The sequence below is a fragment of the Aricia agestis genome, chromosome 15 (genome assembly GCF_905147365.1).
Source record: "Aricia agestis chromosome 15, ilAriAges1.1, whole genome shotgun sequence".
In the NCBI taxonomy this organism is placed as follows: Eukaryota; Metazoa; Arthropoda; class Insecta; order Lepidoptera; family Lycaenidae; genus Aricia; species Aricia agestis.
Window position 1 is genome coordinate 14002576 of NC_056420.1, and position 62929 is coordinate 14065504.

The window sequence follows — 62929 nt, forward strand, 5'->3', positions numbered from 1 at the left end:
CTTTGCTCGGTATTCGATAAAACACGAATAAAATGACGATCGATTTATCGCCCCCGAAACCCCCTATATACTAAATTTCATGAAAATCGTTGTAGCCGATTCCGAGATTCCAATTATAAATATAGAAATATACAAGAACTGCTCGTTTAAAGATATAAGATTTATTACTCTTTAAGTAATCCTTTTATAACATAAATTGACGACATAATGTATATGTTCTTTAATTATAGATAATATCTACTGTTGTAATAACCGGTGCTTAATTTAAGTAAGTAATTAGACATGAATTCATGTTACACAAGTCATGTTTATAATATTATATAGAGGTGACGTCGCACGATAGCAAATTGGCTACAATAATATAATGACGAATTATTAATCAATTATTATTATTATTAGTATCTAAGCAATTTTGTGAAACTATGAGCCGTGCAGTAAAAACTGACTTATACTGTATAATGTATTGTATAACTGACACCTAGTATTACAAATATTTTGCCGTGGGTTTTCTCCATGATTAGCCACTGCCCTCTACTTTTTAACCGACTTCAAAACAAGGAGGTTATCAAATCGACCCGTATGTATGTAATATTTACAGAATCGCCCAGTTTTCGTATATAATATTATGTTAGTCTATATCAGTTTACGAACAAAATATGTGCCTTTCCAAAGTACATTTATGTATATATAGTATTGTATGTATGTTTTAATGATTGTGTTCGCATATCTCCGGAACTACAAGTCCGATTTAAGTGATTGTTGTTTTTGTTGTACTAGGTATTGTTCAACTTAGGGAATACTGCGTAAGTATTATCAAAATCGGTTCAGTAGTTTTTGAGATAGTGAATTTTAATTTTTATTTACGTACAATTTTGAAGTCGGTTTTATCTTTTTTTAAAACTATTATTACGCCTTATTAGAAGTGGAAAGCATCGGGTTAGGCCTTTGCCCAGCAATGGAATACCATAGGCTCCTAAAAAAATAATATTACGTCATTTCTTCCAGTCAATATGGATGCGCGACGTGTACACGCAGTACCGCGCCCCCTACGTCGGCATGTGGCTGTTCTGGCGGCCAGCCCTCATCATCAACAGCCCCGAGCTGGCCCGTAACGTCCTGGTGCGGGACTCCGGGAACTTCCGGAACAAATTCAGTAAGGCGAGCTCCAAGGATCCCATGGGAGCACTCAACTTGCTCTTCTTGAGGGTACTATTTTTATAAACTTTTATATGTAGAGAGAAGTAAAGATGACGATTGAAATTCGTCTTTATATAGTAATAAATTACCCTTTTCAGGACTCAGCCTGGACTAACCTTCGTCGCCGCCTCACTGTTGCGTTTACATCGGCTAAGCTGAAGAGTGTGCAGACGGTCGCCGTTACCAAGTCCCATGATCTGGTGACGCGAATCCAAAACGATGGTCATAATAACATAAGCTTACGGGTATGTCTTAGCGTATTATTCAACTGGAGACTAAGGCTAGGTAAACGGTTTGTAGGTCGACCTCCAACTAGGTGGGACGACGATCTCCGTTTAGTTGCGAGCCCATGTTGGATCAGCCATCTTGACCTTCATTGAGAGAGGCCTATGTCCAGCAGTGGACGAATATAAGCTGATTTGATGATGGATGATGATTCAACTCGCGCAAAACCGAAAGATGATGTGATTTACAGAATTTGTTTGAATATTTAGCAAGGTGGCCTCGTCACGCAAGGCCCTACCCCTAACCTGAAATTGACTAAGTGTACATTACAGACGATGTTCGCGGACTACACCACAGACCTCTTCAGCATAACCGCGTTCGAGCTTGCCAGCAATGCGACCCTGACCAGCGAGGGAGCCATACGCGCCATCACCAAAGACTTCATGAAGTTCTCCGTCTACCGTGGCATCTCGTGGTGCGGGATATTCTTCTGGCCGGAGCTAGCTGAACTTTTTGGGCAAGTGTCGTTGTAACTCCTGTGATGAGAGCGCCATCACTAGAATTCTTGCGGTTCTCGTCTATTGCGAAATGAATGTATGGGGCTTGATGAAATAAGCAGACAAGTGTTTATTTCATCAAGCCCCATACGTTCACCTGTGAACGAGACACAATAGAATATCTATTGTATCTCGTTTTCCCACGATCGACGGGTAAAAATTTAAGTTCACAATTAGGTAAACGTAGCGTTTAAAGACTCTTCAAACACAGAGTCAATCAATGCACCGACGATTTGAACAAGGTGGCCAGTGGATGGATAACGGCTGCCTAAGTTAGGAATGTTCGTTGGGGGAGGCCTGAGCCCAAGCAGCAGTAAGCAGTCATGACCTGATAATAGCCTAAGACTCTTCAAACACAGAGTCAATCAATGCACCGACGATTTGAACAAGGTGGCCAGTGGATGGATAACGGCTGCCTAAGTTAGGAATGTTCGTTGGGGGAGGCCTGAGCCCAAGCAGCAGTAAGCAGTCATGACCTGATAATAGCCTAACACTACCTGACAGTGAAATAGTATAGTAGTTCAAGTTACAAGTAGATAAGTAGTTCTATTTTTTATTTCCAGGCTACCCTTCTTACCGAAGGAATCAACAGACACTCTGCGAAAGATCTTCAAAATAATCTTCAAGCGTAAAGACGTAGAGCTGAACAAGGAGCCACGGACACTGTTGGATGTTCTGATGCAGCTGAAGAAGAAAAATGAAGAGGATGATAATGGTATGCGCTACAGAAATGGCCTGCTACGTGCTCTTGCTACATAGAAGATTTGCTACACCATTTGCAACGTTAACCTTTTCCTACGTTGGTGATTAGATTGTTACTGGCAAAAACGTGCAACCAATAAGAATCTGATTTTATTTGATTTAAAGTGGACCAAATCGAACTCGGCGTAATATCAATACTCTCCGCTGCTTTCTATCAGGTGACCCGTTTGTTCGTTTGCCCCTTTTTTATTTTATAACTTTTACGTTTTTCAGAGTACTCGGACGACTTCATCATAGCCCAGGCAGCGGTGCTACTGATCGGAGGGTTTGACACCTCCGCCGCCACGCTTACATACATCATCTACCAGCTAGCCTACTCGCCTGAAATACAGGTAAACTCTTATACTACTACTTTGAAAAAATTTAAGTCCTGTGAAGACTAAGGATGGATACCTACAAATAGAAGTAACAGTAGACTCTAAAGTCTAAAGTCTTAACCATAAAGTTAATATACCTAGCGAAATAGAGCAACAATCTCGAGCTGTCAAACGAAACCGAAATTGGTTTTCTTCTGTCTGAAAAATATGTGTACGTATACACTTACACAATCATGATTGAACATGAATCCTATGAGATTAAATTGTCGACGTGCCGATAAGTGCCGACTGGACGTCAAAAAAAGAGATCTACTGTCATGTCTACTGATAGTGACATCTCGCTTGCTCAGGCCTTTGTTGCTCTATTCCGCTCATAAAGTTAATATACCTAGCGGAATAGAGAAACAAAGGCCTGAGCAAGAGAGATGTCACTATCAGTAACACAAGAGACGTGTGATACATGACAGCAGCACTCTTGTTTTGATCCAGTCCAGTCGGCACGTGCCGCACGTTGATAATTTAATCTCATAGAAATCACGTTCAATCATGCTTGTGTAAGTGTATACGTACACATATTTTTACACACAGATGAAACCAATTTCGGTTACGTTTGACAACTCGAGATTGTTACTCTATTCCGCTAGGTATAATATGAACTTTATGATTCCGATAGGTATAATAACTTTATGGTCTAATCCTATTTATTATATTATTTCAGGAAAAATTATATCAAGAGCTGTCGGAATTAAAGGAGAAACATGGCTACCAACTGGACGCTATCGTTGCAGAATCTACCTACATGGACTGTATTATTAAAGGTAGTTAGAAATAGTTCTGACACCTCTATGCTGCTGGTAAATGCGGAAAAAAAAAACAGCCAGTAAACTTACTAACGACTACACCATTTCCAGAGATCCTCCGAATTTTCCCACCCATGTCCTGGCTGGACAGAGAGGCCCTAGAAGACTATAAGGTGGACGAGCACCTCACCATCCCCGCTGGTATGCCCATCTACGTCAACGGGGTGGGCATGCATATGGACCCGCAGTACTACGACGACCCTTACACCTTCGACCCAGAGCGATTCACGGCGGAAAACGAGAAGAACATCCCAGCGTATACGTACTTGCCGTTCGGAGATGGGCCTAGGGTTTGCTTAGGTATTTTTTTTATTCCTATCTCAATAATTAAATTTCAAATCAAAGGAAATCAGCAGCTGTACAACTCTGTCAAAAAAGAAATATTTATCCTAAGTGTAATTATTTTAGTGGCTGGTCTGGAAAGGAGTTCTTTTTACTAGCTTTTTTTTTACCTGAACACTTTATTATAGAGTCTGCCATCAGACACCCTTAAACTTTCTTAAAGTATTAGACTTTGAGGGTATCTTGCTAAGCACCCTCAGTTGCTTACCACCTCTGTGGGAAGCAACTGTCAAAAATGTCCGGCACTGGAAAACGAGATTCTTTCACTTACCGCGACGAATATAAGTTATGAAATTGAGCTTTACTCTTTCTGGAAGGTCCGGTGACCTTCCAGAACCTTTCCAAAAGTAACCGCGTCCGAAACTCCATAGTTGCTGGGCGTTCTTACCTCTGTAGAAGCCACAAACAGGTAAACTTTCAGCTTAAAAAAACGAAGGAAGGTCTGGCCATCGCAGGCTCTTGGTCCACTTGTTAATGGGAATCTCACAAATTAAATTTAACCCATTTTCTTGTTGACCTTTGACCTGTGTATATACAAATTGCGTGGCCATCTAATATTATGGTGATATGGAGCTAAAATGACGATGGAGCTGAAAGGTGGATACAGAAACTTCGTAATAAAACCCAATCGAGTTTGGGCTTATTTGATTTGTCTCGATGGGTGAATCCAATATTTATCTAAATTAGTTAAAGTATCTAAAGTGAATTACATACAACTGTAGCTTTATAGAATAAAGCTACAGTTACACATGCTTATTTCAAGCACGCAGCATGCTTAAACCGAGCAAATGCTGATTACAAGCATGTGTGTCCATGCATTGCTCAAAAAAGCATGCTTATTCAGAGCATGCTCAAAACTCGACAGGCTTGCGATTTTTGAGCATACTACCTGGTGGCGGGGGGACATGTTGACAGGTTTATGGTAGTATCGATCAGTTTTTCTCTTATAAAAAGCATGTTTAATAGAAGCTAATTTATCGAGTTCGAACGGCATGCTTGTTTTAAGCATGCTGGTTTTGAGCATGTGTAACTGTACCTTTAGTAAGTATTCGTCGCCCGATCAGAACTAACGCTGCCATGTTGTAATGAGTTTCGAAAGACTGCTTTTCGTATCCGTTCATAATATCATCCAAGTACAATTTTGTATGAGATTGTAATATGAATTATAGCTGGTGTCACTTGAGTTACAGTTACTTTGCATTCTTGCCCCTGTGAAATAAGCGCAAGATAGACTTGTAGACCTATGTTTTTATGTAGTGATTTCGGACCAAAAGGTAATAATTAATTAATTTCAGGTAAGCGTTTCGCAATGATTGCCATGAAGAACGCGATGGCAGCGATTATCCTGAACTACAGGGTGGAGTCCTGTCCGGGAAGCCCCAAGCCGATGGACGCAGAGATCGAGAAGAGAGGACTGTTCCTGATGCCGGGAGAGGACCTGAAAGTTAATTTCATACCGAGAAAATAATTAATAAAGATCACCTATTACGATTATATTTATTATTAAGTATGTCATTCTATTGCCACTGTTGATGAACGGTATTCCCTCTTATATTCTTTATAAATTGCAATACTACTCAGGACAAGGACTCGCGGCATCAGACATTTTATTCTATTTAACTCTTAATTAGTTATTATGATTTTTATCTGTGGTTTTTCTATACCAACAAAATATAGGTCTACCAGAATGTGATGGCAAATTTTGATCTGTTTTCAAAAATATCCTTGATCATTGGATATTTTTTTATATTTGCATGTTTCACACACAGAATAAGCCGCTATAAGGAAAAAAAGGATCAAAATGTTTTAAACGAATTGCTCCTCTAGCAATAAGTAGAGTCAATTTGTTTTCTCACTTTTTGCCATCAGATTCTGGTAGACCTATTATAGTTATTAATTTTTTTTAGAACAGGGATATTCTTATTGCAACTGTTTTACAGTATTTAAAAAGAAAGGTAAAAAAAGGTTATTTATACCTTTCTTGTTAAACTTCATACCTTTCTTTTTATAAACAGTATTTCAGTTCGATCTAACGCCTACAGCTCTAAGGCGCAGATTCGGCCCCACTTGTTCTCATCTCTGGACAGGGGCGCCAAAATACCAACTACTCCCTCTAGATCATAGGATTCATAGGTATCCAAAGTACGGCCGCTCGGATTGTAGACAGCCATAGTGTTTTAAACAGGCTGGACCCCTTGGAATTACGCCGAGATGTGGCTTTGCTCTGCATGTTTTACTGTTATAACTTTCTGTTTATCCTTAATTGGACGGATTTTGCTTAATTGAAAATGAAATGAAATGAAATTATTTATTTCTAAATAGGTTAACAAAGTTAACACTTTTAGAACGTCGCGTCTACAGGAGGCCTACCACCGGTTCGGGGCTCGCACGGGGCCACATTTTACCAAAAAGGTGGCAAATAACAATAACAGCTTATTTTACAACTAAATGTAACTTTGTTTTGTATGCTATTTATATAATAATCGTTTGACCAATTCAAGGTCACACGGATGGAAAATTACTGTACGTTCAAATATTGGTCATTAAAAACATCAGTGTTCAGGCCTACAATGCCTGACCTGATTTTGAGAACATTGAAAATCCGCAAGATTGCTATTTAATTTTACCAGGCGTTTTAATTTTTATTCGTAGTGTCCTTTTTCAATGTCATTCCTTTTTACACTCTGTTAAATACACGCAAGTTTATACTACGGGCTTTCATTTTGCTCCCCAAAAGTAGAAAAAGCTCCAGTCCAGTCCTAAAACTGAACATTTGGTGGCCCATGAGGGGAATTATTTGGGAATTTAAGAAGAATAATCGCAAATTACCAGCCAAAGGATAATTGGATTATTGGAAATTGGACAATCAGTGGATGCAGCCAAAGTACCACATTGTTCCGGCGTGCTTCGACAAAGTTAAGTGCCCTGATATTTCCTATATCTAATCTAAATTCCCAATTGATCCCTTATTCCTAATAAGTGTTTGCTAAAATCCATTTGTGCAAATTAACAACTTGTAATAGGTAATTAGCACGTGTTGAGGTTAAATTCTATTGTCCGACATCTTGTTCTAAGTTGTTTTCTTCAATCTTTTAGTTATTTTTCATACAGTTTACCAAAATTCATTGTGGTATTAGTGCCTACAGCGTAAATATTTGATTTTAAGATAGTTTTGCCGACTAATTTCAGGCGCCACGCACCGGTAAGTGGTAGGTGCTTACCAGCCATCAGGAAGTCACAAAATATTGGAGAAGCTGATATTCCATAAGTACCTGCTGGTCTGGGGTGGTAGATGTCACCGTCATGAGGAGCGTGAGCCATTTTTTTCTTTATTTTCCGCAAATCTACCTATCTTAAAGTAACAAATTCATAGTTTTCATTTGGTTATTATAAATCGATACTTACAATGTCTAAAGAAATGGATAGGAAGCAGCATATCAAAGATTTGATTACTAGGCGTTCGTCCGCTAAGGGACAGATAACAAAATTTGGTAATTATCTAAATAGCATTTCTGATAGTTGAAAGAATTAACAAACATACAACTCACAGAGTTAAATCTTAAATTAGCTAAGTTTGAGGCATTGTCAGTCCGTGTTGATGATTTGCAAAATGAGATAGAAGTTTTATGTCCGGATAACATAGCTAATGAGATAGAAGAGCGTGACAAAATCGAGCGCGATATTATCATCAATATGGCCACAGCCAAAACCTTATTAGATCAATTTAATAAACAAATAGAATCTGAGATTAGGCGTGCTTCTGTATTTGAGAATTCAATGCAATTCGAAAATCAGGAAAGTTTAAGTATTAAACTTCCTCAAATACAGATTGCCAAATTTGACGGTGCATATTTCCGTTGGTTGGAATTTCGGGATACTTTTGAAAATTTAATACACAATAATACACGCATCTTGCCCATACACAAATTTCACTATTTAATTTCATATTTAGAGGGTGATGCATCGCGAATAATTTCAAACCTCGAAGTGTCCTCGGCCAACTACGCCGAAGCTTGGAAATTATTATGTGGTCGTTATAATAATAAGAGAATTCTCATTAACCACCACTTAAATTCATTATTTAATATTAAGCCGCTTTCACGTGAGTCTGAACGATCCTTAAGATTTTTAGTAGATCACGTTACTAAAAATTTACGTGCCCTGCACAGTCTTGGTCAGCCGACAGACAAGTGGGATGTTTTAGTTATTTTTATGTTGTCATCTAAATTAGACAGTACTACCCTTTCAAAATGGGAAGAACACAGAAGCTCTTTAGATAGTGATACTGCTACATTGGAACAATTTAACAAGTTTATGGTCGATCGTGCGGATGTTTTAGAATCCTTAAATAGGAATAAATCCCACGAAAGTGTCAATAACAATTCTAATTCAAGGGGTGCCCTTGGTAACTCACGTGGCGCGCAAATACCTAACTCCAATAGGCAGTATTCCCATACTAAATCATTTGCAACTTACCATTCACCTATTAAACAAACAAAATTACAAGCTAATAATAATATTTCATGCGTAATATGTGATAATAAACATAAAATTTATGATTGTCCTACCTTTAAGGCGATGTCCATAGATCAGCGTCTAAAAAAGGTTCAAAAATACAAACTTTGTGCTAATTGTTTGAGGCAGGGTCATTCTATAGATCAATGCCGCATGGGATCGTGTCGAGATTGCAACAAGAGGCATAACTCGTTGCTCCACGAGCCAGTTTCGTCTGCCAGTAACCATGGTGCTCTGGAGGCTGAAATCCCGGAACAGATTCAGGTACCAAACCAATCATCTGTATATTTTGCAGAACAATACTCAAATGAGATATTACTCTCAACTGCTGTAATGCTAGCCGTAAATCCATTGACTAAGCAAAAGGTCAAGGTTCGCGCGCTATTAGACTGCGGGAGCCAATCATCTTTTATATCTAAATCCCTTAAGGATAAAATATCATTGAAATCTATCTCCATCAACTGTCTAAAGGTTGTAGGGATAGGTAATACGAGTTTTATGAATGTACTCGAAAGCTGTAACGTTGAAATAAAATCTCTAACTAGCAATTTTAGTTTGACAGCTTCATGTCTAGTATTAAAGGAATTAACAGGAAACATTCCAAACCAATTGATTGATACTAAAGTAATTAAATTACCAAAAGACATAATATTAGCTGACCCACAGTTTTATGAACCGGCTCCTATCGACCTATTGATAGGTGCTGACTTGTTCTGGGACATCCTTGGTGACGAGCAACGTTCCCTCGGTCCCCTAAATCCCAAGTTAAGAAGCTCCAAGCTTGGCTGGATCATATCGGGTCCAGTTCATTCAAAATTGATCACTTATAAAAATACTACATGTAATCACTTAACTATTAATTCAGGTACAAGCATAAACGAAAATATAAACAAATATCTAACTAAATTTTGGGAGATCGAAGAAGTTCCCACAAAACTCTTACTAAGTACTAAAGAAAAGGTATGTGAGAGACATTTTGTTACTTACACACGTAGAGATAGTAACGGTAGATTTTGTGTTAAGTTACCTTTGCTAGATAGTCCAGATTGTCTTGGAGATACTTACAATTTAGCGAAAAAGAGGTTAATATCTTTAGAGAAACGGTTTAAGCGTAATCCAATCTTAAAACAAGAATATACTAATTTCATAAACGAGTATAAATCATTAGGACACCTCTCACCAGCTTCAAACTCCTCGAATAATGATTGTTATTATTTATGCCATCACGCAGTACTGAAACAGGAGAGTGAGTCAACAAAGTTGCGAGTGGTGTTCGATGCTTCTGCTCCGTCTTCATCGGGCTATTCATTGAACGATATTCTTATGGTTGGTCCTAGTATTCAGCAGTCTCTCTTTTCCATTTTAATTCGTGTTAGGCAGTACCGGTTTCTTCTCACGGCGGATATTGAGAAGATGTATCGCATGATATCCGTTTATGAAGAGGATCGTGATCTGCAGCGGGTGTTGTGGAGAGATGACGATTCCCAGCCTATTAAAGTATACAATTTAAATACTATTACTTACGGGACCGCGAGTGCTAGTTATTTGAGTACGCGATGCTTGTGGCAGCTAGGTGAGGATTGCGGCGATGAGCTAACTAAATCTATTATACAAAATGATTTTTACGTTGACGACTTGATCACCGGCGCAAACACAAAGGAAGAATTGTGTCTAATACAAAGGTCAGTAGCAAAGGTACTTAAATCTGGATGTTTCAATCTAAGAAAATACAAAAGTAATCAACCAACAATATTCGAAAATATTGAAATGAATACTAATGATAATTTAACTATAAGTACGTCTACAAGTACCCTAGGTATTGGTTGGACGCCCTCTACTGATACTTTATTCTTTCCAATTAAGGATTTTACAAATGACTCGACAACTGTAACAAAACGCATAATTTTATCGAAATCTTTTAGAATATTTGACCCCTTAGGCATACTAAGCCCAATTATCATTAAACCTTAAATATTGTTACAGAAACTCTGGCAACAAAAGCTGGATTGGGATCAGCCTGTCCCGTTAGAACTAAAACATGAGTGGCTGAAGTTATCTGAAAGTTTGGATTTCATTAAAAATTTACAAGTCCCTAGATTAGTTTTATGTAATTCACCGATTTTCATAGAATTGCATTCTTTCAGTGACGCATCTCAAAGGGCTTACGGTGCATCTATTTATCTAAAATCTATATCACCACAAGGTGAATCTATGGTGAAACTATTATGCGCTAAATCAAAGGTTGCGCCGCTAAAGCCGACCACAATACCTAGACTTGAGTTGTGCGCTGCCTTACTATCTGTTAGGTTATGTAAATCGGTGTTAGAATCGCTCAGATATAAACCTGATAATGTACACATTGGTGTGATTCAAGTGTCGTATTAAGTTGGATAGATAGTGACATAACAAAATTAAAATTATTTGTAGCTAATCGGATAGCTGAAATCCTAGAGTTATCTGAGCCTTCCTCTTGGCGGTACGTACCCACTCACGATAATCCATCTGATTTAATCTCACGAAGCGTAAACGCTAAGGATTTAATCTCTCTAAATAAATGGTGGTGCGGCCCAAGCTTCCTTCTTAAAGATAAGTCTGAATGGCCTAAGCTAAATCCTAATCCTGTAAAAGAAATACCTGAAATAAAAGTACACACATTAATACATAATAATTTTACAATAATAGAATTTGATAGATTTTCTTCTTTAACTAAACTTCAACGTTCATATGCATATGCTACTAGGTTCATATATAATTTAAAAAATAAGTACAATAAGCGTAAAGGTATACTTACCGTTGCAGAACTTCGCGACTCATTTCATTCATTATGTGTCATGGCTCAAAGAGAATCATTTGCTTTAGAATATAGTTTACTACTTGATTCAAAACCTTTGAATAATAAAAGTAAAATAATTTCTCTTTCCCCTTTTCTAGATGAGAATAATCTAATTCGTGTTGGAGGTCGACTCGACGCATCTATTTGTTCCTATGAAAAAAGACATCCTATCCTACTTCATGCTAATCATAAATTATATTTCTTCGCTTCATTCTTCGATATATAATTAACCAGTAGTACCTTTGTATATCTGCTTGGCATACGCGTTTTTTTTAAAGATTTATGTAGGTAAGTTGAAAAATTACACGCTCGGTCGATCATACGGCGTTCCGACGTGCCTCATTCTTTGTTAACGCGAGGCAACGCGAACACGTTTACTAAGTAACCATGCTAAAGGACAGCGCTCAGAAGAAAATTGGTTATTATTATTAAGATGATTGAGTCAGTGTTGTAAGTAACTAAAGGCAGTGTTATTTTATCATGTAACAAGAAAATACATGTAAGTACTATTAAATACTTAAATAAACGGCAGGCACTACCGAGGCCTAGACGAGCCAATTATATTCAATACTAGCCGGCTTGTACTACGACCGCGAGTCAATTAAACGTACAATGTGTTTGGACTGCGAGTCTTTATCACAATCTATAATATTATGTATGCTTTATCTGTTCTATAAATAGAATTATAGAACTATATGTTTTCTGGATTGGGGGAAATAACTGCAGGTGATTACTGCAATCATTTTATTAACCGGCATGTACTGCAACTGTGACTCAATAAGTACAGTGTGTTTGGACAGCGAGTTCTTTTACACAATCTATATTCTATATGCATCGGAATTGATTGCGGATCTCTGACGATGTTTTACCTATTCTATAAACAGAACTATATGTTTGCCCGATTGGGGTAAATAACTGCAAGTAAATTACTGCAAGTGTTTAATTATATTAAGTTATTTTATAAACTGCCATAATGTGTGGATTGACTGCGGGTCTTTAAACACAATTTATATGCATTGGAATTGACTGCGAGTCTCTGACGATGTTTTATCTGTTCTATAAATAGAACTATGCGTTGGCCGGTTTGGGGATTAACAGCTAGTTGTTTTATAAACCGCCATAATGTGTGGATTGACCGCGAGTCTCTAAACACAATCCTTATGCATCGGAATTGACTGCGGGTCTCTGACGATGTTTTATCTAAAAATAGAAGTATAATATGTTGGCTGGTTTACGAGGGTTAACTGAGAGTTAATTACTATTTAAATTTAAAATATATTGATATTTTTAAATCAACATAATGTATGGATTGACTACGAGTCTCCGACAATGTTTAAAAATAAAAATTAGCAACTACCGCGCGTTTTCTCGCGCTCTTAGTTTTATAAATAGAACTACATATCTTTGCCGTTTTATAGAGAACAGCTATTTTGAGCTAATAACTAGATTGACTGCGAGTCTCATAAGTTAACAAACAATGCGCGTCCCGCGCGATCCTTTTGTTCTAAATATAGAACTACGATTATAATTTATTATGTCTGCCGGTATATAATTATTATTATTAAATAAGTTTTGCACCAATGTTGGGACTCGGGATACACCGCGAGTGTATAACGAAACTTACTTAATATCTACGTAACGTGATAGTTACTACCCTCAATATTTTTTGTAACATATTTTATCGACAAATAAGTCGATTATAACAAGCAATTAAGCTACCCCAATATTTATTTGTTTGAGGTCACTAAGCAATCAATCGGGGAAATATAACTAAAAGTGACCGATATACGGGTCGATCAGGTTATGAATGAACCCGAAGCTTTCCCACTCCTAAACCAGTGGATTCGGAGTACCGACACCGATAGAACCGGACCAGATCCGGATAGATCCAGGGCTCCTACTGACATTAGGTGAACCCTCGTTGGATTCGACAGATTATGGTTTTTAAATGACCCCAAAAACAATTAAGATAAGCTACGGCTTATAAAATATTCCTGATAATAAGTGTTGCAGATGGATTCAATTTCGATCGATTATTAATATTATCATTAAATAGATTTCACCTGACAAAGTCTCGATATTATCAGACTTATCAACAGTATCTGACTTATCTCGATATTAATTATTTAATTATTATCAGACTTATCAGATAATATATTATCAGACAAGACAACTTCGTATGACTTCGTAACGGAAACCTATAACACTCAGACTCGATAAGTCTTGTCTCAATATCAGACCGAGATTATTATGGTTTCGCTGGATAATTCCAGTATTTGTTCTCAGAGACATACTAGAACATCCCATCAATCGGGTATCTTTTGGGCTCTGGCAAACCCTTCCCGCTACCCCAAGGGGGGGGGGGGGGGGGAGCTGGCAAACGTCGGCTGGCGCCGCTAGTACTGTACCGCTACAGAACCTTCGAGTTCGAAGAGCGTTGAGTCGACTAAACGCTCAACACCGCAGCAGTAGTGCTGACAGATATTTTTATATATATGTTTTACAGATGTTACTATTATGATTATTGTGGGCTTAATACAACTATCCCTAACCCGCAGCCCGCGGGCTGCATGCGGGCCGCCGCGCCGGGATTTTATTTGTAGCCCGCGTGATGTTAAACCATTTTAAAATTCACGCCCACCGGCAAAATCAAAGTCAACGTGAAAGTCTTTCACTTGTAAATCGTTAATTTTGAAAAACGTTATTTTTAAACTTAAAAATATTTGTTGCGGCCCGCGACACCAAAACCTTTTATGTTTGCGGCCCGCATGAAAAAAAAAAAATTAGGGAACTTCGTTCCAAAAACAAAAACAGATTGGGGACCACTAGCTTAATATATTATACATCATGGCATCAATAAATTATTAGAATATGAAAACTATATCTTCGTGTACCCCCACCGAAGGTTACCTTATTTCAAAAATTTTCTTTTCCCCAAACAAAGCGGCGGAAAATATTGTATTATATTTTAAACTATTTCTGAATTATTTTAAATTTGAAACCACTTCGTAAGTTTATTTCGAAATTACATATTAATTTGGAAAATTACCGTACGGCTTTAAAGCCAATACCCAAAAGTGGATATCTAGCAAAAATAGATTTAAAAGCCTACTTCTTGGTTCCTATTAACTCACTAATCCATCGAAAGATTTTTCGAATTTACGGATTAAGAGCCTTAAGTCTTGACGTACAGATTATCAGATGCGCTAATATTTTTTTTTTGACAAAAAATATAAAAAAGGGAAACCAAACCAAGCGTATGCTTTATCACTACTAGACTTACCACGCTTTAACAAGTGTTTTAGGCGATAATTCTTCAGCGTCAGGCGCCCCTTTTTTTGTTTACGTTTGATTGTTAATAGTGCAATGGGTGTATTAAATCCACAACAAATAGGTAAATATTTAAGCCTTAACGTTATAATATATATTATTATAATATAACTAGCTATCCCGGCAAATGTTGTTTTGCCATATTAAGTATTTCGCCCATATTATTATTTTATTGAAGTGACTAAATAAGTACCTATGCCACCATGGCAAAGTCCATGATTGCTATCTCGTCACACAAACAATGGTCGCCGTCAGTCTCGAGTTGTAACAATTTACTATTACTTACCAATAATATAAAGAGTGGATGTTGTCCGATTCTCAACCCTAGCCGATATGCTCGCTAAGATTCACGAAAATCGGTCGAGCCGTTTCAGAAGGGTTCAACCACGCACACAATGACAGGAGAATTTTATATATTAGATATATTATAAAATAATATATGACTATTAAAACGGAATAATATAGAACAGTTAAATCAGTGTACTATTCGTGAGCTAGCTCAACTGATAGGTGTTTTGACACTTTCATATCCTGATTCCTGACTCCCACCGCAGAATGCAACTGGTTTTTCAGCGATTAAATTTTTTTATACTAAATAAAATATGCAATGATAAATACGATAACAGAATCACACTTATTCTTGAATAACATCTAATTGTTAAAATATTCAGCCTGCAGGTGGACTGAGAACACAATATTCTCAACTTTCAATCATAATATTAATATGCAATAATCACATTATCGACGACCACAGAGCCGGACCCAGTTAAAGCAGTGGACTCTTGAAGCGATCTTCGTCCGCTCCATCGGAACCTTAGCCAAAGAATTTGACAATGGCTGTAATACAATATCTTCTACAGCTATCACTGTGCACTGTCATTGTTTATGAACAATGTTGACATTATTGGTTGGTCACAGATGAATGTGTGAAGCGTCTTTCAAAAGAAGCTTTCCGGTAATAAAAATCCTAGCCCATACCTGAGTAGTATAGTACCCGGGATCCACTTATAAATTATTTGCTTTTTCTTGCACTCTGTACCTACTGAATACTGGTCATTGACTTAAAACTTTCTGCCTAATAAATCTCGGCAAAATAAAAATTACGGTTTTAAATAGCGACATTAATATTACAAGGACATCAACTCCCGGGCGTGATCGGATCGGTGATGTTATTAAATTATATAAGTAATTATTTTTATTAAAAAAAAAAAAAAAAAAAGAAGTTATATTTAAATTACTACGCCGTGCGATGGTTATTCAAGATTATATTAAATAGGATAATGCTACAGTACGGGTTATTATTGCTAACGTTTAACGCTCTGCATAGAACAGCCACCTCCGAGTCGGTTAGCCGCTGGATAAAGCAGGTGCTGTGCGAGAGCGGCGCGGCGTCGATACGAGCGTCGACACGGGGACTGCGACTCGACACGATTAGTAAGACGACAGTCGACAGGCAGGACTAGCGACTCCAATACTTTCGCTATTTTCCTTAGCCATAATTTTATCGACGAACAAAGTTTCGCTGAATCAGTTATAATATAATCACCATGATCCCAGTATGTTATCATTTGAATCACAAACCATAGAGGTCTCATAAGTCTTGTTTCTACTGACTATTATTTTTATTTATGGCCATAATGTTAAATTCTTTATCGAATATATTGATTACTATTCAATTCATAATGTACCAGTGCAGTGTCCAGTACATAATATAATATATTGTATTTTGTAAAAAAAAAAAAAATCTTTCTTTCGTTACTCTGAAAATCTACTGGTTAATTATATATCGAAGAATGAAGCGAAGAAATATAATAAATGATCAAACGAACTTACCAAGTGAAGTTCGATCATTATTATATGAGTCGCTTCATTCGAAGATATAATCTCCCTCCCACCCAGTCTGCACGAAACTATGTTTGCTGCAGTACCCAAAGAAAGAAAGAAAGATTTTTGCATTACTTCTCTCTAAACATAATGAGGCACGTCGGAACGCCGTATGATCGACCGAGCGTGTAATTTTTCAACTTACCTACATAAATCTTTAAAAAAAACGCGTATGCCAAGCAGATATACAAAGGTACTACTGGTTAATTATATATCTTCGAATGAAGCGACTCATATAATAATGATAGAACTTCACTTGGTAAGTTCGTTTGATCATTTATTATCTAAATTAATATTTTACAGGGAACATATAAATAATATGCACGCAGGCCCTCAGTTGTTGTTAGCTATTGTGAGGGAGTTTATATGGCCCGTTAATTGCAGGCATCTCGCTAGAAGTACTGTTAATAATTGTGTAATATGCAGACGCATGCGTGGTAAAACTATACAACCTAAAATGGGTAACTTACCTGCTCAGCGCGTTAATCCAGACTTCCCCTTCTTGTCCGTTGGCATTGACTTCGGGGGTCCGTTTTTTATACTTAATCGAAAGGGCCGCGGAAGTCGCTTAATCAAATGTTACCTCTGTCTTTTTGTATGTTTAAGATATAAATGTATTCACCTAGAAGCTGTCAGTGATATGAGTAAGGATGCATTCATTATGACACTTAGGCGTTTTATTGCGCGTAGAGGAAAGCCAACGGAGATATTCAGCGATAACGGTCGTAATTTTGTAGCTGCTGCAAAGGAAATAGGACAGTTTCTTAAACAAAATGAGGAATACTTGTCTCAGTTTGCAAGTCATCAAGGTATTACATTTAATTTTATACCAACTTACGCTCCTCATTTCGGCGGCATCTGGGAGGCTGGAATAAAGTCGGCTAAATTTCATATCAAACGCGTTATGGCTAATAGCATATTAACTTTTGAAGAGATATCTACACTATTTGCACAAGTGGAGGCAATACTTAATAGCCGTCCCTTGTGTCCTCTATCCTCTTCTCCAAATGACCTCCTACCCTTGTCCCCAGGGCACTTTCTTATCGGCCGGCCGCTTACGGCACTACCACCAGCGCCATCTTTGGACGACGCCGGGAACAACAACGAAGAAAAACGCTACAAACATCTACAGAGATTGCGGCAACATTTCTGCCAGAGGTGGCAGAAAGAATACTTAAGCGAATTGCAGCAGAGAAGCAAATGGCGTCAAAACACCGATCGCCTTGCTATTGGTGACATGGTGTTGTTAGCTGAAGCCAATTTACCACCGCTTTGCTGGCGACTGGGACGCGTGGTGCGTCTCTTTCCAAGATCGGATGCTATATCAAGAGTAGCAGAGGTTACTACCGCACGTGGCTGCGTACGGCGAGCTCTCACCCGACTCTGCCCTTTGCCTAAAGCTGAGGATTTAAATAGTTGAAAGTGTACCTTTCAACGGCCGGGAGGATGTTCAGGCCTACAATGCCTGACCTGATTTTGAGAACATTGAAAATCCGCAAGATTGCTATTTAATTTTACCAGGCGTTTTAATTTTTATTCGTAGTGTCCTTTTTCAATGTCATTCCTTTTTACACTCTGTTAAATACACGCAAGTTTATACTACGGGCTTTCATTTTGCTCCCCAAAAGTAGAAAAAGCTCCAGTCCAGTCCTAAAACTGAACAATCAGCTTATCTTGTCGTCTTGTTTATGTCTGGCTACATCGTAGCGATGAAACTGCACAGTTCCTTCACATCAGATATAAAATCCTACATTTTGCCTGCGACTTTCTTGCAGATATAAAGAAAGAAAAATATTTTTTTGGTATTATTACATTGTACAAACTTAGGGACCATAAAAAAATAACTTAAGTTATAATGTTCAAGTTATAATAAAAACGGATTTGCAGCGTTGGTTTTCACTTTTCATTTTTAAATATAAAGGTTGAAGGAAGGATAAGAACGCCTGCAGGACGCTTTTGTGATTGAGGTGCAGTAAATTAGGATTTCGTTAAGAACTCCCTACTTACTTTCGATGAGGTAATAATTGAATATCACATTTTATTACTTACTCAATGATGCCGGTAACTCCGTTGCGTTAAAATTTTGTTTATCACACGAGACCCATACATTTTTCCGGGTTAATGCTGCGTTTCCACCAGAGATGTGTTGCGAGGAATGTGTTTTTGAGAACCAATAGAATCGCTTCATTGACGTCACCTCGCTCTGCGCAGCGATTCTTAGTACTTATTAGTACATAGGATAGATCCAATGGATCTATCCTATGTACTATCCTGTAACTCAAAGTATACGAAATTTCAGCATAATCGGTTCAACAGTTTGGGCGTGAAAAGGTAAGTGGTAACAGACAGATAGACAGACAGACACAATTTTGCATTTGTAATTTTAACCGACTTCCAAAAAGGAGGAGGTTATACGTTCGGCTGTGGTTTTTTTATGTATGTTCAACGATTACTCCACCTTTTGTGAACCGATTTTCAAAATTTTTCTTTTGTTGTACAGGGTATTGTTCCAAATTGGTACCATATTCACAAAAATGGTGGTCTGATGATGGGAACCATGAGGAATTGAGGGGACTCCTTGAAATTCAAATGGGAACATATAGTTATTTTGGTTTTATGTGATGTATTTTGATCATATGCTACCAAAAAGTAAGATTTCGCACCATGGTATACTACGATTCCGAAGGTTCTGAACGGAACTCCTGATTCCTTATAGATACATGTTTGGGAGTTTCGGCGTTGTTTAAAGAACCACAAGCATAAGCTACTATGCTGATAATATTATTCATCATCATCATCACCACTACACCATGCATCATTACATTATGACCCTATTATTGATACTTTTCATAGTCCTATAATAATAATAATAATATTTTTATTGCCAAAACTTTTTTACACAAATGTATATAATAATATAATAATAATATCTATGGACGCTTCACACCACGCCAGTCTGGCCCCAGTGGTAAGTACCTGAAGGACTTGTGTTACGGGTACCAGACAACGGAAATATATTTAATACTTTTATACTATACATATATTTAAGATTTTTATTATATTATACACATATTTAATACACATCCATGACCCAGGAACTTTGAAAACTTTTTGTTCCGTTGGCGGGATTCGAACTCGCGACCCACGGCTAGAGCTACCAACGCTCACCACTGAGCCACCGAGGTCGTCAATATAGATCAAGATTGATGTTTTTGATCATTATTATGTAGTTTGTTTATCGATTAAAACACCAAAACTGTATAGACAACCTTAAGGATAACTAAAATAGTTAAATTATTATTTTTAAACAAAAAATTAAAATCGACTTTCAAGGTAAAGACAAAAGTTATATTCTTAAATGAACTAAAAAGTATTAAATATTAATTATTATTCTGTACTCAGTATTTCTGTTCTCAATCTTTATAATTTTGAAGTCCCAAGAACCAGTCCTATCAGTTGCAGAATTATATTTTGTCATAGAACTGGCGATTAGGTTAGCTGGTACAGACTTCAAAATAATGAAGATTGAGAGCAGAAATACTGAGTACAGAATAAGAATTATTTAATGCTTTTTAGTTCATTTAACCTTCATAAGGTCTTTAATTTTACAAACGTTGCCGTGCTTTGGGTCAGATATTTTGACCCAAGTAGTATACTTAATTATAGTGAAAAATTTATCAAAAATAAAAATAAATTACTTAATTAGGATTTATTTGACATATATATTACATGTCAAATAAATCCTATCACATCTATTTATTTTTATAAAAATAGTATACTTTTAATTCTGACCTACGGTGCCCAGTCCTGGTCTTTGACAGCTTCACAGAAGTCCCGACTCGGAGTTTGCCAACGAGCTATGGAACGCAGCATTCTAGGTATAAAAAGGATTGACCGCGTCCGGAATATCACCCTGCGTTCCCAAACGAAGCTCGTTGACGTAGGCAGAAAGGCAGCTAGCCTTAAGTGGAGCTGGGCAGGGCACGTCTCCCGTATGCACCCGGACAGGTGGGCGCGTCTAGTTTCGGAGTGGCTACCGACTGGTCGGCGTAACAGAGGCCGATCCAAGAAAAGGTGGCGCGACGAACTAGATGCGTTTGATAAAGAGTGGCCAGCAACATCACAGGATCGTGAACTTTTGAAAGAGAGAGGGGAGGCCTTTGCCCAGCAGTGGGACACTGTATGCTGATAATAATAATAATTTGTTACATTTATACTTTGTTTTATAAAGCTGAAGAGTTTGTTTGAACACGCTTATCTTACAAAACACTATTCCGATTTTTATGTAATTTAGCTTTAATATAAAGTAGACCATGGGAAATGACATAGACTATTTTTTTGGAAAAATGTACGGTTCTAGTTTTCCAGTTCCTACGAAATTGCGAATGCAGACGGAGCCGAGCGAAATATATAATACCTATAAAGCAGTAATTGTAAAAAAAGTCAATAAAATTATATTTTATTTACATAATAATTATACCAACTGTATTAGATGACCAACTGTATTTTTACATACGAATTTCATACACACGGCAAATGTGTTTTATTTACAGTTTTAGCACATACTTGACGACGACTTCTTTGGGAGCCTTCTTAGCTGTTGTTTATCTCTTGTTAGGAGTCACTGTTTTGATAGGCACTGTTTCCTTCTAGCTGCTATTGATAACTATGAACAGTATGATAGCATTGTAAGCTGATCTATCTACCTCCATGTTACTAAGTACCACTTGAGGAATATGGCCGAACTATTGTGTCTCTTTTGCATCTTTATCAAGTGTATCCACGCCACCTGTCATTATATTAGACTACAACCATAAAGTTAATATACCTAGCCGCCAGGTATATTAACTTTATGACTACCACCAATATAAAGGTGAATGGGCATTTTGTATGAGGTGAGTCCCAACCCTTGTAACAAGTTGCGACTAGTATAAACATGTTTAAATAAGCATTTTTATTATCAGTATGCCAAGCTTTTGTTGTAATTGCGTGCAGGTCAAAAGTTACTGGGCTTCAAGTGAAAAAAAAGTATTTGTTTTAAATAATGCTTTAATCGTACTTTATTACTCTATATTGCGTTACAATATGTGGTAGGCACCTTAGTTACGACGTTCGGAAAGAATTTTGTAAAAAAATTACTCTGAATAAAAATTATTTCGATTTTGATTTTTTTTTAATATGTAAATGTAAGAATTATTTCTTTTTTGTTGATTTTGATGTTTCATCCTCCTCCTCACAGAATCTGCAAGTCGTTATGCTACAAATACCCATTCTGTTTAGGTGTTTGTTGAGCTTGCAGTGCCCAGTTAGGCTTCTGGTAAGGATTCTTAATTGGTTCCTACCCAAGGTGAGCACTAATTCTGATTGTTTCTTGTTGAAGTCAGGAATTAGTGCCTTGGAGTGTTCAAGGCCAGGGGTCTCAGCCCATTGCTTCCTGCATCTTACATTTATAACAATTGTACAGTAAAAACAGGCAGTACTAGTTGTTTTTTTATTGTTATTAATAATTGCACAGTTGAAAATATGTAAATAACAAAGGAAATAATACAATTCTGATAATTGTATTATTTCCTTTGTTATTTATATACTTATCTTCAAATACATAAATAACAAAGGAATAATAACTCTTAGCCGAAGTCGATAGTTGCAAATGTAGAAACACCAGAAGTCCTATAATAATGCGTAAGTTGTCAATAAATAAATAGGGGAGTAACAATTTTAAATATGGAAGTGAAGTACAGCTACCAAAAACTGACTGTGTCATGTCATGGCAACGCAACGAACAAAGTTATTTATATACTTAGTTACCAGCTGTCAAGTTTAAACAACTTTGTTCGTGGCGTTGCCATGACATGACATGACACAGTCAGGTTTTGTTCATGTGCAATATTAAAAGGTTTAGCGGTGCAAAAAACCAAAAATTACGACGACGAACACGGCCAATATGGCAGCGTGTGGCGTGGGAGGGGGGAGGGGGGGTTTAGAGTAGGCACACAGTCGACCGTGTGGTATTATCCACTTGATTTTAAATTAAAATACTTTTGATTATGTTTTATTAAATATTTTATAAAAAAAATGAAACGACTATGACAGCTTCCCTGCACAAGATACAGAGTTACGCCCATACAAAAAAATACAACACTAATTGAGATCTTTCATTTGATATAGGTAGGAAACTGTTACAACATATGGGACGAAACCGCCCATTCGTCTTGGTTGTAGTCTAAGGCTGGCGTCACACAGCCGGAATTTCATAATCGATCGATCGATCGATCGATCGATCTATGAAATTCATAATCTGAAAAATCTGAATGTGTGTGGAGCGTACTGATATTATTGTATGGTATTCAGGTCTTTCTGAATTAATAATATGAATTTCCGATTATGAAATTCCGGCTGTGTGAGGCCAGCCTAATAGACAGGTTTTCTGTCAGATCTATAAATTACTTCTGGGTTGTAAATTGTGATGCAAAGTTAATAATAAAATTATTATTCACCGAATTATTTTTTTGGGTATGCAAGAGCGTATTTGGTAAAACATGATGAATAAAAAGGTCGTTTATTAGTTTTTCTATTTCTGGAGGTAATCCATGACTATAATTCTAACGTATAGAGTTCCAACTACAGTGGGATGTTTCTTATTCAAGTCGATGTGATTCAAAAAATTATCCACCGTAAGATCAGATGGATTTATTTGCCCATGTAGGGTTGAATATTCCAATTTTCAACTATACCTAGTTGGTGGCAGAATCACATAGACCACAACATTTCATGTCATATTTAGTTGGTTTTGATAGCAAGTATTGTCGAAACAGAAATCTTTTTTTGAACGCAATAAGCTGCACATATTGTAATGTAGTATATTTAATTTTTATTAGTTTTGTCATAAATTATGATTCTAAGACTTGTATGGGTAGAACAGAAATACGTCTCATACAAAAAGTTATACGATACATATATATACGATATATACATATAAATACGTCTCATACAAAAAGTTATACGATACGTAATGTGTAATAAGGACGACAACAGATGCGCTGTGCTTTTATTAATATTAGCTGCGGTCAATTCTGACCCGAGGACCGTTAGAGTAAAAAAAGCCATACGTGGAATATTTTAATTATTTTTAACAAAATTACGCCAGTAATAATAATAATAACCCCCGGCTTGAGCCACCGACAGCCTACCCACTGAGCCACAGAGGTCGTCAAGTAATAAGTATATCAATGAAGCAAATAATTAAAAGTCATAAAATATCAAACTTCTTGAGCACTTACTTTTTGAGAAAATTCCATTTTTATCTCAGAATTGGTCAAAATTGACCCAAAGGCCGTATGAAGGTTAAGAATATTACTTTTGTCTTTACCTTGGAAGTCGGTTTTAATTTTTTGTTTAAAAATAAAAATAGTATTCATGATATTAGTATGGATAAATAGTTGTAACCAAAGTCCAAACTAAGCAGTTATATCTAACTAGATGTCCATACATTTTCCCATAAAAAATAGCTTATGTCCCTACTCTCTTCACGTGGTCAACTCTATATCTGTGCCAAATATTGCCATAAAAATTGCTCCAGTAGTTCGTGAGATAAACCCTTTCTAATATTTCCCCCGTTTTTCCCACATTTTCCTGACTTTCTTTGGTCGTATTAGTCTTAGCGTGAATTATCACGCTAAGATAGAGATATAGCCTTACTCGATAAATTATAAGCTATCTAACACTGAAATAAGTTTTTAAACCGGACCTGTTGTTCCTGAGGTTAGCGCGTTCAAGCAAACATACTCTTCAGGTTTATAATATTAAGTATAGATTTTTTTAAATTATCGCTTGACAAACTCGAGTCTCGATCTAAAAGACTATGAAAATTACCAATAACAGGGTCATAATAGGCTCATAATCGACGACGCATAGTGTAATATGGTAGTGATGATGATGATAATAAATGTAATTTGCATAGTAGCATAATATGCTTTCCGTTCTTAAAACAACGCCGAAACTCCCCAACTTATATTTATAAAGAATCAGGAGTTTTCTCAGCACCTTCCGAACCACGGTATACCAGGTATACCTCGGTGCAAAATCTTACTTGTTGGTAGCATAATAATTATGCTTATAATACTTCTCACGAAACCGAAGTCACCACACGTTTCTCTATAAATTTTGAGGAGTTCCCTCGATTACTTATAGATACTTCGTCAGATCACCACTTTTGTGAATATAATACTTAATTGGCATGATACCCTATATACCAAAAGAAAAATTTTGAAAATCGATTAACAAACGGCGGAGTAATCGTTGAACATAAAAAAACGAACATCACACCTCCCCCATTTTGAAAGTCGGTTAAAATTGTAGCCTATGTGTTATTCTGATGTATAAGCTATGTAATTGTAAAGTTTCATTAAAATCCGTTCAGTAGTTTTTGCGTGAAAGAGTAATAAACATCCAAACAAACTTTCGCCTTTATAATATTAGTAGGATAACGTTCGGTTCGCCTCGGATCGTATCACAGCTTACTGCTACGTACAACACCGATGATGTAACATACAATAAAAACATTTTGTTGCTTTACAACTTTTTGTAACAACATATAAGAATTAAGTGGCTATTATATTGTATTTACTATTTACTTACTATGCATTATAAACTCTTCAATGTTCTAAGACACATACTCGTAGTTATATTCCTATTCAAATATTTTTGATCTAAGTATAAACAAAACATTGAAATTCAATCAAGCTATACACTATTAAATTCCACCTATTACACGAATTATTTTATGTAAATTGGTAGCATTATAACATGCCACCCATCTCATAAGCATTGCTGAGTTTACATTCAGTTTAGAAAAAAGTTTATAATTACCAGAATGATGAGACGCCCGCCACTCTGTTGCCTTAAAACTCTTTTGTTGCGGGAACCGTACATATTTCCGGGATAAAAGTACCCTATGTCCTTTCTCGGACTCAAAGTATATCTATAGCAAATTACAGCAAAATCGTTTGTTTGGGATTGAAGAGGTAACAGACAGACAGACGGAAGGCAGATAGACAGACAGACACACTTTCGCATTTCTAATAATATATTAGTACCTATGTATGGATTTGAAATCGGATAAGTGATAACATTTTGAGTTATAGCCACTGCAAAAGGCAATTGAAAAAATATTGTGTTGCAAACAAATAAGACGTGTAAAAATAACAAGCATAAATTAATTTAAAATTTCTGTTTTAAAATTTATTATAATTATAATATGTTACGCTCAAAGACCAAACACGCTCAGTGAGTGGAAAAATAGCTCACAACGCGTTGTGGTCACATTGAAATAGCCACAACGCGAAATTCGCGTTGTGGCTCTAAAGAAAACAGCCACGACGCGTTCTGGTAATCATGAAAAAATTCGTGTCGTGGCTGATATATTATGCTATTCGTTTTTCTTGATCCATAGATATGGAATATAGATAATTACCACGCGTACTACAAAATCTTTTTTCTTTTACTAAATCACTGCATAACGTGTTTATCATTATTATTTATAAAATCTCCATAATAATAAAATCATTAGAGCCACAACGCGAAAATAATTTCGCGTGGTGGCTGATGTGACCACAACGCGTTGTGAGCTATTTTTTCGCCCACTGATCGTTTTCGGTCTTTGAGCGTAACATATATTATAATATAACTAGCTGTTTGGCCGAGCTTTGCTCGGTATCCGATGAAAATGACATTTTCTAAAAATGATTCCTAGCTAAATCGATTTATCGCCCCCGAAACCCCCTATATACTAAATTTCATGAAAATCGTTGGAGCCGATTCCGATATTCCAATTATATATATATATACAAGAATTGCTCGTTTAAAGATATAAGATACGAGAGAGAAAACATGATATTTAAATGCTATATTAAGTTTTTACTTGGTCTTAATGCAGGTTAGTAGGTAATGGGATGTATCAGTATCTGCCTCGAATGACTCACTTGTGATTTTTTCATAAAGTTATAACGAAGTTGTTGTTATTTTAATCGCAGTTATCTCAGCACAGTTGTTGGAAAAGGTATAATTTGTTTTGAAATCAAGAATTTATTATTGGGCTGCATCCGCAATAAAAATAATTGTATAAAGTGAGTATTAATATTTTATTTATTAAATAGTTAATAGAATCAGGCGTTACTTTGCGGAAATCCATAGTTAAAAATTTAGTTTGTTATTATTTTTAGCAATATTCCGCGTAATAAACATCAACCTTTAAGTAAATGAGTGAATGTACGCATAGCCATGGGTAACACCTCTCTCCTTACCCACACATAGATGCTATACTTATTATCAAACTATTTTTTTTATTTATTACTTAAATAATAATTACCTAATTTTTGGTTTAATTATTCTATCTATCATACTTCATAATGTTAACATCTTACTAATATTATAAATGCGAAAGACCGGATGTTTGTTACCTTTTCACGCCCAAACTGCTGAACCGATTTTGCTGATATTTTGTATGGCGATACTTAGTCTCGGGAAAGGACATATGGTTCTTTTTATCCCGGATAAATGTACAGTTTACGCGCGGTAAACGAATTTTTGCGCAACGTGTGATAATATATATTTTTTTTTATGAAATAAGGGGCAAACGAGCAAACGGGTCACCTGATGGAAAGCAACTTCCGTCGCCCATGGACACTCCCAGCATCAGAAGAGCTGCATGTGCGTTGCCGGCCTTTTAAGAGGGAATAGGGTAATAGGGGAGGGTAGGGAAGGGAAGGGAATAGGGGAGGGTAGGAAAGGGAATAGGGTAGGGGATTAGGCCTCCGGTAAACTCACTCACTCGGCAAAACACAGCGCAAGCGCTGTTTCACGCCGGTTTTCATTTAAAACTTCATTACGCATTAATCTTTTTCCCCAAAGTTTTTGTTTCCTTTTTACCGGTCAAAGGGTTCTGTTCGCCAGTACTTTTAAAAGAGGCTCTTGCATTTTTGTTTTTATTACCTCGTAAAATAATAAGAGGCCAGAATAAAATATTACATTACATTAATAAACCAGTATATTTTTATGTTTTTAGAGTTCCGTACCCAAATGGTAAAAACGGGACCCTATTAGGTACTGAGACCTCGATGTCTGTCCATCTGTCCGTCTGTCTCCAGGCTGTAACTCAAGAACCGCTATAGTTAGACTGGCTCACAGATTGTGTATTGTCTGACTGACTGTTGCCGCTATATGAACAAAATAATATATTACTAAAAATGCAATCAAATTAATATTTAGAGGGGGCTCCCATACAACAAACGTGAATTTTTTACGTTATTTCGCTCGTAATCAATAATGGTAACAGGTAGGTAGGTGAAATTTAAAAAAAATCGTTAATTATATTTGTACTTTAATAATTAATAATAAAATTTTAATTAAATATTTAAGGGCCCATACAAGAAACAAAATTTTTGCCAACTTTCGCTCTATACCGGTACGGAACCATTCGTGCGCGATTTTTTTAATGATTTTTATTTTTTATAGATCAAGTGGTAGTAAAATCAAAAGTCACACTAAGTGCCGGTTTCTTTAATTATTGTATAGTAAATATAACAGTGTAGTAGGTATATAATTATTATATTTCATGTTATTGTCACACACTTATCCAGTAGTTGTTCGTAAACGCAGTACCTACCTAGTAGCTTTGCATACAGTTGTCTGTAATATTATGCAAACTTAGTATAATACTATTTCCAAGTGGACTCTAGTGGTGTTCCATTTGAATAAGCTTTACATGAGTAATTTTGCGAATTTGTATATTACTTAAGCCATGGTGAATTAAAACTTTTTTATTTTTTATAATTCAACATGAATTTCCACCAAGAACCTACAATCAATTACATTCCAAATATTGTTTTCCGTTTCAGCATGTTGCTGATCATATTTCTCATATCTGTGATCAGTCTGATATACCTGAGGTGGACTTATACTCGTGAGTACTGGAGGAGGAGGAATGTGCCGTACTTACCTCCCTATCCTATGGTGGGGAATCTCACGTTCTTACAGAGGGTTAACCCGGTAAGTGACTATATGGGCCTGATGTACCCCATATAAACAAGTATTATTTAAATCCGTACTGATATTATGAAAGCGAAATTGTGTATGTGTGTCTGTCTATTACCTATTCACGCTTAAACCGCTGAACCTGTTTTGATGAAATTTGGTATGCAGGTACTTTGAGTCCTGGGAAATGACATAGGATTTAATCCCGTACGAAATCAAAAAGATCTATGTATTTTATACGTGGGAGAGCCATGCTTCGGCACGAATGGGCCGGCTCGGCCGGAGAAATACCATGTTCTCACAGAAAACCGGCGTGAAACAGCGCTTGCGCTGTGTTTCGCTGAGTGAGTGAGTTTACCGGAGGCCCAATCCCCTACCCTATTCCCTTCCCTACCCTCCCCTATTCCCTTCCCTTCCCTACCCTCCCCTATTACCCTATTCCCTCTTAAAAGGCCGGCAACGCACTTGCAGCTCTTCTGATGTTGCGAGTGTCCATGGGCGACGGAAGTTGCTTTCCATCAGGTAGCCTGTTTGCTCGTTTGCCCCCTTATTTCATAAAAAAAAGTCCAGCTAAAAGATTAAACATAAGTCTTTTTGTTTTTTTTTTCGGGATAATACATTGACATAATATATAATATTATTACTGTATGACAAAAACTACACTACTTACTCTTTACTGATATCTTGACCTCAGAACACTCAGGTCAATTCCTATCACGATTCACGACGCGACGCAAGCAGTTGACACTTGACTGACCAACGTCATTTGGTCGGATCATGTCAATTCAATATTGTGATATCTCTTGACTGGGTTTGACGTAACCACCGACCGAACTACGTAGGTCACCCATCTGCCTATAAATGAACTTCCTTGATAGTACCTGCAAAAGCAGAAATAAATTTCTAAACATCAGGAGGTCTTTTGATAAATTGCCGTATTCTAAAGGTGCCGGTTGGCAGCGGGCGACATGAAGCAACCGCAGACGACGTGTCGTCGCGACACTACTGGTTTGTGTGTATTGATTGAAACACCCTACGCAGCTAGCGACACGAAGCTAGCGACACATTCATAGAAATACATAGAAACCAGTAGTGTCGCGACGACACGTCGTCTGCTGCAACTTCATGTAGTCGACTTCCAATTTGTACCTTTATTTCCCCTTAACAATCCATAGTTTACACCATTTATACCCCAGAAACCAAACTTAGAAGCTTCATTCTTGTTCTTATCATAAAAAAACCCTCCAGGGGATATGGATGCGTCAGCTGAACCATTTTGACCCCTACGTGGGAGTCTGGTGGTTCTGGAGGCCGGTCCTCATCATCAACAGCCCGGAGATAGCCAAGAATGTCCTGGTGAAGGACTTTGGTAACTTCAAAAATAGACTCCTGGCTTCTGGAGCAAATGATCCTTTGGGAGCACTCAATATATTTACTGTTGATGTGAGTCAATGAGTATTGAAATATCGTTTTAGTTCATTTTGATCTATAAGTAAACAATTACAAAGTGCAGTCAGCTATTATAATGATAAGGGCCTGTTTTACCACTTCCTGATAAGTGCTGGATAGACTATCCACAACTTATCCGACAGATGGAGTATAGAGTTTATGTCAGATATATGACAGATATTCAGAACTTATCAGGAAGTGGTGAAATAGCCCCTTACAGTGTCAACCTATTTACCCCGCAAAAGAAAATGGTTGGTTGAGTTTACTAGTTTTTTTTTTTTTTGCATTTTCGTTAAAATAAATTAAAATATGCATCTAATCTGTCATCTAGATTATTATGAATTATGATTATTTTGTTATCGTGTAGGAAGTAGTGTAGAAATACCTAATTAGTATTTCTTTTTGCTTGACCGTCCCCGTCCATTTGAATTCCATTGAAGGTGGCATTGGCCATTGCATTCAAACTACACTTTTTTAGCTAAGATTTTGTATACCTACTGTGTTCAAACTTCAAATACAGCTAAATCATAGTTCTTACTCTTATCTGCGCAAAAAACTATTGAACGGATTCCCATGATATTTCAGGATCCCATCTGGTCTGAAGTGCGAAGGTCGCTTACCAAAGTGTTTTCTTCAGCGAAACTGAAGCAGATTCACCCCTTCATGATGAGCAAGTCAGGCCAACTTGTGCAACGGATTAAGAAGGATATTGACACAGAAATTAATTTGAGGGTATGTATTTTATTTTATAACATTTAAAGCGCTTATTCCACTTGTCCTAGCTAGGACGTCCTAGCTAGGATCCTAAAAAATTTAGTCAAGTGGAATAACATTTAGAAAGCTAGGATCCTAGCTAGGTTAGGATCCTAGCTAGGATCCTAGCTTTCTAAATATTATTCCACTTGACTAAATTGTTTAGGATCCTAGCTAGGATAAGTGGAATAAGCGCTTTACTCTGACAACCAATAATATTATATTCAAATACTAATATAATAAATACTTATATTACAATGTGAAAATGTGTCTGTCTGGTACCTCTTTACGATTTAATCACTGAACCTACTTTGATTTTTGATGGGTATTGAGATTGCAGACTCTCGAGAAAGGATAATTTTCATCGCGAAAAAACAAAAGACGTAGCAGGTAACATCCAGTAATCTACATTTTACACAATGAAAAAGAACTACATCATTTGAAATTAAAAGCTTTTTAGCTTAATCTTAGAAAAACTATCAGACGACCATTGCGATAAGCACAAAATATTTTACCGTCTGCAGTTAAAACAGGTCAAAAGACTCAATGTTGGATGTTAAATAAAATTACGAAGTAAATTCTAAGATTTTTTTGAAAGAGTTTAAAATTTAAGAGAGAAAATATTTATTAGATTGGCCATTTACTGCAAAGTTTGTGCAATATAAAAATCTGAAAAAGATTAAACCTAGTTACTTAGATGTAATATTATGTATGCAAAATTATTTTATTTTGAGTAATTCTATCTCTACCGGGACATTTATCACATAGTTTATTTTTAATTTATTTGGACATACAAAAAGCCCGAGGCCTATTACTCTGAACAGTCTAAAGTATCAGGGTTATACTATATCAACATACCTAAGTATAAGGTTCAATCAAGAGATGAGTTCCAAAATTTTATTTGACTTATAAAGTAATTTTCTGATAAGTTTCATTGTTTGTTTCATAAAAGACGTCTCGTCAGCGCATTTAATAAGGAATTTCAAGGGTACGGCAGATTTTCACTATCACTTTCAGGAGGTATTCGTGGACTACACCACCGACATCATCAGTACTTTCGCTTTCGGTATAGAGAGTGACGCGACGCTGACAGGCGAGGGGCCGCTGCGGACCGTCGCCACGGGGTTCATGACCTACGATCTGTATAGAGGGCTGGCCTGGTGCAGCATCTTCTTCTGGCCAGAGCTGGTCGAGCTGTTCAGGTGAGGCCATAATATTATGTGCTAGAGCTCAGCACGTCATTTGAAACAGTAATAGAATTTTCTTGTCATAATTTTATGATCTACCAGCAGGCTTAGCATAGCAACATTAGAAATAGGAAAGAATGAACATAACTGACAGATTTAGCGACAAAATGGAAGATTTCCTTTGTCTGTCATTTTGTATATGTCCGTAGGAAGAAATCGCTTCTTTAATGACTATGCTAAACTTGCTGATGTTGTCGGCAAGCGTCATCACTCATCTACCATCCAACCATCTAGAAATGCGGCCCTGGGTACAGTTAAATTCAAACTTCGAGCTAATAGAACTCACAGAGCGTAACGGTCTTTATCTAAACAGCTATCCTTTCCCAAAATATGTCAGAGTATCCTTTAATCCAATAGCGTCCGTGGCTTAGGGGGTAGCACTCGAGAGGGTGCAGGTTCGATCCCGGGTGGAGGCGTGTACCAATGAGACATTTTTAGATCTCAAGTAGTGAAGGAAAACATCGTGAGGAAACCCGCACATGATTGGTCCCAGACGTATTGAGCTGTTCAATCCTCTGGACTAGGCCGGCTGTGTCGGAGAATGCCGTGTGCACCATACGGACATTTAAAAAATTAAATTAAGAAATTTAAAAAAAACCCCGCCAAACAACTTTAAAAAGTAATGAAATAATATATTTTACTGACTTTAAGTTTAAATAATTCCTAAGTGTAAAGTGATATTTTAGTCCATAATTGTTGTCACGGTGTGTCGGGGGACCGCCAACAGTGTATTTTGCATTTTGTATCGCCATGTCACTGATTGTCTCCATTCGGTTCACTGTGAACTGACCCGTAAACCAGAGTAGACAGAATTATAGAGTATGTCGACTTAGAACTGATGTTGATTTTTTTAAATTTGACGTATTATGACGAAAATCGTCGCTAGGGTTGTTAACCTGTTACCTACGAATTTAAAACTATGACATATTCGCTGGACGTGTTCCTCTTTGGTCGTATTGTTGTTTGTGTTTTGGCACATGCGATTAAAATCGTCAGAATCCAATTTTGAAATCTTTATTTTAAATATTTAAAAATAAATTATATCAGCCAGCGCGAGGCACATTCCGTTCATAATCCTAGTGAAACCCGACGAATTTTTAAAAATTCGTCGGGTTTCACTAGGTTAATTTTTAAATTACGTTATGTCTACTGTGTGTAAACTATAATGTTATGTGAAATCAAACATATCTACATTAGCGGTCCCCCGTCACACCTTGACAACAATAATTATGGATTAAAATATCACTTTACACTTAGGAAAGTAAGTAAAATATATTATTTCATTAGTTTTTAAAGTTGTTTGGCGGGGGTTTTTTTTAATTTCTTAATTTAATTTTATTTCATGCTTTTTAAACTTGTGTTGGTTATAGTGCAGAATAATTCCTATCAACAGGATCATATTATATCCCAATGAATACCATCTGCGAATGTCCTTTTGGATGAGGCCGTCAATATGAGTCTAAACATGAAACCTCCACTTTGGGTTCATATGGAGTTCGGCTCCTATAGAATCCAGGTGATGCTGTAGCAGCAGCATGCAAAAATTTATTGGTTATCTACGTCTTACTAGCTGTCGCAATTCAAATGAGCCCAAACACGAAACCGTTGCTCTAAGTTGGTGAGGAGTTGGGTATCCTATTGATTACCAGGTGATGCTGCAGCACCAGGTCAACTTTCCATTAATGTGAAAATATTCATAAATGTCACGAACTAGAATGCAATAAAGCCCACCAAACGACTGCAAGTTGCTAATCGGCCCTTCACGAACCAGATGAACCGCGATTTTCAGGCACGGAGCAGGCTGATGATGATGAACTATAGCTAAGAACACTCTCAATGAAGTCAGCTTTCAAACAAAAAAAACTAAATAGATCAAAATTGGTCCACCCGTTTGGATGCTACGATGCCACAGTCAGACAGACAGACAGACAGACAGAGAGACAGACCGACAGACAGACACGTCAAACTTATAACACCCCTCTTTTTTGTCAGGGGTTAAAAATCTTATCCCATGCACAGTGTTTGAAGAGTGGTTACTCCGCTCTGAAAATACTATATAAATCAACCACAACGGATGCAAAGGCCTTGCTTTTTAATCCAAATGCATTCAGTTGTTTAAGTGTGAAGGTAGTTTAGGTAATTGTTTAACTTGAGGTAACTGAGTCTGACAGACAATGAAAAAAAAAGACTGAATTGCATTGCCCCCTAGTCTAAAGCGCTAAGTTAATTAACCTCACAGAAACGGGATTTCAAATAATAAGATGTTGTCTCAAATACTAAATAATATTAATTCAAACAGCTGAGTGAGTTCAATGACCTTTATAGCGCCACAGAGAGCTTACTATTACTTTATTTTAGGTTTCTTGTCGCGTCTATAGGGAGTCAACGTGGGCGAAATTAAGTCTGACATGTGTTGTCTGACATTTGTCGTCCGAGTACAATTTCCCCACTAAATCGAGTTTTTCTTTACAGATTTACGTTTTACCCGAAATCAGCTACGGACTACTTTAGACGGGTCATTGACACCTTGTCCGCTCAGTATGTTGAGAAGGGGAACAGTGGACAGAGTGTACTGGACATACTCATACGGTTGAGGGAGGAGAATCAAGATTCTGAATGTGAGTCTCTTTTATTTAAAGTACTACGTACTCGTACAGGCACAGATTACTAAATACTCTAAATAGTTACTACGTAAGTACATGCATCTATAAAAGCTGATTATTGAAAACTTGTACCTTGTGTGGTCCATTACATATTGTGTACTTACTAAGGCAAGACCGCACTAGAGCGACACCACACTTCACATAAGTGTCGCGTCGCGTCGCTGCCGCGTAGTGACGAGTAGAGTTTACATTAATATTGTGGTACATCAAAGATTTTTTTTCAGTGTACACAAACGACCTGATCGTGGCTCAAGCGGCCATATTCATGTTGGGAGGTTTCGACACCACGGCGTCCATGATCACCTTCATCATATATGAGCTGGCACACAATACAGAAATACAGGTACTTACATTAATTACAATGTAAAGTACAATATTGACATGAGTCTATCTATCATATATGGCCCAGAACCAGTCTGTGGAATATGTCCCAGTACTACAAAGCAAGTGCTTGAGGAATGGGCAGACTAAACAAAAAGGCTGGGACTCCTGACCTTGATCACTCCAAGGCACTAATTCTGTCCTGCTTAGACTACAGAACAGAACCAGACACTTTGATCGCCACGAATACTCATCCACAGAGGAAATTCGTGGCACCAACCCCAACTACATAGCTCAATTTATGAGCAGCATTGGGTTGGTGACGGTACTCTAATGCGAAGGAGTCACAATAGAGATCCTCAAGGGTCGCAGTGATGTCAGGGCTACAGCCTGCTTTCAGGACAAAAACTATAATATTATTAATTACAGTAGACAGTATAACACGAGTGTCTGCTAGAAAATACCCACCTGCAGATTTATACAGAATAAAGTTCCTTTCAATTCAAAGATTTTATTTGCAAACTAAGTAAATAATATACAAACATTGTAAGTAAGGACTTAGTACCTTGTGTAGGCGTATTATTATAAAATATTCATTGTTGTAACATTATTGCTAACTGAAATCATATTCTTAGTAAAAAATATGTACCTAAAGTGTCAAATAACTGTATAGACGTAAGATGAGAAACAGAAGAGAAAAGACAACAAAAAATCAAAACGAGCGTCTTCAATTCAAAAGTCCACTCTATTTCAGGAGAAATTGTTCGATGAACTTGAAAACGCAAAACAAATGTCCAACAATCCCTTTGACTACAAACAACTATCGGAGTTAAATTACTTGGACTGCGTTATTAAAGGTCAGGTTTCATATTATTTCAAGAAATCTTCAAGATCCCAGCTCATAAAGTTTAGAAATGACAAGTGCGATCAAATTATAGGCTATTGATCGGTAGACTAAGTACTCGTAATTAATATATTTGACGCAACTTTGCTGCACAGAAATCCCTCCACAGAAGTCCTTATCCGGGACTGCAGAATGTATCTCCGCACTAAAATTCATCAAAATCGATTTGGCACACCTTATGTTAATAATAGTCATAGAAGCAAAGAGATAGAAAAAATCATTAAAATCATTAGACATAAATTCTCACTAATAACAATCTCTTTTTAGAGGGTCTAAGAAAATATCCACCGATGGGTTGGCTGGACAGAAAAGCTATAGAAGATTATAATATTGACGACAAACTGACCATCAAAGCAGGCACTCCTATCTATGTAAACACTATTGGCATGCATTACAATCCAAAATATTTCCCAAATCCAGAAGAATTTGATCCCGATAGGTTTTTACCTGAAAATGAGAAGAACATCCAACCTTATACTTACATGCCGTTTGGAGACGGACCTAGGAATTGTGTTGGTAAGAAATCGATTGTAAAACATATTATAATAGTGAGGATACAGTATGTCAAAGTAAAATGTAAATATAATATAAAGAAGACTATCTTCCTCTTATCGAATCAGGAGCACGCACGCTATTGCTAATTTCAGATAACTTAAAACACTAGTAGGCCGACTATCGTACAACTAAATTCCGTAGTTTCACAATTTACTTAGACATCTTTTTAATTTGTAGGTAATCGGAAAGGAATCGCTGTGTTTATGCGATCGGTTTCCAATTATTTAGTTGTACGCCCAAGCAGCACAAGTATATCTAGTGAAGCACTATTAGTCATTTTATAGAATTAAACTTGGTATTCTTATATAAGAGTCAATAATCACTGAAGATATCCTGAAGATATCCTATATACCGAGTTCAGTAAAAATTGGCATCTGTATTCACTGTAATGACAAGTGCAGCATGAATTCATCAATAGATAACGATAAGAGCAATTTATATTTATCTATAGGGATTATCTACAAAACTATTATAAGAACATAATAAGAGGCACATAAGAAAGGAATTAGGTTTTGTAGCCAACATTAAGATAACACAATTACTCTACTGATGTTCTAGTGGTGAATGTTTTTAAAACCACTAATAATCAAAATCAACTAAATAAAAACATCAACAAGAGTTACTTCTTTTAAAAAGCATTTCCTATTTACTAATGGCACACCGTAGTTAAAAGTATTTTTAGTTAAAGCTTTAATGGCGAAATGAAATTAAATAAGTAAATATATTTTTATGTTTCGCGCGAACAGTGGGCTAAAACTCCGTGCCGAATTTATTTTATCGTAAAATTCGATGAAATAGTTTTAAAAAACTTATGGACCTATTATATTCGTAAATTTAAATGATATTTTTTAGTAGAAAATATTATTGACGCACATTTTTTAATATATTTTCTTAAAATAAATACCTAAACAATGTATTTTGATAAAAGGTTCATTTATTTAGGTATTTTTATGTTTACAAATAAATAAATCGCGTATTTTATTGTAACAAAATTTTTAGATTTCTACCGAAATGGCGATTACCGTCGTATTCTATTAATAAAAATGGCCTCTAGAATAAATTATCTATAAGTAAGTCTTGATCAGAAGATTTACTCCTAAAATTGAGCTAAAGGTAGATAATTTTAAGAGCATGACTAGTCAAATTACACATTCACCAGAAAAATTAATCTTTCAATAGTATAATTGTTCTTAAGACCATCCTATCGTAATCTATAGAAAGAAAAGTTTGTAAACTATTTTTTCTCGTAATTATCTACCAGAGTATAATATGACATTGGCATAAGAAGAAGGTGTTTTGTTCGCTTTTTGGTGATTTTTCAGTGCAATACCATAGAGAACCAATATTTCTGGTGGCCTTCCTGTTTTATATTACTTATTGTCATATACTCAAAATTACCATGATTACTCGTAGTACTCCTAAAGCATAAATAGATTTAAGGCGTCTGAAGTGTGCTGCTTGGGCGATTTAGTTGGATGCAATGTGCGAGCTCTCATAATAGCTATAGCTATTAGTATACTATGCGATTTAGTTGGCCAACTTGAAATTATGAGTCTGCGGTCGCTCTAATACTAAACATGCGTGAACAGCTTGTCTTCTAATTGAATCAGTTTTCAATGATAAAGCAAATATTATAAGATACATGTTAAGAACAATGCTTGTTTTTCAGGGCAAAGATTCGCAATGCTGTCCCTACGAACAGCGGTATCAAAGATCATCTCCAACTTCAGAATATCACCTTTGCCGAATAAACCTGTACCCTCCAAGGTACAGATAGAAAGAAGAGGATTGTTTTATTCGCCCGGTGAAAAACTCAGTGTAAAATTTACATCTAGAGTATAAATAAAAGATCTGAAGATTTATATTTTGGCGAGATATAGATTATATATATGTGATACTTCAAAAAAGTTATGTAACACTTTGATAAAAAATATTTTATTTAATGTTTCCTTTTAAATTTTTTTTCTTATAAAATTTACATGTCTATGTTCTAAATCAGCATACATTAAACATGGTTTACTAGTAGTTGAATAGAACAAAACGTAACGTTTTATAGTAGGGGAGGCCAGTGTGTTATTTTTGCTGTTTCTCGAGTGCCACGCCCGCCGTCGAGGCTTAGGATTATTTCAGATCGCAACGCAACGGCTCGCAGATGCATTTCTAAATTTGTACTGAATTGACAGATTGACTCGAGCCACGCGCCGTGTGAAGGTGTAGCTCGGGCTGGCTCGAGCAGGCGCGTTTAATTTCACGCGCCAGCTCGAGCCACGCGCCCTAAGGAAGTGGTGGCGTGGTTGCGTTCTCACGGCGCGTGTTACCACGAGCCGCACCGCGCCCGCTCGAGCCACGCGCCGTGTGAAGGGGTGGCGGGGCGCGGCTCGTGCAGGCGCGTCCCGATCCGATTAAAGTCGGTAACTTCAAAGGCGCGGCTTGAGCAAACAGGCGAGCACGAGCCACCCCTTCTCACGGCGCGTGATATCACAAGCCGCGCCACGCCGACAAAAATTAAAGTAAAATGAAACTTTATTAGCACGATAATAGATATGATTTTGCTCTAAGTCACTTCGTTAAATAAGTAAATTTTAATGAAATGCAACTTTATTCACTAGGCAACTAGGTTGCATTTCAATCTCTGTGGCTCAGTGAGTGGACTGTCAGTAGCTCAAGCCGGGGGTCGCGGGTTCGAATCCCGCCGACGGAACAAAAAAGTTTTCATAGTTCCTGGGTATTATTAAATATGTGTATCATATAATAAAAATCTTAAATATATGTATAGTATAAAAGTATTAAATATATTTCCGTTGTCTGGTACCCGTAACACAAGTCCTTCAGGTACTTAGCACTGGGCCAGACTGACGCGGTGTGAAGCATCCATAGATATTGTATTATTATTATTAATCTATGCCGCTAATTTTATTATATTAAGTGTAATTCATTTATTTGATAACAGCCCAATGAGCTCTTATAGCAGTATTACTTTAATATTACTTTTGAATTTCGTATGAACAAGCAGAATCTCTATTTATATAAACAAAACTATGTTTTTTGTTTGTGCCAAATCTGAAAGTAATATTAAAGTAATATTGCTATAAGAGCTGGTAGGGGGGCAGATGCCGCTGCTTGGCGGCTACATCGCGCTATAGCTAGCACGAAGATTTTTATTATAGGTGATTAACTAATATGAAACTCATTTCACTTACACTCATTCTTGGTGTTGTAGAATTATCACGCCAGAGGGATTTAAGTCCCAGGGTTGAGGGTGGGATACCCTGGGCCTGGGGGCTGGGGCTTGGGACTAAATTCCTATGGCGTGTATTGGTCCTCAAATACTGGTGGCAGTTCATTCCTGAGTTTTACAGTGCATGACAGGATGTTACGCAAAAAATTCACGGTGGAAGACTGCTCCTCACCAAGGTGATGAGGATTGATGATGGTATGTTTTTCGCGTGGTGGAATGATGACGAAAGCTTGCAGGATGTACGATACAATAGTAATTGCTCAAAAACATCCCAGTTCCCCGTGATGCTATACTACTTTTATATTTCACAATAATAATTATTATTATGTTTCCACTCGTACTGGTGGAAGAATGACTCTTCTGTTCGAGCACAATATCACGAAATCCGTCTGTAGTCTGTACGGCTACCCTGGGACTAAAATCGCTCTGGCATGATAATTCTACAACACCAAGAGTGAGTGTGAATGGAAATAGTTTGGTACTAGTTAATCACCTTATACCTATAACAAATATCTTCGTGCTAGCTACAGCGCGATGTAGCCACCAAGCAGCGGCATCTGTTATCAAAATAAAGGAATTAAACTTAATAATATAATTTAAAATTAAACTTAATATTAAACTTAATAAAATTAGCGGCATAGATTGAAATGCAACCTAGTTGCCTAATGAATAAAGTTGCATTTCATTAAAATTTACTTATTTAACATAGTGACTTAGAGCAAAATGATATCTATTAACGTGTTAATAAAGTTTAATTTTACTTGAATGTTTGTCAGCGTGGCGCGGCTTGTGATATAACGCGCCGTGAGAAGGGGTAGCTCGTGCTCGCTCGTAATAGCTGGCTCGGCGCGGCGCGGCGCGGCTTGTGATATCACACGCCGTGAGAAGCCAGCTTTATATCTTCTATCTCAATCTGACAGATCCTATGACATTTCAATATTTGAAAATAACTTTTTTTTAACACGTCCCAAATAAAAAATCTGATTTTTATACCATGATAACTAGAGACATGTCACATGTGGGAAGCCTATAAAGCTTAATTTGACACGCTCGAGCATATCGTGAAATCCCTTCTTGGCCTCCCCTTACCCCCCACACTCGAGCATATTTCACCAAATCCCTTCTTGGCCTACCCTAATATTACATTAAATTGTACTCGTTCAACTAGAACTACCCGGTTTCTAAGGTTATAAGGACAGACGTAAGAGCGTCCGTGGCCTAACTGGTAGTCATTTGGTTCGCACTCGTAGAGGGTGCAGGTTCGATCCCGGGTGGAGGCGTGTACTAATGAGACATTTTATTTTCTAAACTCAAGTACACAATACGGACGCTCGTACGGTGAAGGACAACATAACTTATAAAAATATACAAAAAAATATATACAAGCATGCATAATACAAATAAACAGTAGTACTATAGAATATATTACATAAATACTATAAAGGCGAATGCCCAAAAATGTATGGACCAAAAACCCGTAATCGATTGAAACCATTTATATGTGGCATAGTAGACTACTTATACTGTATCCCAAATACAATGTCCTTTTTGGATTAAACAATCATCGAGTACTTTAAAAACGATCGTAACTAATTGACTTTTCTTATAGGAATCTACCTATATGATATTCAGGGCGACGCGACGCGATGCTACAAACGATAGTTTGGCGATTAGTACGTAGTAAAAACATTTATAATACAGATGTATACAGTGTTGTAATTATGTATTTATGAATTGAATGTTTAAATGTTTATCACTTTTATATCTGACAGTATAGAATGTTAGTTTGGTATAGAAAATAATCTGTATACAATATGTACTGTTATTTTAGGATTATTAAGTACACGATATCAGTTATATGATCGTTTTTTTTTTTTAATAAAATAAGGGTCGAAACGAGCAAACGGGTCACCTGATAAAAAATAATAAATAAATAAGAAATGTTTTATTTCTGAGTAAATTTTAATCAAATTTTTTCAGAATGTCTACCTGATGCCTACCACCGGTTCGGGAACTACCCCGGCGAGAAGAACCGGCGTAAGAAACTCGGTTCCACTTTTTACCAAAAAAGTGAGAGAAAAATTATTCTTTTAAAATAAAGTTTACAATTTTGTAACTTAATATTATATACAATGTCAACATACATAATTGTAAGTCATAATATAATAATGTAGAAGTAGCCTTGCAAGAAGCCATCCTACTCCCAAGATGTGCCATCTTCTATGAAATCATTGACCTTATAAGATTCCTTTATAAGATTCCTTAATTGACCCTATGATGGAAAGCAACTGTACTGTCGGCCATGGACACTCGCAACATTAGAAGAGCTGCAAGTACGTTGCCACTTGCCGGCCTCTGAAGGTTTGCAGGTCGTATTGAAAATATAGTGACAGTTTATTTCAGAGTTTTACAGTGCGCAGCAGAAAGTTACGCAAAAAACGCACGGTGGAAGACTGCCACTCATAAAAGTGATGAGGATGGTATATTTTTCGCGTGGGACGATGGCGAAAAGTTGGAGGTGGTATGATTCCGAACAAATTCTTAGAGCACTCCCCGTGATACAACCGATAGAGGATGTAGAGTGAAGCCACTTGTGATTTAGTTTATTCTTAAAATATATTATATTTGACATACTTTTTTAGGGTTCCGTACCCAAAGGGTAAAAACGGGACACTATTACTAAGACTTCGATGTCTGTCCGTCTGTCTGTCTCTAGGCTCTTACTCAAGAACTACTATAGCTAGAGTTCTGAAATCTTCACAGATTGTGTATATCTGATGCCGCTGTAACAACAGATACTAAAAACTAAATAAAATTAAGATTCAAGGGAGGCTCCCATACAACAAACGTGATTTTTTTCCCTTTTTGGCTCCTAATCTATAATGGCTATATTAAGTAGACACATGATTTTTTTACGAAATCCTCAATTATGTGTGTACTTTAATATTTAACCGCAAAATTAAAAGAAAATAAATAATTAAGGGGGGCTCCCATACAAAAAACAATTTTTTCCTACTTTCGCGCTATAACGGTATGGAACCCTTCATGCGCGAGTCCGACTCGCACTTGGCCGATTTTTTTTCTATTTAATTGTACATTATTGTCCATCAACATCACGAGAAATATCACAAAAACAAAGGAAATAACTAGTTGATTCGAAGTAGATACCACACTGTGTATCTCAGATTTATTTTTCCAAATTATCGGTTTCAGGCATAGCACATATATTATTTAAGAAAACTTATCGAATCAATTTCTTCGATGGTACAATCTTAAGAAAAAATTTATCCCCTTATCTCCTTACAAGCTCCAAGATTCGTGTGTGTGTATTTGTAAACAGCAGACCCTTCGCGTACTACTATAACTGTCTTTGCTTTTCATACCACGTTACCTTTCAGGATCCCGTATGGTCAAAAATGCGTCGTCGCCTCACGCCAGTGTTCACGTCATCCAAACTCAAATAGCTGCAGGCTCACATCAACATCAAGTCGAACGATCTTCTGCAACGCATAGCCTTGGAGAAGGGTAATCGTATTGATTTACGCGTAAGTTTCTTTTCTGGTTTTAGTAAAGAAAAAACCTTATGTGATTCATATTTTTATCAACACGCTTTAGTCTAGACTAAAATTGCTAGCAATTTATCATAATATTCCTTTAGGAATCTTTATGAAAGTACTACGTGTTATTTCAAAACTATATTATAGCAAATTTCATCAAAATATGCTTATAAACACGCTTTAGTCTAGACTAAAATTGCTAGCAATTTATCATAATATTCCTTTAGGAATCTTTATGAAAGTACTACGTGTTATTTCAAAACTATATTATAGCAAATTTCATCAAAATATGCATACACGTTATACAGGAAGTAATAATTTAATAAGTTGTTTTGGGTGGCAACATGTTTCATTCACGTGTTCAAAATACACATCAATCCAAACTAAACACAAAAATGGTTCAACTTTATAGATTAAAAACAATACCGGACCAAAAAAGGATCCTTGTGGTACACCTTCAAGTCTTCCTCTCCGTCAAGTTACTTGTGACCTGCTTATTTTCAGAATTTAATGTGCGACTACACGACCGACGTAATAGGTACCTCAGCGTTTGGGCTGGCTAGTGACGCGACTCTCACTGGTGACAGTTCGCTACGGGCAGTTACTAAAGACCTCATGAAATTCTCTGTATATAGAGGCTTCAGTTGGACTTCTATATTTTTCTTACCAGAGCTGGTTGATATATTTAAGTAAGTTGAAGTGTTAATTTAAGATTGCATTAAATAAGCCTATCAGAGAAATGAGAATCTAAGTCGGAATTGGCTGATCAGTTATCAGTATCGCATATTATGACGGATAACACAATACAATGTTATCAATATAACCATTTCAAAACATGACGTAATTTTTTGATGGTTTGTAAATAATAATATTATGACTCGCAATCAAAATATAACTGTTTTGCATTACAACAAAACAATTATTATGTGCCAAATAAAACACAGTGTTGAGTTGAAGAAGCGATTCGTAATCTTAGCCTATATAAGTGTCTATGGATTAAAAACTTACCAAATAGTCTGTGGTTTCTCTTAGTTCACTGCTTTACTCACCAGCTGGCGCCCTCTTCTATGAGAATAGGCGCGACGTCATCTGTCAACTTCATAGTGTCTTCACTCACCAGCAAGACCTTGCTGCAACACTGTGTTTTATTTGGCACATAATAATTGTTTTGTTGTAATGCAAAACAGTTATATTATGTAGCCTTCCTAAAACACAGTGTTGAGTTGAAGACGTGTCTGATATCTGCTGGTGCATGAACGCTATGTGATAAATTGTTAAATTTGATACTACAAATATTCTCTATTACTTAAATTATTATTAACAACTGAAACTCACTCTTCTATAAGAAAAACTTTTATTCTGAATATTAAATTATTATTAATTAAAATTTAACTTGTAACAAACAAATAAAATTATTTTTTTTTTTTTTTTTTTTTTAAACAAAACAAATCAAATTCTTATCTTAAAACATAACAAATTGTGAATAATATTGAATTATCAAAATGGCACATTACAAACTTATTCCTATAGGAACTCTAGGGAGATAGTAATTTAGCTCTATTCTAATAAATTACTCTGTGTGAGAGAGATCAATAATTTCTTATTAAACAAACAATTAAAAATATTATAAATTGTCAACTTGTTGCTACAAACAAGAAAAATTATTATGTAACAAATCAGCTGAAGTATTATTATCATTATTGCTTTGCACAGAGCGACAATAATATTTACTAAAAGTTTGAGCACTTTTCCAATTTCCCCTACTCAAAATTTCTTCTACAGGTCTATTTTCAAGCCATCCTCTTGAAGCAACGGCTGAACGGATGCTACCCGGAGAAGCTCTTATATCAATTTCTTTAAATATTGATTTGATCCATCCAGTAATCATGGTTCTTGATGCTGGCTTAATAGGTCCAGTTACAGATAAAAATAAATTAGTAAGATCCTGCTGCTGTGATCTTCTATTTTGAGATTTTGAAATAAGAGATTTTATATGTTTGACAGGGCAGATTTTTTCATCAGGATGCTGTAGAAGGCACCAACCAGATTGTCTATGTGTACCGGAATCAGTCTTGGAGCCAAATTTAGGAATTAATGTGATTTTATCCTCATCATTATGAAAATTATTTTGTGAAATATCCAGTAAAGTTAAATCGTGTATACGACGCCCAGATGCCAATAAAAGAATGAGAGATGTTCTCCGGGAAATGTCAAATAATGAATTATTGGAGCTAGTACTTTTGAGCCAATCGAACAGTATTTTTATGTCAAATATTGGAGGCTTAGGAGCTGGCGGTTTAGCGATGGATATAGCTCTCAAAACCTGAGTAACAAAAAAGTTTTTAGAAAAATTTTCCACAGATGTAGCACAAAATGTTGAAATTGCTGATTTGTGCAACAAGATAGTACTATAGGCTAATTTGTCTACTAAAAATAGCTTTGCCAAAAATCTTGCCACTGTGCTACCATCTGGTGTATTTGGGTTTATATTCTCAGACTCACACCACAACAGCCATCTATTGATAGGTGCTTTGTATGTAGTAAGGGTGGACTCCCGCCAGCTTTGTTTTAATAAGTTTTGTTCGTCTAAACTCCAGTGTCTCACTTTGTCTGCCCACCCCCAACCTTCCAGGCTAGAAGAGACAACTTGTCTATCTGTTCCGGCACTCTGCCTGTAGTTTGATCTATCAAGGTCTTCCGCAGATCCTTGATTATTATTGGCTCTCCGAGAGCCCTCGCCTGTAGGTCTGGATGCCAAAAGCACCGAGTCCAATGAGGTGCTATTAGAACATATGTTCCCCTCGCCTTGTTCAGATGGGCCAATACTCGTGGGATGAGGTTTGGGGGGGGAAACACCCAGGCCATCTGGTAATCCCACTGAAGGCTGAATGCGTCGCAGAAAGTTGCGCACCCATCTGTTGAATCCAATGTGGCGTAGCTTCGCACGACGGCGGTCTCTTTTGACGCGAACAGGTCTATATCTGGGACCCCCCACTCTTTGAATATGGCTTCCGTGGCCTGTGGAAGTAGGTGCCACTCTGGGACTGGGCGACCCCTCGAGAGACGATCTGCTATTCCGTTTAGCCTCCCTGGGAGGTAGCAGGCCGACAGCGTTATATTGAGCTGCTCGGTTAACTCTAGAACCCTGCCTGTCAGTTCTAATAGGGCTAGTGATCTTGTGCCCCCCTCGTTCCTTATGTATGCAACGAGAGTACGGTTGTCGGTCTGCAACAGTATGTGAGCTCCCTCTAGGCTCTCCTCTTGGCACTTTATTGCCGCATATACTGCATAAAGTTCTTTTAGATTTGAGTGCCACTTCTTTTGGTAAGGAGCCCATTTGCCTGATAGAAGTAGGCTGTTTAGATGTGCACCCCATCCCGCATCTGCTGCATCTGTTGTAAGAAAGTGTGTTACTTCTTTCTGATGTAATGGGGCCCTGCTGTTGTTTACAGCATTTAGCCACCAAGTCAAATCCTGACTTAACGAAGGTGGTATTACTTTTTTGTCTCTGGGTCGGTTCTGATGAAATTTTTTCAAAAATATTTGCATCTTGCGGCAATGCAGACGTCCTTTTGGAATTGAGTAATTTGCAAAATTTAACATGCCTAATAGACTTTGCATCTCTTTCAGGGTGCAGCATCCTTTTTTTAGCAGACTTGATATGATATTCTTTATTTTCATTATTTTCATTTGGGGCAATGACAGGCAATTGATTTCGGTATTCCAGGTAAGTCCTAGGTATTCCAACTCGTGTGTTGGTATGAGACTGGACTTTTGATAGTTGACATGCCAACCTAGTGATTCTAGAACACTCAGCGTTTCCGCAACCTGAGTGACAAGTTTGGCACGATTCTGATGCGCCAGGAGGTAATCGTCTAGATATGCAAGCAGTCGCACCCCCTTTGTCCGTAGGATTTCCGCAACCCAATTGGACACCGCTGCAAATAAACGGGGGGCAGACGATAGGCCAAATGGTAGGGCAGTCAACTGTAGCACTTCGTTGTTGTATATCACCCTCAGAAAGCGCCGGTGTTTCTCGTCGATTGGCAGGTGAAAATATGCTTGGTGGAGGTCGATCTTGACCAACCAATCCCCATCCTGTAAGAAGGTTATCACATCTGCCTGTGAAATGAGCTGAAAGTGCTTTACGGCGACATGTGCGTTGAGGCCCCTGAGGTCGAAGATCGGGCGTATTCCTCCATCTGCTTTGGTTACAAGAAACATCTTTGAGTGGAAACCTGCATTGAGTACTGGAGGGTGTTCTAAAATTTTCTTTTCTTTCAGCTCTTTGATCACTGCTGACATCTTTGTAGTTACTCTTGTTGAGAACTTGTTTTGGATACTCTTGTTGGGGTAATGTAGAGGAGGTTTTGTTTTGAATGCTATTTTGCCATTGGATATAATTCTTAGGATGAACGGGTTGGCACCTAACTTCTTCCAAGCCTCTACATGTTCCCTCAAACATCCACCCCTGAACACCCTCGTTGGATTGTCACTTTTGTTTAGTGTGGGAACTTGTATTCTCTGTTTGGTTGTTTCGACGAAAGGGCCGGTTCTTTTTGGGCATAGTCTTTATTTTTCTCTCCTCTTTATAAGATCTAGTAGATGGAAATCTCTGTTTCTTATTTGAATGTTGATTAAATGAAGTACTAGACCTCTTTTCTTTTAAGTAACTTGGTGTATTCAACCAAGTCTGTGAACCACCTAATGACTGAATAATAGGCTGTAAGCCCTCTCGACTAAATAAGTATTCCGAGCTGGGTGGAACGTTTTGTAAAGTAGCTCTGAGGTTTGAATTTGCTATTTCTTTAAGAATGCGATCCCGCCTAACTTCAATGCACTCTGCCCTTTTTCCACAGATTATCTGCATGGACAGCTCAGAATTCTTTGATATACTAGATCCGGGACCAAATGTTGTTAAAAATCTCTCACAGAGAGAATTGGCATTAAGATTTTTTGCATCCGCTGAGGCCCAGTCAACAATCCCCCGCAGTCCTGTTTGCAGTAATTGTCTTTGTTCAAGTAAGACATTAGATAAGCTAGCTAATAGCTGCTCTGTAGATGCTAAATAGTCTTTATTTTTACTAAAATGACAAAGCTCTTCATTTATTTTAAGACCTATAAACCCAGGTGTTGCAGCATAAGACTGCATCGCTTTTTTATAGCGAATGCCCTTCCAGGCTTGAGTGTTGAATTTTTGGTACTTTACCAGCTCTAATAGGCGGTCTTTATCAGCAGAAGGTATAATCTTCTTGTCATCATAATCAATGTTTAATTCACCTAAAGTGAGGTTATTTGATGAAGTACATGGTCTTTTAAGGAAAGTTGACTCCAAATTACTAGACTGAACAGCGTGACTAGGGCCTGGTAAGCAATTATTTATGATCTGGTGAGTGTTGGTGTTATGCATTGTTTGACTAGTTAGTTCGGAGACGAAGTTTGAAATCCGACTTACTTGATCCATCAATACATCGACGCGTGGATCGGCATAAGGATTTTGTACATACCTACGACGACGCTTGTTAGGTGGTGGAGAAGCAAAGCCAGCCTCATCCTCCGAAGATGAGGAGCCTGCATCGGCCCCGCTGCTGTTACAAGCCTGTCCCTCGTCCGAGGCGACAGAACTTGCACATTGTGTATTTCTATCCACACTCATTTCACCTTGAAGCACTTTTCTAACACCAACACTAAACACTGTGTTTTATTTTAACAATAAAAAACACTTAAGAAAAATTTTTACGGCTTGCGCGGTAAAAATTTACGAACGCTATGAAGTTGACAGATGACGTCGCGCCTATTCTCATAGAAGAGGGCGCCAGCTGGTGAGTAAAGCAGTGAACTAAGAGAAACCACAGACTATTTGGTAAGTTTTTAATCCATAGACACTTATATAGGCTAAGATTACGAATCGCTTCTTCAACTCAACACTGTGTTTTAGGAAGGCTACATAATATGACATGCCAGTTTGTAATGATAATAATAATAAATTAATGCTAGCTAAAAGCCGAGCTTTGTGAGGGCTTCGTTGTTCTGCTTGGTAATAATCTTTAAAACAGTTTTTTTTTTATTTTCATAGTAACCAAACCTTGACTGTCTGATGATAACATAATACCTATATTTAAATAAAAACAACTATCAATAGACGTGATAGTTTTTCCGTAAAGTGTACCACAAAAGTGGTCAGGTTGTGGGATATAGTAGGGCTTGCTTCGCTCGCATTGATTAATTATAAGACGAGAATAATAATAACTAGCTAAAAGCCGAGCTTTGCGAGGGCTCGCGTCATCACACCTTGACTGACTGACGCTAACACATCTACATATTATAAAAAACCTTGGCTGATTGATCTACATATAAATTAAAATTACTAAGTAATATGTTAAAGCACAAATCAATAGGCGTGATAGTTTTTCCGTAAAGTGTACCACAAAATGTACAGGTTGTGGGATAATATACTAGAGCTCGCTTCGCTCGCCGATTAGTAAGACCACCAACGTCCAACGTATTAAGTATAGTAGCATGCATATTGCATAATATGCAGCAGATAGTATGAAGCAGCAAAAATTTAATTTAAGAGCATACGAGTATTTTGTTATCGATTGTGATCAACATTATGTGATTATTATCAATAGTAATACTGCAGTAATGGTCAAGTCTTAAAAAATAATTATTTTAAAGGTACAAAACAAATGTTAGTCTACTTACCGTTTTACAGGTTTACGTTAATCTCTAAAGAATCATCTGATTTCTTCAGGAAAATTTTCTATACTATTGTTTCGGAAAGAGAGAAAAACAAGTATGCGAATAAGAACAAAGATCTGCTGGACGCTCTTCTGAATATAAAGAAAGAAGCAGAAGCAAACGGTGAAGGTATTGAATCTTAGTACAGAATCAAAATTCACATTTGTAGTAAAACTCAGGCTTTGTCAATTGCCAAAAATATATAATACATCTCACAAATTAGTATTTTTAAAACTTCTTGTTGTTTTCTAGAAATTTCTGATGATCTCCTCATCGCTCAAGGAGTGATATTTCTTCAAGCTGGTTTTGAAACCTCGGCAGCGGCACTCACATTCATGTTTAACGAATTAGCACACGCACCACATATTCAGGTAAAAAAAATTATATTTCTTTATTATAATTATATTAATTAACGCCTCCGTGGTCCAGTGGTTAAGAGCGTGGCTCTTGACTCGGAGGTCGTGGGTTCGATTCCCGCGCTGGAAACATGTTATTTCCAAGTTGGGTTAGGACAATGCAGGCTGATCACCTGATTGTCTGACAAGTAAGATGATCCATGCGTCGGATGGGCATGTGAAAAGTCGGTCCTGCGCCTGACTCTCGCCGGTCGTGTCGGTCTTCCGTCCCACTGGATTATGAGAGTAAAGGAATAGAGAGTGATCTTGTGTACTGCGCACACACTCGGGCACTATAAAATTACTCCTGCGTACCTGCCTGGTTTCAATGAAACCGGCCACCGTCACCGAAACCGGTATGTGGGGAATTATTATTATTGAATTAGAGTTATTTCTATTGTTCTTGTTTTGTTTTTTGTTAATGCAGGAGAAAATCTACGCCGAACTATTGGAAGCAAAGCAAATGAATAGCTCCGGAGAATTTAATACAGAGCAACTAGAGGGCTTGAGGTACTTCAATGCCGCTATTAAAGGTAATATTGCTCACAAAATAAGTTACAGAGAATTCATAATAGTAATTAAAATAACTGCTTCCTCATTTATATTACAGAAACTCTCAGAAAATATCCGCCAATGGGTTGGTTGGACAGAATAGCTGAAAATGATTACAGAGTTGATGAAAATCTGATAGTGAAAGCTGGAACACCTATAGTGGTTAATGCAGTGGGCATGCATCACGATCCAGAATACTTCCCAGACCCATACAAGTTTGATCCTAATAGATTCTTGCCAGAAAACGAGGAGAATATCAAACCATATACCTACATGCCATTTGGTGAAGGACCCAGGATTTGTATAGGTAAATATTTTACATAATTTTCATGGGTCACCAATTTGGGATAATATATATTTTTATTATGTGTGTGATGGTCGAAACTAAATAACATGTTTTATTCAAACAAGAACCTGTTTTATTTAATTTAATGAGAATGAACTTTTTGCACTTTAACTGATTCACACAGATAATCTGCAGAATACCTTGTTAATCTGCAGTCTAACTGGTTTACGCACGTTAACGGTAGCTTAATATTATATATTATATCGACATACTTCACTTAGAAAACTTCAAAAGCGCGATGCAGGAATGTGGCGCTAATTGTGGGTACCGCCATATCGCATTTTAAAATATGTTTTTTTCTTACAGGAATGAGATTCGCTAAAATAAGTATCCAAATGGCTGCAGCTAAAATTCTTCTAAGCTACAGACTAGAGCCGTATCCTGATACACCTCTTCCATCCAAATGCGAAGTCGAGAAGAGAGGAACAATTTATTTGCCTGGAGAAGTTGTCAATCTAAAGTTCATACCAAGTGTTTAAAGTAATACGCAATGTTAAGGCTAGCCAGCTAGATACAATTATTAAATACCACAACAAATCTACCTACAAATAGCTATGGGGAGAACCATAGAGTAAAGACAAACTATGTATTTGCTATCTATGTTGTGAGTAAGGATGTCAACATAAAATTATTGTAACTATTAAATTATTTATTTACTTTTGACTCGTGGATTAATTTTTATCAATCATGATGCCTTATTCTAATCCTATTCACAGCTAATCGAGTAAGGATCATTAACAAAATTTATCATATTTTATTTATATCTACTGCTCCAAAATTTCATAATAAATCTGAATCGCTTGTCGAAGTTGTACAAAAATATCATGTGATCATGTACATTGCAGTTATAAGGGCTGGTAGGCTATTGCAGAACTTACGGCACATTCTGAGATCAAAACTTTGAAAAATCAGAATATAAAATCTCCACTTTGTGTCTTGAATCTTGCAACAGAGAACATTCTAAGAGCAAAACTAAAAAAAACTGAATATAAAATCTCCACTTTGTGTCTTGAATCTTGCAACAGAGAACATTCTAAGAGCAAAACTAAAAAAAAACTGAATATAAAATCTCCACTTTGTGTCTTGAATCTTGCAACAGAGAACATTCTAAGAGCAAAACTAAAAAAACTGAATATGAAATCTCCACTTTGTGTCTTGAATCTTGCAACAGAGAACATTCTAAGAGCAAAACTAAAAAAAACTGAATATAAAATCTCCACTTTGTGTCTTGAATCTTACAACAGAGAACATTTTAAGAGCAAAACTAAAAAAACTGAATATAAAATCTCCACTTTGTGTCTTGAATCTTACAACAGAGAACATTCTAAGAGCAAAACTAAAAAAACTGAATATAAAATCTCCACTTTGTGTCTTGAATCTTGCAACAGAGAATTCATCAAAAACATTCTAAGAGCAAAACTAAAAAAAACTGAATATAAAATCTCCACTTTGTGCCTTAAATCTTGCAACAGAGAACATTCTAAGAGCAAAACTAAAAAAACTGAATATGAAATCTCCACTTTGTGTCTTGAATCTTGCAACAGAGAACATTCTAAGAGCAAAACTAAAAAAAACTAAATATAAAATCTTCACTTTGTGTCTTGAATCTTGCAACAGAGAACATTCTAAAAGCAAAACTAAAAAAAACTAAATATATAAAATCTCCACTTTGTGTCTTGAATCTTGCAACTGAGAACATTCTAAGAGCAAAACTAAAAAAACAGAATATAAAATCTCCACTTTGTGTCTTGCATCTTGCAACATAGAACATTCTAAGAGCAAAACTAAAAAAAACGAAATATAAAATCTTCACTTTGTGTCTTGAATCTTGCAACAGAGAACATTCTAAAAGCAAAACTAAAAAAAACTAAATATATAAAATCTCCACTTTGTGTCTTGAATCTTGCAACAGAGAACATTCTAAAAGCAAAACTAAAAAAAACTGAATATAAAATCTCCACTTTGTGTCTTGAGTCTTGCAAAGAGAACAGGGAATTAAACTTTTCTAAGTATCTACTACACTCTACTGCTATACCATTATAACAGAAGTGCCTCAAATTAATACTTTACCTACTAAATATAAAAGTAAATACTACTACATGATATCAGCGCTTGAGCCAATTAAGTACAGCATGACAATCATTTCTGTACTATATTGATATGTCGCACTGACGCGGCCGTACTGTCTAGTGGTCTATCACTAGTATTTGTCTATTTCAATTATTATTATACAATATGTAACAAAACTAAGTGATAATACTTTAGGGTGTGTATGACGTGTTCCTTATAGAGAGTTCACTGCGCTGAAAGAATTTTTTTTTTCACTTTTGTATGGGGAAACTCATGACGCTGGGGCGCTTGCCCATACAAAAGTGAAAAAAATGGTCTTTCAGCGCTGCTACTGTCACAATGAACTCTCTACAAGGAATACATACACACCCCAAAATATTATCTCTTAGTTTTGTTACACCCTATAGATAAGGGTATACTAAATTATCTACAGAAATCACACAATGCGTAAAGTCATTATTAAATTTTATATTTACTATCTCATCACCAGTATAATATAGTTTCGATTGATTATCATATTTGACTGTATTTATATATCAGTAGCGAAATGCTATAGCGTGTTAAACAACAGGAATCAAGGTATTTATTTTTAATTTAAGTTCAATTTTCACACACTTTATGATATTCGACAGCTAGATATTTTGTTTCAATGTTTTTAAATAATTACTTCAATTATTTATTTAATGTTATGTAGTTGTAGAATTATTAAATCAGGCATATACCTACACTATATGGATGGATAAACACAGTGTCATGTTCAAGGTCATAGAACATTTAACCTCAGACATTTAAACATTTAACCTTAACATTTAACATAAGTATATATATTTAAATACAACTAATCACAACTAAACTAAAAACATATTTGAATATGTTTTTAGTTTAGTTGTGATTAGTCGGGTTGTGTTACGTTACTTGTGTTTATATTTTATTTGTGCTTAAAAATATTTCTAGACACAATGTTGACTGTTCAAATACTAACTCTTCTGATAACACTACTGTTGTCTTTTCTATATCTTCGTTGGAGAAGTGTGAAGGGATATTGGGCAAAGCTTGCCCCCTAATCCGCTGTGTGGAAGCCTAACCTTTTTGCTACGTAAAAATGTGGTAAGTGTCTCTTGTCTCCATCTTCTTTTCTAACAACATTATAATCCTAGACTAACCAATATTCCAAACTCAAATCGACCTGCAATTTATATTATGTTCCAAAGAAAATATTTTAAACGTTGTAACATATGTATCTACACTTAAAAATATGCCTCTTCTAGCGTACTCAGGTTTGTCAGTCAGGCAAAAACACAAGATTTTAAAGTATCTTTTAAAATTTAGTTTGTTTCAAAAATTTTCAGGGAATTTGGATGCGTGAGACCTATGAGAAGTTCTTCTCTGGAGGTAACCGTGTGAAGTATGTCGGCATCTGGAAGCCCGCCCTTCTGGTCTGTGATCCTGAAATCGCCCGGAATGTGCTTGTCAAAGACTTCGGAAACTTCAGAAACAGAAACTTAGCGTCTGGTTCCAACGATCCCATCGGCGCTCTCAACGTTTTTACCGTCAATGTAAGCTAAAGCATCAATATTTCTTGTAATAATTCGTAGTAACTTATGTTTCTGAATCATAATAATCATAATTTTTCTTACGTGATTTTTTGGACTTTCTAATTTCTTCTATGTATCTTTCTGATATTTTCAACCTTTTAGGACCCCGTTTGGAGTCAAGTGCGTCGTCGACTCACACCAGTGTTCACGTCATCCAAGTTAAAACAATTGCAATCCTACATCCGCAGTAAATCCAAAGAAGTCGTACAGCGCATTGCACTAGAAAAGGGAAACCGAATTGATTTACGGGTTTGTTTTTACTCTTCTATTATGTATACAGTGACAGGTATAATACTGGCAAGTACTATCAGATAAGTAGTATAAAATTGATCCTAATATGCCTGAAGCACCTCCTTGATCTGAAAGAAATGAAAAAGCTCAGCAGTAGGAGAACTGATAGGAGTTGCTGAGGATTAAATATAATATTAATTTAATCCTCAGCAACTCCTATCAGACTTCACCACGGATGTAATCGGCACTTCGGCTTTCGGTATCGCGAGCGATACGACTCTGACTGGAGACAGTTCACTGCGTGCCGTCACCAAGGAGTTCATGAAGTTCTCCGTCTACAGAGGCTGCTGCTGAACCTCCATCTTCTTCTGGCCTGAATTAGTCGAGATATTTAGGTAAGAATTTATTCGTTTGATCCGATATTAGCTTATGATTTTTCGATTAATTTGTGATAATGGATGTTACATTAAACATTAATTATCTTTTGTGCATTGTTTTATTCACCTTTAGGTTCACATTATTTCCGAAGGAGTCAGTGGATTTCTTCAGAAAAATATTTAAGACCATTCATCCCAAAGAAAAGTAGACGATTCCGTCGACGAGTTCGTCGATAACATAATACAAATGTTTACTGACAAGTGAATAAAGATGATGATTATCTCATATAGCGTAGGGCCTGCTAAAGAAATTCACTTAATATACTTTTTAATTACCTCCAAATTGTAAGCGAAAGAGTAAAGGTTGACTCACAATATCACGCCCAATCGTTGCGTTTAATAATATAAGCGCAGGGATTTGTAAGCGATTTAACGTAGCATCAAACCTAGGCAAATAAAATTATAGTATACTAGCTGTTGCCCGCGACTTCGTCCGCGTGGACTTTAGTTTATAGTTGTTCCCGTACATCGAGTCGTTAACGCGTAAATCAGAAAAAGTATACTGTGTGGGAACTGCACATTTTTCCGGGACAAAAAACATTCCTTGACCCAGATTCAAATTAGTATCTCCAATCTCCATGCCCATCAAAATAGATTAAATAGTTTAGGCGAGAATCATCAAAGTTTATTGTGCAGGAACCGTATATTTTCCGGGACAAAATTTATCCTTTGTTCTTTTTCGGGATTCAAAGTATTTTTATACCAAATTTCAGCAAAATGGGTCCAGCCGTTTACGCGTGATGTCGTGACCACGCGAAATATAACGTTCCGCGCAGCTTCGCCCGCGTAAATTAGATATTTTACAGACAAATTACTCCACAAAAAAAAGCCTATGATCCTTCACGTGGTCTATTTCTTATCTATGCCAAATAAAAGAAAAATTGCTCCAGTTTTTCGTGAGATAAGCCCTTTCAAATAATTTCCCCCCGTTTTTTTCCACACTTTCCTCTATTTCTTCGCTCTTATTAGTATTAGCGTGATAAAATATAGCCTATAGCCTTCCTCGATAAATTGGCTATCTAATACTGAAAGAATTATTCAAATCGGACCAGTAGTTCCTGAAATTAGCGCGTTCAAACAAACAAACAAACTCTTCCCAATTATAATATTAGTATAGATAGAGGAAAGGAAGAAAAAAAAATTTTCACACACACAACTTAAGATTGAAATTAGTGAACTTGTTCCTGTGAAGAGAAAAATTATGGGTTTAGTAAATTATCGTAGCCATCAAAACTTTAGTCTGTAGGACGTATGTAGATGCTGTGTGTGATTTTCTAAAAAACTTTTCGATGTAAGTATGTATGTAGTAATTTTATCAACAATGACGACGTAAAATAAATAAAAATCTATTCATATTGTCATTCTTCCAATCATTTTGTATCGCTGCGAAGCATATTATCATTCTGTTACCACCTTTACGAGTCTTATCATGATTTTCTGCTTTCCTTTTCACGAAATTCGCCTTTGAAGTTGAAAACCTACATTTTTCTTAATTATTGACTCGCTTTGTGAGATAATTCTGGATATTCTTTACGTAATCGGTACGAGGATGTAAATTGCGAGGAAGATATTAAAAAAATAAGATAAGTACGTAATTTTTTTTAATATCTTGCCTCAATAATGGTGTGGGTAGTGTAAAATATTTATTATGAGGTTATAATAATAATGCCTCCCACACCGAGGTTTCTGTGAAGATTGCCGTAGTTACGACCTGCAAACCTTCAAAAAAAGAGCGTATTCCCTCTTAAAAGGCCGGCAACGCACCTGCAGCTCTTCTGATGTTGAGAGTGTCCATGGGCGACGGTGGTTGTTTTCCATCAGGCGACTTGCTCGTTTGCCCCCTTATTTCATTAAAAATTTTTTTTAAAAAAGTTATAAAACCAGGCCAGCTAACTTTTTTCATGCCAATCCGACGCGTGAATCATAGATATTCTTTGTCACACATAGGTGGATTGTCTGTTTAGTTACAAACTCTTCAGCTTTATAGTATAAAAAAATACATGAAAAAACATCGCAGAGAATTTTTATCACGACAAAACTGGGATAACAGTTATTATACAATAAATAGACAAAGATTAAAAACCCGCGCAAGGTAAACTTTGGCTATAAATTCAGTCTGTTGAGAAGTTTAATTTTTTGTAGGCAGTTAAAAAGTTTCCCTTCCAAAATTACTCGGATAAGGCACAAATACACTTTCGGATAGCGTTTTATGATCAAACAACAGATTATGGGTAAATTATTAAACTTTGTCGAGGAAACACGTGGTACGGATTTGAGACGAAATCCCTATTTCACCAACACGACTTAAAGTTAATCGTTTGTATATAAATGTCAGCGCCTTCTCCCTCATTTATAAGAAGTGGAAGAGAGACAATGTTATGCTTAAGAGGAGTCCACACCGCGGTTTTTCATACAAACGTTGTCCCCTGTTTCGTCCCTGGATAATGCCGGTAGTGTTATGATTTTTTTCCTGAATATCTATGGCCACTATTAGCATGTCCCTATGTTTTTTTATTTTCATAATTTTATTATTAAAAAAGATAAGAACGTCCAAAAACCCAAAAAAATGGCCAGATTTTCCTCTGTGTTCAAACACCCAGAAAACAAAACTGGCTAAAATATACAAAAAAAAAAATAAAACATAGGAACACAGCTCAAGCCTTGCTTTAATTCTTAATGTAAAAAGTACTTGAATCGGTTAAGTTTTGGAGAAGGAATCAGCGGACAACGAATCGAAGATTTTCTGTTCTTTTATTTTGTCGTGATGTCTCTATCGCGCTCTGCGGTGGGAGACTTGAGATAAATGAGACAGCAAAACATTTTCAAATACCTATTTTCAATTTCTCTCGCCCCTGGTGTATCCTCTTAATCACCTATAAGGGGCGTTGATGATATTATAGGCACTTAAAGTGTTATTCGCCAGCGAATTAAAGCACCTTTCTTGAATACTTCTGCTATTTGCATGAATAGGCCGAAATTATGCTCAAGTCTCAACCAAGGTCACTGACTCGCTGATAAGGAAAGACGAATATGACGCCTATGTTGAGACTTGAGTCGTCTTTTGCATTCATCTAAGATCGACGATGTTTCTGGATACTTTCATAGTGGCAATGAAGAGCTCCATCTTACCCTATTGTGGAAAGTGGCTTTAAGACCTCTGTATTACGAGTAGCTTCATGTTTAAGACTGACAACGCGCTAGTGCGCTCCATTGGTATTGTTACTTCTTTTTTGGCTTCGACGAGCTCATGATGTTTTCCTATGCCAAATCAAAATAAGAGAACCAAATAATACTCTGAAAACAAAGCCAAGTGAGTGCCAAAACGTGAATTTCTCTGTGCGTAATTTTAATAATACGTCAAATTTCTCGCAATATGCTTAGAATCACGGCTCCACATAGAAATTGTGGTTTTTGTACCAATATTTGCTTCCAACGTACACGGTTTCTCGCTTGTGTCGTGTTCTCGCGATATTAGCGCGTATGATAAGGGAATAAGAGGTGTAATAGCTTGTAGGGAACGAGGTCTGGGTAGTTATAAAGAAACTCAATATATGTACAAATCCAACGTGCCTTTTACATCGCTCCTACTATGTAAGAACTCGATTTAGAAGAAGAAACTCAATTTCAATCGAGTTTTCTGGTACTTCCGATTTGCATAATATACTACTAATTCGTTAAAGTGTACAGACGAAGATAACGTTAATAATTATTATATTGTGTCAAATGAAAAAACCTTAATATAATCTGCAATACTCACTATGTTCGTTAATGGAACTTGCAATATCTTCTTACCAAATATCCAATTCAATAGGGATGATGACAAGGTCAAAGATTAGCGAATTTTGTTAATAAAATAAAGAAATCACGGTAAAAAATAAGTGTTCCCAAAATTTCAGCTTGATAGCATTTGTATTTTTTTTGTTATGCGCCTTTAAAGTTGGATATTCAAGTCGATTTTTTTTTAATGAAATTTCTTAGTATTTGTATACAATTCGATAACTTAAGCAATTAAAAGCAACTTTTGTTATGAAACCACTTTCATAAATGCAATATTTAATATACCTGTCGAACAAAGTTGTCTCCCGATGCGTACAAACTACGAAAGACTAACGTCAGTCTTTCGTAGCACTTTGTAGGGAGCGTTTCGGGCAGGTCTTTTTATGAGATATTTGAATTGTCATATCTTGGTGAATTTTTAAGCTATCAGAATCATTCTTTCAACGATGTTTCTATTTTTTAAGTGTCCTTCAATTACCGATAGGAAAAAAAAAATAGTCATCATGCCTATTCTGCAGTTTATAGCTAGTTTATAGATCTTTCGCATTTAGAATATTACTGTAGAATTGTAGATTTTAGAAATACGCAATAAGAAGTAAGTAAGTCATATCGATTTTAGAAACTACGGATATCATATTGTTAAGATAGTATATTATGGGCAAGTGTATTATCCTTAATCCGGTGTACCTAACATTAAATGATAAATAGGTTGAGGATTACATAACACAAACTAATTAATTATGTTACGTAGAATACCACCAGATATCCGCACATTTCAATTTTCAATACAAATCTTATCTTATTAGGAATAATATTCAAATTAAAGTAGCACGCATCATAAATAACAATTTTGAAATCGAAATAATAATAAAAAATAATAATAAAAACAAAAACAGTTCTTGTAAAATGTTGCCAAGATGACCACATAAAGTTTACCCTGTGAAAAAGAAAATATAAGAATTTGTTTAAGTTAGGGTCAGTAGAGTTAGGCCATGTAGATTCAGAAGCTTGGCTCTACATGAGATCTCATATCTCGGCAACATTTTACAAGAAATGTTTTCAGTTTTTTTTTTGTAAGTTGGTTCTTGTAAGTACTTAATTAAAGGTTTTTTTAGTTACTGTCTGCAGTCCCGTGTTGTGAAACTCTTTTATCCTAATTCATAAAATTAGTGAAAGTCTAATATAAACCTCACCCCCTCCCTCATTTTAGGTGATGGGGGGCGAAAGTTACAAATTTATGAATATTTTTTCTTTAGTTGTATACTAAACTGAGACTACATACCAAGTTTCAGCTTTCTAGTACTTCAGGAAGTAACCAAACATGTTGATGATCATCAGTGTGTCAGTGTATGAGTGACTGTGTCAGTGAGTCAGTGACGAAATGGGTGTATTTTAGATATCAATAAAATCTAAAGTATAAGATCTATTCAATTGAGACTTTGTATGTTTAATAAGTCCACTATTCACATCATATCCTGAGAATATGAACTATCTGATACATCGGAAACCAACTCTATGAGGGTTCAAAAAAACGACAAAACACTTCGAGAAAAGGTAGGGAGTGCCCTTGCGCTTCGCTTGGCTCATCTCGGCATACTTACGTTTCACGTTTATTTTATGAAACTGTAGTTTTCATTTCATGTCACTGTCGAAAACGTTTTATTCCTTCGACAAATCTTAGTTGGGGCTACCCTAGAAGCACGATCTTGGGGAAAATGTAGAGACGTATGCGGGAACTGTGGCGGACTCGAACCCGCGATATTGTTCTAGTGAGATACAGCTACCGAGCTAAAGGGCGAAAGTAGCGAAAGTTTTTTAACGTTATGATCGTCTTGGGCGTTCTAAGCTAGATGTTATTGTATTATACAACAAGCGAAATTACCAATTTAACTAGTTAATGTGGTTGTTAAGGGGGCGACTAACCCTAAAGTGTCGATTTTATAATTCATTTTTATACTTGAAAGTAAGCCCCGAATTGTTTCATTTTCTGAAATTAGATACGACATTATATTTCCGAGAATTCGATCTGAACAAAAACACGATATCTTAAAATTTTCTCGATAAAAAAAATTCTCAAAGATGCATCTAATTTTCATGAATTTTTCATTTATTGCCATAACCGTGCATTAAACTAAGTTAATATTTTAACACATTGTATAAAATTCTATCATTGAGAGATCGACCTAACGGATTTTTTAAATGTTGTATATTTATCGAGCTATAGAGAAAAAACTAATTTGGCGATGAATCCGCGTCGTCCTTTTTCACTTCACTTGGCATATGAAAGACGTATGCGTGAGTGTGAAGAGAGAAGGACGATGTTTGATTTTTTGGGTTAGTCGCCCTCTTAATCTCGGTAACCGTGCATTCTTATCTTACGCAGAATTTTAATAGAAATCAGCCCAGGAAGTAAAAGCAGACACAGAATTTATATTTATATGCGAAAGTATATTCTATATCACCTCTTATCGTTGTTGAACTGAACTGTTGGCATAGAATAATCGATAGTTAATAGAGCAATACATAATCCATACTAATAATAATATTATAAATGCAAATGTCTGTCTGATACCTCTTCACGGCCAAACCGCGCGCTGAACCAATTTGGTATGGAGTCTTTGAGTCCCGGAAAAGGACATAGGATACTTTTTATTCCGGAAAAAATCTCGCGCAACAAACTGCTTAGTTTTGGCGCAACGGAGTTGCGCGCGTCATCTTGTGTAGGTATTATAAATGCAAAAGTGTGTTTATCTGTCTGTTACCTCTTCACGTCTAAACATCTAAACCGATTTTGCTGAAATTTGGTATGGATATACGTTGAGTCCCCGGAAAGGACATTTTTGTCCTGATGGCAGGCCATTGTAGCCCGACGTCACTGCGATCCTAGAGCATTTATTGTGACCACAGACATAGATCAAGATAGATACCGCATGTGTGTGTACTTCGCGTGCTATATCGCACTCCCAAACGACGAGCAATGCTCGTCTTTCGAAAGTCTGGTTCTTTAGTCTGCTATTGGAATCGGACGTCAATCGGAATTTTAAAAATGCCTAAATGCCTAGAAGTGCCGTATTGAGCTGTAGAAATTCAAATAGAAACGTTGGCCTAGATTCTGGGCACGTTTCTTATCATCGGTACGTCACAGTAGGAAGGAAAAAAGTGGCACGCTCGTTTTCATACAAATGGAGCGACATGCGGTATCTATCTCGATCTATGTCCGTGATTGTGACTAAGGACATAGGATAC

General features: G+C 36.6%; 4 protein-coding genes and 1 pseudogene across 4 annotated transcripts in view; 4 read left to right on the top strand and 1 right to left on the bottom strand.

Annotated features, from left to right (window-relative positions):
- LOC121734339 (cytochrome P450 6k1-like) overlaps positions 1–5754 on the top strand; it is a 27305-nt gene extending 21551 nt beyond the window's left edge. Inside the window, exon 9 of the mRNA XM_042124872.1 lies at positions 5556–5754. Coding sequence (XP_041980806.1) covers positions 5556–5728 — 173 coding nt within the window. The 3' untranslated portion in view covers positions 5729–5754. The remainder of the gene's footprint in view (positions 1–5555) is intronic.
- A 21022-nt stretch (positions 5755–26776) lies between these two features.
- On the top strand, positions 26777–38606 carry LOC121734340 (cytochrome P450 6k1-like). The gene is made up of 10 exons (XM_042124873.1): positions 26777–26946; positions 28717–28867; positions 30101–30295; positions 30887–31033; positions 32072–32256; positions 34774–34919; positions 35189–35307; positions 36040–36142; positions 36457–36705; positions 38414–38606. Exons 2-10 carry the CDS (start codon positions 28718–28720, stop codon positions 38584–38586), a joined length of 1467 nt encoding a protein of 488 aa, XP_041980807.1. The 5' UTR covers positions 26777–26946; position 28717; the 3' UTR covers positions 38587–38606.
- Positions 38607–40413: 1807 nt separating this feature from the next.
- On the top strand, positions 40414–52088 carry LOC121734480 (annotated as a pseudogene).
- LOC121734341 lies at positions 47037–49429 on the bottom strand. Its single transcript, XM_042124874.1, has 2 exons — positions 48110–49429; positions 47037–47540 (listed from the first exon to the last, which is right to left on the bottom strand). The coding sequence occupies exons 1-2, from the start codon at positions 49193–49195 to the stop codon at positions 47523–47525; spliced, it is 1104 nt and encodes a 367-aa protein (XP_041980808.1). The 5' UTR covers positions 49196–49429; the 3' UTR covers positions 47037–47522.
- A 2503-nt stretch (positions 52089–54591) lies between the features above and the next one.
- On the top strand, positions 54592–56060 carry LOC121734343 (cytochrome P450 6a2-like). The gene is made up of 5 exons (XM_042124877.1): positions 54592–54750; positions 54993–55199; positions 55341–55487; positions 55680–55864; positions 55980–56060. Exons 2-4 carry the CDS (start codon positions 55002–55004, stop codon positions 55821–55823), a joined length of 489 nt encoding a protein of 162 aa, XP_041980811.1. The 5' UTR covers positions 54592–54750; positions 54993–55001; the 3' UTR covers positions 55824–55864; positions 55980–56060.
- The last annotated feature ends 6869 nt before the right edge of the window (positions 56061–62929 follow it).

What these genes read in the sequence shown, in the direction of transcription:
- LOC121734343 (XM_042124877.1), top strand. Translation starts at nt 55,002, where the DNA reads ATGCGTGAGACCTATGAGAAGTTCTTCTCTGGAGGTAACCGTGTGAAG. An exon ending in TCAACGTTTTTACCGTCAAT is followed by an intron (nt 55,200 to 55,340) that starts GTAAGCTAAAGC and finishes TCAACCTTTTAG; the next exon opens with GACCCCGTTTGGAGTCAAGT. An exon ending in GAAACCGAATTGATTTACGG is followed by an intron (nt 55,488 to 55,679) that starts GTTTGTTTTTAC and finishes TTTAATCCTCAG; the next exon opens with CAACTCCTATCAGACTTCAC.
- LOC121734340 (XM_042124873.1), top strand. Translation starts at nt 28,718, where the DNA reads ATGTTGCTGATCATATTTCTCATATCTGTGATCAGTCTGATATACCTG. An exon ending in ACACAGAAATTAATTTGAGG is followed by an intron (nt 31,034 to 32,071) that starts GTATGTATTTTA and finishes TATCACTTTCAG; the next exon opens with GAGGTATTCGTGGACTACAC. An exon ending in CGGACCTAGGAATTGTGTTG is followed by an intron (nt 36,706 to 38,413) that starts GTAAGAAATCGA and finishes CTTGTTTTTCAG; the next exon opens with GGCAAAGATTCGCAATGCTG.
- LOC121734341 (XM_042124874.1), bottom strand. Translation starts at nt 49,195, where the DNA reads ATGAGTGTGGATAGAAATACACAATGTGCAAGTTCTGTCGCCTCGGAC.